Source organism: Hyperolius riggenbachi, chromosome 7, assembly GCF_040937935.1.
Source record: "Hyperolius riggenbachi isolate aHypRig1 chromosome 7, aHypRig1.pri, whole genome shotgun sequence".
Classification (NCBI taxonomy): domain Eukaryota; kingdom Metazoa; phylum Chordata; class Amphibia; order Anura; family Hyperoliidae; genus Hyperolius; species Hyperolius riggenbachi.
Window position 1 is genome coordinate 219,842,877 of NC_090652.1, and position 72,089 is coordinate 219,914,965.

The 72,089-nt window shown below is 43.5% G+C and overlaps 1 long non-coding RNA gene across 2 annotated transcripts; it reads left to right on the top strand.

Annotated features, from left to right (window-relative positions):
* Positions 1–15,094: 15,094 nt before the first annotated feature.
* On the top strand, positions 15,095–34,185 carry LOC137525767 (uncharacterized). 2 transcript variants are annotated; one of them, XR_011023002.1, is made up of 4 exons: positions 15,095–15,131; positions 19,313–19,335; positions 29,047–29,351; positions 34,038–34,185. It is a non-coding gene; the product is annotated as an uncharacterized lncRNA (long non-coding RNA). The 2 variants fall into 2 exon arrangements; XR_011023003.1 differs by having other exon boundaries at positions 29,047–29,346.
* Positions 34,186–72,089: the final 37,904 nt, after the last annotated feature.

Consider the following 72,089-nt stretch of genomic DNA (forward strand, 5'->3'; position numbering starts at 1 on the left):
AGCAACGGCTACCACTACACACCCAAGGAGGGCAGCAGGCAGGCATGCACGCCCGCCCCGAGGTAGTGACCAAAAATAACAATACAGGACTCAGGAGGACTTTTGAGGCCCTAATTGTAATGAATCAACTTTAAAATCCTTTAACGGGAATCCGTTATGGAGGGCAAATCTGCCATTGTCACCACGGGTAATGGGAGGGGAATGAAGGTTGGATTCCGGCCCGTAGTGGGAGCATGCTGAGACCCATGCTGTAGCTGCCCTGACCGTGCTTTGCAGACTAGGCATCTGTGGTCAGATGGACCCTTGACCCAGCGGAAGACAAACCAAGTCGAAAGCATTTGCCAAGAATGTTTTACGAAGGGCAAGTTTTTTGCCATTTTTTAAAATTGTTTGAAAATGTAGATGGTTGTATTTTTCAATTGTTTTAAAATGTAGATGGTTGTATTTTTAAATTGTTTGAAACTGTAGATGGATGTATTTTTAAATTGTTTGGAACTGTAGATGGTTGTATTGCGTTCCGGAGTTGGAGCCTGAGCAACGGCTCCCACCACACATCCAGGCAAGGAGGGCAGCAGGCAGGCATGCACGCCCGCCCCGAGGTAGTGACCAAAAATAACAATACAGGACTCAGGAGGACCTTTTGAAGCCCTAATTGTAATGAATCAACTTTAAATCCTTTAACGGGAATCCATTATGGAGGGCAAGTCTGCCATCCATTCAAGTGCAAGTTATGCACTGTCTGCCAGGTAGAATGTGCAGTCACAGATGCAGTGAAAGGTATGCAGTGACTGCAAACAGCCGTTTGTATAGTGACGGCCGTGCTGGACAGGTGCGCACCATGACGAGAGTGCAGGTGATGGTGGCTTTTCAGCCCATATGGTCGGTCGCCCGGCTGATGTAGCTGAATGACAGAACAGTGACTGTCCAGCTGATCAAATTTGGTCTGACCACAATGAAACAACGACCTTATTGTCTTTAGTGTGCCACCCCCACCCGAGACACTCATATAGCCGGCGGTCATTGCTTCATTGTGATACGCAAGCCCCTTCACCATGGCAAGGTAATGATCATGAAGGGGGATGGGCACATGTACATGCCTTTTGTTTTTTTGTTGCAGCCGCCTGCAGTTCAGCCAGAAAAATTAGTCAGGCATGTGCACGCCCCAGAAAAATTAGTATGGCGGCCGCTGCTAGCAGCGGCCTTAAAATTTCTGGAATCCGCCTAGAGTCCTGGACCCTGGTGGTGGTGGCGGAGAAGGCAGTCAAGCGGCCTGCAGGCAGAGATGCTGTGTCTGGGGACTGACTTAGTCTTCGGTCGTGCAATAGCCCTCAGGGATCCATGCCTCATTCATTTTGATAAAGGTCAGGTACTGAACACTGTCATGATTTAGGCGACTTCCCTTCTCAGTGACAATGCCTCCAGCTGCACTGTCCTTTCTGACAGGACGCTTGCGGCAGGGCAAGAGAGAAGTTGTATGGAAAATTGGGACAGCTCTGGCCACAGGTCAAGCATGCGCAACCAGTAGAGCAGAGGTTCATCCTCGCTGCTCACAGTCGCAGTGTGTACATCCACACTTAAGGCCAGGTAGTCGGCTACCTGCCGGTCCAGGCGTTGGTGGAGGGTGGATCCCGAAGGGCTACTGCGAGGCGTTGGACTAAAGAATGTCCGCATCTCCGACATCACCCCGAGATCGCTGGAGCGTCCTGTCCTTGCCTGCGTGGACTGGGGAGGAGGAGGAGGATTACTGTCAGTGGTACCTTTATTGCGTTGTACTGTCACATCACCCTTAAATGCATTGTAAAGCATCATTGACAGCTTGTTCTGCAAGTGCTGCATCTTTTCCGCCTTGTGTTGAGTTGGTAACAGGTCTGCCACTTTGTGCCTGTACCGAGGGTCTAGTAGCGTGGCCACCCAGTACAGGTCATTCCCCTTGAGTTTGATACGGGGGTCCCTCAACAGGCTGGACAACATAAAAGAGGAAATCTGCACAAAGTCGGATCCAGACGTACTCTCCATCTCCTCTTGCTCTTCCACAGTGACGTCACGCAACTCCTCTTCCTCCCCCCAGCCACGAACAATACCACGGGAACGTGGAGCAGCAGAAGCCCCCTGTGATGGTTGCTGCGGTTGTTCTTCTGCCTCCGCCGCCGCCTCTTCCTCCTCCACAGAAACACCTTCCTCATAATCGTCATCCGAGTCTGACTCCTCTCCTTCCACACACGACTCCTCTTCTTCCTCCTCCTCCTCCCCCCTCTGTGGTGCCGCAGGTGTCGAGGAAACATGTGGTTCGGATGTAAACCGCTCCCACGAATCCTCCTGCCGTAGCTGTTCCTGTTCCCGCTCCTCCACAGCTTCATCCACCACTCTACGCACGGCATGCTCCAGGAAGTAAGCGTAGGGGATCAAGTCGCTGATGGTGCCTTCAGCGTGACTCACCAGGTTGGTCACCTCCTCAAACGGCCGCATGGTCCTGCATGCATTTTGCATCAGTGTCCAGCTGTTGGGCCACAACATCCCCATCTTCCCAGATTGTGTCCTTCTACTGTAGTTGTACAGGTACTGGGTGACGGCTTTCTCCTGGTCTAGCAGGCGAGAGAACATGAGCAGGGTGGAATTCCAGCGAGTCGGGGTATCGCATATCAAGCATCTCACCGGCAAGTTGTTTTTCCGATGAATGTCCGCAAAGCGTGCCATGGCCGTATAAGACCGCCTGAAATGCCCACACAACTTCCTGGTCTGCTTCAGAACGTCCTCTAAGCCTGGGTACTTTGAGACAAATCTTTGCACAACCAGATTCAGCACATTTGCCATGCAGGGTACATGTGTCAGCTTTCCTAAATTCAAAGCGGAAAGGAGATTGCTGCCATTGTCACACACCACGTTGCCGATCTCCAGCTGGTGCGGGGTCAGCCATTGCTCCACCTGTTTGTTAATAGCAGCCAGGAGAGCTGCTCCAGTGTGACTCTCCGCTTTGAGGCAAGACATGTCTATAATTGCGTGACACCGTCATACCTGGCATTCAGCGTAGGCTCTGGGGAGATGGGGCTGTGTAGCTGGAGAGGAAGAGGAGATGGCAGCACCGCTAGAGTTCAACTGACACTCAGCCAAGGAGGAGGAGGAGGTTGACAGCGAAGAGGATGTAGCTGGAGGAGAAGGAGAGGAGGTGGCAGGAAGCCTGCCTGCAAGCCGTGAAGGTGTGACAAGTCGGTCCGCTGCGCAGCCACGTACTCCCTGCTTGCTGCCATCGGTCACCAGGTTGACCCAATGGGCTGTGTACGTAATGTAGCGGCCCTGCCCGTGCTTGGCAGACCAGGCATCCGTGGTCAGGTGGACCCTTGACCCAACGCTCTTCGCAATAGATGACACCACTTGCCTCTGAACTGCACGGTACAGTTTGGGTATGGCCTTTCGTGAAAAATAAGTGCGGCCTGGTATCTTCCACTGCGGTGTCCCAATGGCCACAAATTTACGGAAAGCCTCTGACTCCACCAGCTTGTATGGTAATAGCTGGCGAGCTAATAGTTCCGCCACACCAGCTGTCAGACGCCGGGCAAGAGGGTGACTGGCCGAAATTGACTTCTTCCGCTCAAAGACTTCCTTCACGGACACCTGGCTACTGCTGTGGGCAGAGGAGCAGGAACCGCTCAAGGGCAGAGGTGGTGTGAAGGAGGGTGGCTGTGAAGGTTCAAGGGAGAAAGCGGATGAAGACGATGCACCTGAAGGAGGAAGAGGAGAAGGAGGGTGGCTTGTCTTTTGAGGGGTGCTGCTTTTCCGCAGGTGTTCTTCCCATAGCTGTTTGTGCCTTTTCTCCAGGTGCCTTCGTAAGGCACTTGTCCCTACGTGAGTGTTGGCCTTTCGACGGCTCAATTTTTGGAGGCAGAGAGAACAGATGGCTTTGCTCCTATCTGAGGCACACACCGTAAAATATTTCCAAACCACTGAGCCCCGCTGCGGTGATGACACTACAGTGGCATCAACAGCTGACCTTGAAGGGCATGTTGGCTGGCTGGCCATAGCTGGCGATACATGGCGCCGGACACTGCCCCCAGCTTTTTCTGACGACGAGCTCCCTCTGCTTCTATCATGGAGTTGTCTCCTCCTACTCCTCTCTTGCTCCCCCTCTGAACTGTCCCCCTGGTCATCTCCTCTATTGGGAACATACGTGACATCCGTATAATCGTCATCATAATCCTCCTGCCCAGCTTCGCTTTCCTCAGACAACTCCACAACTGCACCAACTTCAGGTGGTTTATCATGCCCCTCCTCACACATTACGTCCATACTATCGCCACCTAATTCAGACGCATGAGGTGGTGTACCTGCGCCTTCTTCTTGTTGTTGCAGTAGTGGCTGTGAATCAGTGATTTCACCACCACCACCACCAAATAACTCCTGCGAAGTGTCAAATACCGCGGATGTGGTGCTTGTCGTATTGCTGGTGGCTGCGGGAGATGAGGTTTTCTATGTTAAATACTCAAGCACGTCCTCACAATTTTGGGAAGTGATGGCACATGGCTTCTTCTGAGCACTGTACTTTAGTCCAGGTCCGCACGAAATCACAGCAACACCACCTTGCACAGACCTGCAAGTGCCAGGTGGCCTTCCTCTGGGTCTGCCTCTACCTCTTCCTCTACCTGGTTTGTCCATTTTGTCCATCTCGGGGGGAAGCAAGGTATATGCAGTGAGGTGAGTTCACTCAACAGAAAAGGTAGATATGCAGTGAAGTGAGTTCACTGAATGCAAAAGGTAGCTATATGCAGTGAGGTGAGTTCACTGAACACAAAAGGTAGCTATGTGCAGTGAGGTGAGTTCACTCAACCCAAAGGTAGTTATATATGCAGTGTGGTGAGTTCACTGAACACAACAGGTAGTTAGATGCAGTCAGCTGAGTTCACTCAACAAAAATGTAGTTATATGCAGTGAGGTGAGTCCACTTAACAGAAAAGGTAGATATGCAGTGAGGTGAGTTCACTCAACCCAAAGGTAGTTATATATGCAGTGAGGTGAGTTCACTGAACACAACAGGTAGCTATGTGCAGTGAGGTGAGTTCACTCAACCCAAAGGTAGTTATATATGCAGTGAGGTGAGTTCACTGAACACAAAAGGTAGCTATGTGCAGTGAGGTGAGTTCGCTCAACCCAAAGGTAGTTATATATGTAGTGAGGTGAGATCACTGAACAAAACAGGTAGTTAGATGCAGTCAGCTGAGTTTACTCAACACAAACGTAGTTATATGCAGTGAGGTGAGTTCACTCAACAGAAAAGGTAGATATGCAGTGAGGTGAGTTCACTCAACCCAAAGGTAGTTATATATGCAGTGAGGTGAGTTTACTGAACACAACAGGTAGTTAGATGCAGTCAGCTGAGTTCACTCAACACAAAGGTAGTTATATATGCAGTGAGGTGAGTTCACTGAACACAACAGGTAGTTAGATGCAGTCAGCTGAGTTCACTCAACACAAACGTAGTTATATGCAGTGAGGTGAGTTCACTCAACAGAAAAGGTAGATATGCAGTGAGGTGAGTTCACTCAACTTAAAAGGTCGTTATATGCAGTGAGGCAAGTTCACTCAACACAAAAGGTAGTTATGTGCAGCGAGGTGGGTTCACTCAACACAAACGTAGGTGTATGCAGTGATGAGGTGGGTTAACTAAACACAACAGGTACTAGTAGTAGGTAAATGCAGTATTGGGTGGGTAGTACAATGTGCAGCTCCCTGTCACACACACAGGTAGTCACTGAATGTGCTGCTGAATGCTGGTGGGCTGCTGGCAGTGGGACACACACAGTATGAATTAGCAATGCTGTCTAAGCAACACAAGTGTCTCACACACACAGGTAGCCACTGAATGTGCTGCTGCTGGCAGTGGGACACACAGTATGAATTAGCAATGCTGTCTAAGCAACACAAGTGTCACACACACACAGGTAGTAGTCACTGAATGTGCTGCTGCTGCTGGCAGTGGGGCACACAGTATGAATTAGCAATGCTGTGTAAGCAACACAAGTGTCACACACACACAGGTAGTCACTGAATGTGCTGCTACTGCTGCTGGCAGTGGGACACACAGTATGAATTAGCAATGCTGTCTAAAAAACACAAGTGTCTCACACACACAGGTAGTAGTCACTGAATGTGCTGCTGCTGGCAGTGGGACACACAGTATGAATTAGCAATGCTGTCTAAGCAACACAAGTGTCTAACACACACAGGTAGTAGTCACTGAATGTGCTGCTGCTGCTGGCAGTGGGACACAAAGTATGAATTAGCAATGCTGTCTAAAAAACACAAGTGTCTCACACACACAGGTAGTCACTGAATGTGCTGCTGCTGCTTCTGGCAGTGGGACACACAGTATGAATTAGCAATGCTGTCTAAAAAACACAAGTGTCTCACACACACAGGTAGTAGTCACTGAATGTGCTGCTGCTGCTGGCAGTGGGGCACACAGTATGAATTAGCAATGCTGTCTAAAAAACACAAGTGTCTCACACACACAGGTAGTAGTCACTGAATGTGCTGCTGCTGCTGCTGGCAGTGGGACACACAGTATGAATTAGCAATGCTGTCTAAAAAACACAAGTGTCTCACACACACAGATAGTAGTCACTGAATGTGCTGCTGCTGCTGGCAGTGGGACACAAAGTATGAATTAGCAATGCTGTCTAAAAAACACAAGTGTCTCACACACACAGGTAGTCACTGAATGTGCTGCTGCTGGCAGTGGGACACACAGTATGAATTAGCAATGCTGTCTAAAAAACACAAGTGTCAGTTTCAAACACAGAAAAAAAAATTGATCACACGAGCAGGATGAGCTCTGAAAAGAGCTTTTCTGGGGCGCAATTATAGCAATAAGATTCAGCTAAGCAAGCTAAGAAGGCAAGAGCCTGACTAATCTGTCCCTAGGAGAACAAGTCTGCAGCAGCTGTCCCTATTCTGTCTCTAGCAGGCACACGAGTGATGCTAATGGCCGCCGGAGCCTGCCTTATATATGGGGGGGTGGGGCTCCAGGGCTTATTATAGCCGGATTGGCTACAATGCGGCTGCTGACTGTGATGCAGAGGATCAAAGTTGACCCTCATAGAACATTATGGGGCGAATCGAACGTCCGGGAAAGTTCGCCTTCGCCGGCAAATGTGAACCACCCAAAGTTCGTCTGGAACCGTTAGCCGGCAAATAGAGTTGAGCTGAAATTTTCGTAATTTCGCATTACTAAAATTACGCATGCAAAATTTGCGATTACGATGCGAAATTACAGTAGCGTAATTGCCATTAAAATCGTAATTGAAAATACCGTAAGCATAATTTTCAACGCGTAATTTCGCGTTTCGTTCATGCCGTAATTTCGCATTAAACGCTACCGTAATTTCGCGTTAAACCGTAACGCTCCGTATAATATAAAAAAGCCGCCGACTTTAAGGGTTAATAGCAAAGCCCCCTTAAATGCTAAGAGCCTCAAATTTGGAGAATATATTAAGGAGATCAGGAGGAATAAGAGGAAAATTTTTTTTTTTCAAAAAGACCTTATAGTTTTTGAGAAAATCGATGTTAAAGTTTCAAAGGAAAAATGTAAACATTTAAAAACCCGCCGACTTTAACGGTTAATAGCAAAGCCTGCTTAAAGTTTAGGAACACCAAATTCCCAGGGTATATTAAGGGGATCAGTGGGAATAAGAGGAAAAACATTTTTTTCAAAAAGACCTTATAGTTTTTGAGAAAATCGATTTTTAAGTTTCAAGGGCGAAAATGTCTTTTAAATGCAGAAAATGTCAGTTTTTTTTGCACAGGTAACAATAGTGTATTATTTTCATAGATTCCCCCAAGTGGGAAGAGTTTTACTTACTTCGTTCTGAGTGTGGGAAATATTAAAAAAAAACGACGTGGGGTCCCCCCTCCCAGACCTCTTTAACCCCTTGTCCCCCATGCAGGCTGGGATAGCCAGAATGCGGAGCACCGGCCGCGTGGGGCTCCGCACCCTGACTATACCAGCCCGCATGGTCCATGGATTGGGGGGTCTCGGAAGGGGAGGGGCAGCCAAGCTTTCCCCTCCCCCTCCGAGCCCTTGTCCAATCCAAGGACAAGGGGCTCTTCTCCACCTCCGATGGGCGGTGGAGGTGGAGGCCGCGATTTCCTGGGGGGGAGGTTCATGGTGGAATCTGGGAGTCCCCTTTAAAAAGGGGTCCCCCAGATGCCCCCCCCCCCCCTCCCAGGAGAAATGAGTATAGAGGTACTTGTACCCCTTACCCATTTCCTTTAAGAGTTAAAAGTAAATAAACACACAAACACTTAGAAAAAGTATTTTAATTGAACAAAAAACATAACCACGAAAAAAGTCCTTTAATATTCTTAATTAACCATTAATACTTACCTGTCCCTTTAAATAAATAATCCCTCGAAATAGCCTCGGAAATGTTCTATCAGTTACAATGTAACAAAGTTATTACAATGTAACAACTTTGTTACATTGTAACTACGCCGCACCCGACGTCACTCGCCGCCGCCGCATACGCGTCTGCGCTGCACACATTCCCGACAGAGCTCTGAGCTATATAGCTCAGAGCTCTGAGAAGCATCTTTGTATTTTGGCTCCAAGGAGCCCCATTGGTCCTTAGCAGACCAATGGGGTTCCTTCAAATCAAAAGGAACCCCATTGGTCTGCTAAGGACCAATGGGGCTCCTTGGAGCCAAAATACAAAGATGCTTCTCAGAGCTCTGAGCTATATAGCTCAGAGCTCTGTCGGGTCCGTGCAGGACGCTAAGTCCCCGCAGCTCCCGCTGTCCACCCCGCCCACATCTGTCACCCACATGTCACCCACATGTGGGTGACATGTGGGTGACATGTGGGAGAGGCGGGGAGGGCAGCGGGAGCTGCGGGGACTTAGCGTCCTGCACGGACCCGACAGAGCTCTGAGCTATATAGCTCAGAGCTCTGAGAAGCATCTTTGTATTTTGGCTCCAAGGAGCCCCATTGGTCCTTAGCAGACCAATGGGGTTCCTTTTGATTTGAAGGAACCCCATTGGTCTGCTAAGGACCAATGGGGCTCCTTGGAGCCCAAATACAAAGATGCTTAGAGAGCTCTGAGCTATATAGCTCAGAGCTCTGTCGGGTCCGTGCAGCACGGACGCGTATGCGGCGGCTGAGCGGCGAGTGGCGTCGGGTGCGGCGTAGTTACAATGTAACAAAGTTGTTACATTGTAATAACTTTGTTACATTGTAACTGATAGAACATTTCCGAGGATATTGCGAGGGATCATTTATTTAAAGGGACAGGTAAGTATTAATGGTTAATTAAGAATATTAAAGGACTTTTTTCGTGGTTATGTTTTTTGTTCAATTAAAATACTTTTTCTAAGTGTTTGTGTGTTTATTTACTTTTAACTCTTAAAGGAAATGGGTAAGGGGTACAAGTACCTCTATACTCATTTCTCCTGGGAGGGGGGGGGGCATCTGGGGGACCCCTTTTTAAAGGGGACTCCCAGATTCCACCATGAACCTCCCCCCCAGGAAATCGCGGCCTCCACCTCCACCGCCCATCGGAGGTGGAGAAGAGCCCCTTGTCCTTGGATTGGACAAGGGCTCGGAGGGGGAGGGGAAAGCTTGGCTGCCCCTCCCCTTCCGAGACCCCCCAATCCATGGACCATGCGGGCTGGTATAGTCAGGGTGCGGAGCCCCACGCGGCCGGTGCTCCGCATTCTGGCTATCCCAGCCTGCATGGGGGACAAGGGGTTAAAGAGGTCTGGGAGGGGGGACCCCACGTCGTTTTTTTTTTATATTTCCCACACTCAGAACGAAGTAAGTAAAACTCTTCCCACTTGGGGGAATCTATGAAAATAATACACTATTGTTACCTGTGCAAAAAAACCTGACATTTTCTGCATTTAAAAGACATTTTCGCCCTTGAAACTTAAAAATCGATTTTCTCAAAAACTATAAGGTCTTTTTGAAAAAAATGTTTTTCCTCTTATTCCCACTGATCCCCTTAATATACCCTGGGAATTTGGTGTTCCTAAACTTTAAGCAGGCTTTGCTATTAACCGTTAAAGTCGGCGGGTTTTTAAATGTTTACATTTTTCCTTTGAAACTTTAACATCGATTTTCTCAAAAACTATAAGGTCTTTTTGAAAAAAAAATTTTTCCTCTTATTCCTCCTGATCTCCTTAATATATTCTCCAAATTTGAGGCTCTTAGTATTTAAGGGGGCTTTGCTATTAACCCTTAAAGTTGGCGGCTACCTAACATTGATACATGCGTCAACTTTTCCGCTTCGGGAGCATGACCATACGCATTAATTTCGTAATACTGGTTGCAATGCGAAAATTACGCTTACGCGAAATTTCGCGAAATCCTTCTTCATTACGATTATGTACTTACGGCCATAAACGTAATTACACTAATTACGCGAAATTTCGCGAAATCGTAATTACTCCATTACGCTCATCTCTACCGGCAAACCGTTCGTCCCATCTCTACATATGAGTATATCTACTGAATAGGAGGCGGAGGGGAACAGCAGGGCACACCATGACAAGGCGGAACCAAAAAAAAAATTCCACCCTGTCATTGAACTTCATAGTCCCCCCATCTCCAAACATATGATCCATTTACTCTCAATTGGTAGCAACTGCCTGTCTAAATTCTCTCCGCCCCTCACTGAGGGTTTCAGGCTATCAATCCCCATAACTTTTAAACAGTCCGGAGAGCCACCATGCACAGTTCTTATATGATCAATCTGTCTTTTGGATCCCCTACCATTGCCAATCAATTTATAGTGTTCATGGAAACTTTCCCGCAGCGGTCTGGTGGTTTTGCCGAGGTCTAGAAAATGACAGCTTACTCCTTATACTAAATTGTCCGTTCTACAATAAAATAAATATTTTTTTTTAAAAAAACATTCAATTTTTATTGCCAATATTTTGAGAGCAGTACAATTGTTAAGAATCTGAGGTTTACAATTGGCTTATACATGAACAGTAAATAAACCAGTCCTGCACATATGTAATAGTGTTAAAGCAAATGGGATAAGCAAGGACCAACATTGTAAACAAGATCAAATAGAGAAGTTAGTGAGGCCTAGCAGAACTAGATATGTGGGTGTTACAATAGAGTCAGGATGGGAGAAGTCAAGGAACATGAGAAGCAACTTCTAATGCGATGAATTGGGTTAGTTATGGTCACCTTGAATATGTCGGAGTTTGTTTTCCATGTTAATATTAGCATTTGCTAAAGCGAGAGTCGAGGATAGTAAGGGAGGATTACTGGAATTCCAGTTGGAAACAATTTGGTGGTGAGTGGCACATATAATCTGTGATACTTCCAGGCGATAAGGGGAGAGTATGTAGTCTAGGCCTATGTGGAGAATCGCCAATTGTGGAGTTAGTTTAAAAGGGCGCACAAATATGAGTTGAAATGTATTGGTTAATTTCTTTCCAGAGCATATTGATGGGCTTGCAAAACCAAAATATGTGAAGAAGTGATCCTAGGGAGCCACAATTCCTCCAGCAATCAGGGGTAGTGTCTTTTTTGAATTTTGACAGACGTGAGGGGGTAGAGTACCAGTGCAACAGTATTTTTTGAAATGTCTTCCAATGAGTTGTGCAGCGGGAATTAAATAAATAATTAATTCTGTATTTTGTAGCCATTTGAACAAAACTTTTTCCCATTTTCAAAAACTCACATTGTGGGCATGTACCATATATGAAGTTTCCAGTTATTCTTGACCGATTTAGCCAAGTCAAAGTACTCTAAGATTTAAACTTGTTCCTAACCAGAATTTCTTGTAGATTCTTATATCTTCAAAAAGAAATACATGGAAGTCCCTCGCATTTCATTTTCAGCAAGGAGTCAGTTTGTAGCGGCCCCCAATTACATTAAATTCAATCCGCAATAACTTCACCCATTGGAGAGTGGGTAAAGTGCATGAAGAATCCTCCCCTATGTTTCCTCGTCCTAGGTACCAGCAATTCCCTTTTATATATCTAGGTTGCTCTCTCCATTGCTAAATTAAGAGTTTTTTCTTTGTAACCATGTCTACTGAATCTCCCCTTGACCTCCAACATTTGTTGTTTACTTTTATCAACATCAGTACTGTTCCTTTTTATTCTTATCATTTCATTTGACTATAAGGTAAGCTGTCTTTTAATTTTTCAGGATGATAGCTCTCAGCATGAAGAACCATGTCCAATGCTGTAGCTTTTCTGTATGTTTGTCAGTCAAAATTATACCAGACATGGCTAATTTGTAAATAGAATAAATAAACAGTGGCGGACGACGCTAATTGACTGCTGCCACGCATACTCGCCATTGCCGATGCTCCCTTCGATCGTGTCACATTCTCCCCACCGCAGCTCACTTGCTCTGAAGTTTCTATGACTGCAGACCCCTGTGAGCAGATCAGGAGCTGATTTTATTAGCTCCTGACCCTGCCTATCCATTTAAGCAACTTCCACTGGCCTACATTGATAGACATGGTCAGAAGCCAATGAAAGCAGCTCCTGACCGGCTCACAGAACTCTGCCGTCATAGAGAAGGCAGAGTGGGTGTTCTGAGAATCCCGGCGTGCAGCATGGACGGCGGTTGCAGCATGTATGTGCAGTGATTCGTTGGTATTCTGACGTTTATTTACCAGCAGCCTCTGGTCCTTAATGGGGCAGAGACCGGTGGTACTTAAGTGGTTAAAGTGAGGCCTATATCACTACCCATAACAATAATGACAAATACATTGGAACTCATCATTGCAGGTCTAGCAGGATGAAGAAAAGCTAGGGGCCAGACAGTAAGGCAAGTCAATGGTCAGAAGATGGGGGTGGTCTGCAGAGTAAAGTCTTAGCATAAGTCTCGTGGCAAAAGTCCAATTCCTGGCAAAAAGGTTGTGGCTTGAAGGTTGTAGGTGTTCTGGTTTTCCTCCAAGCATCTGGTTTCCTCCCACACCCTGAAAGCGTAGGTTAACTGTGAGCCCCTTTGAAGGACAGTGGGAAAAAAAAAAAAAATATATATATATATATATATATATACACACACACCGTATATTCTGGTGTATAAGACGACTGGGTTTATAAGCTGACCCCCAACTTTTCCAGTTAAAGTATACATTTTAGGATATACTCGTCCTATAAGACTACCACAGGTTCCAAGGGGTGTGTGGTCCCACCTTCACTCCTCCTTACTGTGTCAGGAGTATAACCAGGGCAGAGGACCCAAAATCCAGGTCCTCCACTTTGAAACATCTGGATTACATAATTGCCAGCTTGAGGACATGCTGGCAACCGTCTTGTTTGGACATTGATGCTGAGTCCCCTGACTCTGAAATCAAAGACTTAGCCATTTATTTTCAAAAGTGGACATATTTCACCTGAAACTTAAGTATTCATATTTTCTTCCCTCTTATTTTATACTGGCTTACCTGTCTCTTTAATTGTTGATTTTAATGATGTTCTGTATATATGAATTATTTATATTGCATTTATAAATAAAAGACTTCTAAAAGTCATTTACTTTTTCGGCTACATATACTATTCAGCCACACAGAACAAATCCTAGCTTCCTGAAGAGTCGCTACCGAGAAGTGTTGTTGTTAGCCAGAATAGAGTGTGGTTTAACCGTTTTATCCGCAGGTCGTAGAGTCAGTCAGAATCTGCTTCTCTTGACCATTAAAAGAGATGGTGGCAGCCTAGTATTTTGGTTTTATAATTTGCACGCCTCCTTCTAGTCTGTCTGTTGCCAAAATTCCAACGGTTTCAGCTCATCGATTGCATCCACGAAATCTGAAACCGATTGTAATGTATTGTGCGGTCCGGCCACCAGGGGGCGTGTGACAAGTATAGGTAGCCATGTACAGGTGGTGCCCTCAGTATAGGCTAGCCACATACAAGTGCCACATTACAGGTAGCGAGCTATAGGTGAGCCAGTATAGGTAGCCAGGTACAGGTGGAGCCCTCAGTATAGGTTAGCCAGGTACAGGAGGTGCCACTTTATAGTGTGGGTTAGGCAGGTAATGGCTTACATAACCACAATCCAGGACGCAAGGCAGCGAGATGAAGAGAAAACAGAGATGCTGAGGAAGAGAGTGGCTGCGGCGAGAGGAGTCTGTGCTGGAACGGGGTATCATAAGTTCCTGTGGGCTACTGGGGCAGCACAGGGAAGGCCAGCCACCGCCTGCGAGAAAGCGAGGCCCCCTCTCAAGTGAGGCCCTAAGCAGAGGCGTGACTCATTTGTAGCTAGCGGCTGCCCTGAGAAGGGCTACCCCATCTCGTATATCACAATGGCAACACTCTCCATTGCAGCATTATCCCTATTCAAATATACTGAATGAGGAAGCACTGCACTATACACAAGAATGATGTACAGTAATGCAGCGCATAGCAGAGCATTGCTTTGCTATGAATTTTAAATAAGGCATTTATTACTCTGATTACTATCATTATTTTTAATTGTATAATGGCAACATATTTTATGGTGAAAACAGACAAGAGTGTGGATGACACATACATAAATAGTTCATGCACAGTCTGTGGCCTTTTAACATTTAATTTTTGTATTCAGGATATACAGTAGCAATGGACACTGGCATATTGGCATCATCAGTTGTTTACTTGTCTTCTTCACTGCACACTTCAGAGAACAAACACACTGAAACAACATTACTATTCTGTTTTACTGGACAACTTTGAATAAGTTATTTACATATGGCTTCATTATGAAAGTTAAGAAATGATTTATCACTCATCACTCAAATCTATCATCCTGTCAGGTCATGTGGCTGAGAACATCCTAATTGCGTCCTGTTTTTTTTTAATGTCTGGCATAACTATCACTTTGGATAGTTAAGTAGTGTACATTAATGTAATGGCCAATGGAATTCTAGTTTTATATCCTTTTGTCATAGGTTTATTAATATATTTCTATTGGTGCTTCAGAGGCAAGGAATGTCTAATTATTACCTTATAATTCATAAACAGAAATTAAATACAGTATGGAATGCAAATTGGGTACTCCATTCCCTACCAAATTGCTTCATCTTAGACTGGGTTTCCTCCCTACCCTTCTGTCTACTTATATAAAAGCATGTGAAGTCGTGAACTACCAGGAGTGCCACTCACACAGTGTACTCTCTGAGGACACAGATTCGGTAAGTGAACATTAAGACACATATGGCTAAGAACTAAAGTATACCTGTAACAGGAGTTCTTGTTATGATGCACAATATGGGATTAAATGCTTGGACACTCCAAAGCTGGTACTGCACTTTTGCTTTTTTGTGATTCTAAGGTTAAAAAGGAACTTCAGGCTGCAGCTAAATGCACCTGCCATTGCCCTTCCAAGTGGGCTCCATGCCACTTTTCAGATTATTACTTTTTTACTTTTATATGCCCTGATGGACTACAGCTGTAGTCCATCAGGGCATAGAAAAGTAAAAACAACAGGCAGCGTGGAGCTGCTGCTTACCTCACCATCATCAAGATGTCCAGGTTGTCAGGTGCATGGAACAGGCTAAGCTCTCTCTTAGAAAAAAGCTTGACACTGTGGAAGTCAGTGCTTCAAGAATATGTTGGTATAGTGGACTCCTGGCCAGATGATTTTAAATGGATTTATTACCTAATAAATAATTACCTAATAATCACAGGGGTTCTACATTGGTAAATTCAATCTCTGCCACTGTGTGACTGTGCATGACTAGGCAAACGTCTATGCCTGGAACCAGGGCCGGCGCTGCCATAGAGGCAAAAGGGGCAATTGCCCCAGGGCCCCATAGCCTGTGGTGGCCCCCTAAGGTGCCCCTCTTCCCTTCCAGCTATGGTGACCAATAATGGGAACCCCAAAAATGCTTTTTAGGGGACATATGATGGATATCTAATGATATTGTGTGACGGGTGGGGGTGGGTGGGGGGATTGGATCAGGCCTGGCAGCCAGCTCAGGAACCCTGGAGGTGATTTAATTGGAAGGAGGGCATCAAGAGGGCCCCCAAGTTACTTTTGCCCCAGGGCCCCCAGAACCGTCCTTGCCTGGAACTGCCCAGGAAAAGTAACTACACCTGTTTTTTCTGTTTGCCATGTCATTTCATTCACAGCAGAAGACTTCAGGAAACCACCAAGGATATGGAGTACAGTGCTTTCATAAGGTTTATTTACTAAGGTTTGGTAGTTGGAGGACACTAATGTTGAAATCTCACCCGAGTGAATTGTATAATAGGGAAGGTTGCTGATGGGTTGTTGAATTAGCAGTCAGAAGATCTTGGTCATTTGCAGCACTCAACAAAAGAGTTTTTTTGTATAACAGAAGACAGTGTTTTAATACATCCAGTTCAAGGTTTTCTAGATCATTTAAAGTCCATCTCTGCTTTCTATACATTTTCCCTGAAGTAACAGAAGGACTGATGCCCCCTCCCAACAAACCCCTCATTTTACACTAATAGGAGCTTGAAAGATCCAGTGATGATGAGGGTGGACGTGGCACTTTCACTACTCACCTTTGTTGCTGGTTTGAACAAAGGCATAGCTGTTACAGCCACAGCCCTCCCCTCTAGTGTATTGAGCAGTAGGATGTGGTTTTGGTGAGTGACATAAACCACAGGGGTGTCACAGTGATGTTAAGTGCAATGTTGTGGTTTCTAGAATGGTTGGACAGTGGGAAAAGGAGATAGTGTAGCAATGATCTGAACCAAAGTAGGATGAGAATGCTTCTAGGACTAGACTGTGTGGTCACATGACCTTAAAGTTGACCCTCAGAAGTGAAAGGTTCACCCGCGCCCTTTTTTCCCGATGCCCTTTTTGCATGTACGCTGCTATAAGGAGGGAAGGAGGAGGTAGATTGAAAAAAAGAACCCGGTTTTAGGTTCTCTTCCTTGCCTTGGTAGTGTTATAATTTAAGTAGGCCTCAGTTATTTGGACTGAGTTTTAGGTAAAAGGCTTGTTCGCAGAGTATACCTTTAAGAAGAGGTTTTCTTAGAAGAGATGATGGCAGGCAGCTACCAGGAATATGGTTCTGGTTGTTCCTGATAGAAGGCCATCGGTATACGATGCCCCGACCGGGAGGAGGCAGAAAAAAAAACATAGCCCATGTTTATCAAAATAGTAGATCCCTTTGGATGTAGGTTAAAAGAGCTCATAGAATATTAATCAAGTAGGTGGGTATTATGACACCACGAGGGGTCTGAGCCAATTGTAGGTTTTGGGGGGATGGCTCAGATGAGGTCACATTTAACTCTTTCTGGTCCGTATAAAACCAACAGTCGGTTTACAGAGAGACACTTTCTGTCCCTGTCACCGCTGGTCTTAATCTTTACTTATATATTTATTTATGTCTCGTTAGTTTATCTTGTATGCTGTATATACTTAGTTTAGATGTAACTTAGTATAGAAAGAAGATAACCTGATTACCATGCATTAGGAAGGTAATCAAGAAGCTGTAACGCAACGGACTTACTACAGAAGAATCTGCTTTGCTAAGATGTAACTGACTGTATCTGTATATTTGTTAACTGAATAAACTCCTAACTCTGAAGACGCCTGATGCTGTCGCTGTGATGAGAGTCGTGTTTGCAGCTCTTACTAATAAGTTGCTGGTGCCGGAATAAAGGTGTGAAACGTATCATTTTTTACAGGTAGAATGTTACTATCAGGCACACTGTAATTAATTTATTTTTTTACAGAAAGGAAAGATACACTAGATTTTTTTTTTCTCTTTGTGCTGTTTTTTTCACAGTCCAAATAGCAGAATGTGTCCCTGTCTAGTGCTGATGTTATGGTAAATGCCAAATTCTCTCAGGATATTGCATGTTCAGTTTGGAAATGCTCAAACCGAACAACTGTGATGTTAGTGGGAAAATCCTATGGGCAGTCCCGTAATGCCCTGGGACTCCATAACAGACAATCAGCAGGAATGAGTGAGCAGGGTCAATCAAGGTCCAATTAAGGGTGGAACACGTCTACCCAAATGGATTCCAATCAGTGTTCGTGCTGACAGGCTTCCTACTAGACACCTCTTATCACCTGGTATACAGCTCCACTCAGGAGCTCTGTCCATATGTTTATGGAACAAGAGTCTCCCCTCACTAAGGGACTGAGCACACTGATGCAGTTGTGTCCACTTCTGTCCGCTTTTCAGCATCTATAACATTGATGTGTAACTGAAAAGTGGACACAGCGGCATCAGTGGGCTCAGGCTTTAAGGGACTGAGTACACTAATGTGCTTCTGTCTGCTTTTTTCTATCTTTGAGGCACCTTGCACACTACATGCGATTCCGATTTACGATTTTTAATCGAGACTGCATGCTGGGTTTTATTTTCTACATTTTCCTTTTTGTTTAGATAGCATCCAGAGAAAATTGGAATCGCAAATCGGAATCACAAATCGGATTTGCAGTGTCCTGGGGGTCTAAGATTGGCATGTTTCTGAAAAGCGGGTAGAAGCGCGTTAGTGTGATTAGGCCTTAAAGCGGATCCGAGATGAAAAACTAACTATAACGAGTAACTTGTCTATATATCTTATCTAAAGTTTAGATAGTTTACACAGCAAATCTAGCTGCAAACAGCTTTAATAAATTATGATTGATTATTCCTGTGATACAATGACAGCAGCCATGTTGTTTGTAAACATTACACAACATTACACAGAGGCAGGCTTATCTGCATCTTGAGCAAAAAAAACCTAATCCCCCTTCCTCCTCCCCTCTGCCTCTGAAATCTCTGGCTAGTAATACCCCCCCCCCCTCCTCCTGCCAAGACTGAGCTCCCATGAGCCCTTGCTACTGTCTGAAAGTGCCTTGGCTCTCTGAAAACCTGTGGGCGTGGCTTCTTTAGTTTATAGGGAATTAAAGTATTGAAACAAAAACAAAACAGTATTTGGCTTGAGGAATGCCCTATAAACAATAGGAAAGGAACACAATTATGCAATGAGTAAAAGTTCATCTCGGATCCACTTTAAGGTGCTCCCATTGGGCAGTTGTCAGTAGATCAGCGTCTAATTCTGTTATCTGTATCGCACAATTAGAGAAAGTGAAAAATGGCCACTGGGAGGCTGGGAGCAGCTTAGTGAAGCGAATTGCAATTTTTTTTCTAAATGGCCGTCAACCTACAGTTTGGCCAGTGTTGAGCATTGCCTGGGACAATTACACTGTGTAGAGAATGCCGAGAGGCATAAAAACGGAGCTCCATGTAACTATTTCCTTGTAAAAAAGGTAAATAAACAAATAAATTCTTACGTGCTGCTTTGCTCTGTATGCCAATGGGTAAATACATAATTAATACAACTAGTTGCTTTCATTTTGAGTACGTTTCATTTAACTTTATTGCATTTTGTTGTTTTTCAGGATTTTCATCATGTCATCTTACGGTGAGCATAATTCACGATTAATATTACTTTACATTTATTTTTTGTGCCAAACACTCTTCATTGACAATTTTCAGAATGAACACTAAGTCATATATTGAATTTCTAGAGGAAATCTGAGATATCTACCGTATATTTGAGTTCCTCATCATATCTACATATCATACCTCTCTGCTCTTTTTGGCATTAAGTCACACTGATGCAATAGGTTTGGTGGTAGCCTTCCTTGCAGAAATAACCCATGCCAAAGCAGCATCACTGAGAGATCCTCTTCTGTCATGTTTCAGGTCTTTTAGAGAGATCTTAGAGCAGGCGTCAGGAACCTTTTTGGCTGAGAGAGCCACAAGCACCTCATATTTTAAAATGTAATTCGGTGAGAGCCATACAATATGTTTCAAACAAAATACAAGTAAATGTGTGCATTGTATGTAAGACCAATACCGTCAAGTGACAGGCAGCCTAATTGGGCCAATGAAAGCAGTCGTGGGCCGAAATTTCGCATATGTGAAATTTCGCATTGAAATTCTTATTTACGCATCATAATCGTAATGCGAAATTTCAGGAAAAGTCTTAATTAATTTCGTATGTAATAGTAATATTTCATAATATTGTGTAATTCTTTGCATAATTTACGTGCAATTTCGCTAAATTTTGTGCTGACTTTAGCAGTTAATAGCAAAGCCCCCATACATGCTATTATTGCTACCAAAATTGCTACATACAGTACAGACCAAAAGTTTGGACACACCTTCTCATTCAAAGAGTTTTCTTTATTTTCATGACTATGAACATTGTAGATCCACACTGAAGGCATCCAAACTATGAATTAACACATGTGGAATTATAGTACATAACCAAAATGTGTGAAACAACTGAAAATATGTCATATTCTAGGTTCTTCAAAGTAGCCACCTTTTGCTTTGATTACTGCTTTGCACACTCTTGGCATTCTCTTGATGAGCTTCAAAAGGTACTCACCTGAAATGGTTTTCCAACAGTCTTGAAGGAGTTCCCAGAGATGCTTAGCACTTGTTGGCCCTTTTGCCTTCACTCTGCTCACCCCAAACCATCTTGATTGGGTTCAGGTCTGGTGACTGTGGAGGCCAGGTCATCTGGCGCAGCACCCTGGTCAAATAGCCCTTACACAGCCTGGAGGTGTGTTTGGGGTCATTGTCCTGTTGAAAAATAAATGATGGTCCCCCTAAACGCAAACCGGATGGAATAGCATGCCGTTGCAAGATGCTGTGGTGACCATGCTGGTTCAGTATGCTTTCAATTTTGAATAAATTCCCTACCGTGTCACCAGCAAAGCACCCCCACACCATCACACCTCCTCCTCCATGCTCCACGCTGGGAACCAGGCATGTAGAGACCATCCGTTCACCTTTTCTAAGCCACACACAACATTTTTGGTTGGAACCAAAAATCTCAAATTTGGACTCATCAGACCAAAGCACAGATTTCCACTCGTCTAATGTCCATTCCTTGTGTTCTTTAGCCCAAACAAGTCTCTTCTGCTTGTTGCCTGTCCTTAGCAGTGGTTTCCTAGCAGATATTCTACCATGAAGGCTTGATTCACACAGTCTCCTCTTAACAGTTGTTCTAGAGATGTGTCTGCTGCTAGAACTCTGTGTGACATTGACCTGGTCTCTAATCTGAGCTACTGTTAACCTGCGATTTCTGAGGCTGGAGACTCGGATGAACTTATCCTCCGCAGCAGAGGTGACTCTTGGTCTTCCTTTCCGTATGTGAGCCAGTTTCTTTGTAGCGTTTGATGGTTTTTTAGACTGCACTTGGGGACACTTTCAAAGTTTTCCCAATTTTTCGGACTGACTGACCTTCATTTCTTAAAGTAATGATGGCCACTCGTTTTTCTTTACTTAGCTGCTTTTTTTCTTGCCATAATACAAATTCTAACAGTCTATTCAGTAGGACTATCAGCTGTGTATCCACCTGACTTCTCCACAACGCAACTGATGGTCCCATCCTCATTTATAAGGCAAGAAATCCCACTTATTAAACCTGACAGGGCACACCTGTGAAGTGAAAACCATTTCAGGTGACTACCTCTTGAAGCTCATCAAGAGAATGCCAAGAGTGTGCAAAGCAGTAATCAAAGCAAAAGGTGGCTACTTTGAAGAACCTAGAATATGACATATTTTCAGTTGTTTCACACTTTTTGGTTATGTACTATAATTCCACATGTGTTAATTCATAGTTTGGATGCCTTTAGTGTGAATCTACAATGTTCATAGTCATGAAAATAAAGAAAACTCTTTGAATGAGAAGGTGTGCCCAAACTTTTGGTCTGTACTGTATGTTAAGAAGAATGTTTGGTACAAGGCAAAAAAATAATTTTTCAATAAGACATTGCAGTTTTGAGAAAATTTATTTTAAATATGCAAAGAAAAATGGTTTTTAAACTGTCATTTTTTGTTTAAAAAACATTTTTTCTTTGCATTTTATAATCGATTTTCTCAAAAACTACAAGTTCTTTTTGAAAAAAAAAATGTTTTTGACTTGTACTCACTATTCTCCTTAACATATGTAGCAATTTAGGTTTCACTACCATGTATGGGGACTTTGCTATTCACTGAAAAGTCAGCAAGAAATAACGAAAAAATGATGCGAAATTTTAGGGGACATTATGAATCACTACGAAATCAATTGGATTTACAAATCGTAATTACGTATAAGTGTAAATGCAAAAATGTATGTGAAATTTTGCGTAATCGTAATTTGCTGATTACGATCATCACTGAATGGAAGTGCGGGGATCTCACCCTACAAAATCACTGGACCCGATAGAGTCCAGGGAGGGATAGTTGGAGCGGCGCAGGTAAGTTAGTAGTGCATGCTACAGCAGTAGCGTGGCTACATTGAAAATTTTACTTGTGCTGCCATTCTACGCTTTGTACAGGGCCACAGAATATATTGGCACTTTATAAATCAATAATAATAATTATAAATCAATAATAATAATAGGCTACACTGCTTGAGTAGTGCAGCTTAGTGAGTCAATCCCTACTGATGTGCCTGCGAGCCAGATGCAGCCATCAAAAGAGCCCCACCTGGCTCCCGAGCCATAGGTTCCCTACCCTTGTCTTAGAGGAAACAATAAGTGTGTGCATGCAGTTCTAGGTGTCTCCACTGCATCCAATGAAAGGGATCAGACCTTAAGTGACAGGTATATGGAGGCTGCCATATTTATTTATGTTTAAACAATACCAGTTGCCTGGCAGCCCTGCTGATCCTCTGCCTCTAATTTTTTTAGCCATAGAACCTGGCCAAGCATACAGATCAGATGTTTCTGACATTTTGGTCAAGTCTGACAAGATTAGCTGCATGCTTGCTTCTGGTGTGATTCAGATGCTACTGCAGCCAAATTGATCCGTAGAACTGCAGGACTTAAAAGGAAATAAATATGGCAGCCATTTCCTGTCACGTCCGGTGTCCTTTAAAGACAGGTTTACTTAAAGTGGACCTGAACTCAGAACTCCTCTCTGCTCTAAAAGACACACAACAGCATAATAACTTAAAAAAAAAATTCTTTGTTACAGCTGATACATATACTAAAATATATTTGCACAGTTTCTACTTCCTGATTCATGGAAGCAGACATATTGTTTACAGCCTGTTCTTTCAAATGGGCTTATCCGCCATAGGCAGGCATGTGACACAGGGGAGAGATCAAATTACAACTAGTGATTAGACACAAATGAGGGTGAATTACACAGGCTAAACTCTTTAAATACATAGAGGGTGCATTTCTGTTATATTATTCTTGTGTCCTGTGCAAGAGTTCAGGTCCACTTTAAAGGTGTCTCAAATTGAACTTGCGTAATATAGACTGGCCATATGAGTATAAGATATGTAATCATACTATTGTTAAAAAAAACAAACAGTGCAAGTCAACACACAGGAGACATACTACTGTTGTTAAAGGTGCCAGGAGGAAGTGCCCCAGCATCTGGAGAAACTCCCTCTACTTTGAGCATTGAAGAGATCCTTTTAGATAGACATACAGTAGTAGATCTCCTAAATGATCACTATATACCTTACATCGATCATTTACCACCTCGGCCATCTGAATCCGAATGTTAGAGCAGAGTTTTGATTTCTACAGGTCCTTCTCAAAAAATTAGCATATTGTGATAAAGTTCATTATTTTCTGTAATGTACTGATAAACATTCGACTTTCATATATTTTAGATTCATTACACATAACTGAAGTAGTTCAAGCCTTTTATTGTTTTAATATTGATGATTTTGGCATACAGCTCATGAAAACCCAAGATTCCTATCTCAAAAAATTTGCATATTTCATCCAACCAATAAAAGAAAGGTGTATTTAAAACAAAAAAAGTCAACGCTCAAATAATTATGTTCAGTTGTGCACTCAATACTTGGTTGGGAATCCTTTTGCAGAAATGACTGCTTCAATGCGGCGTGGCATGGAGGCAATCAGCCTGTGGCACTGCTCAGGTGTTATGGAGGCCCAGGATGCTTCCATAGCGGCCTTAAGCTCATCCAGAGTGTTGGGTCTTGCGTCTCTCAACTGTCTCTTCACAATATCCCACAGATTCTCTATGGGGTTCAGGTCAGGAGAGTTGGCAGGCCAATTGAGCACAGTAATACCATGGTCAGTAAACCATTTACCAGTGGTTTTGGCACTGTGTGCAGGTGCAAGGTCGTGCTGAAAAATAAAATCTTCATCTCCATAAAGCTTTTCAGCAGATGGAAGCATAAAGTGCTCCAAAATCTCCTGATAGCTAGCTGCATTGACCCTGCCCTTGATAAAACACGGTGGACCAACACCAGCAGCTGACATGGCACCCCAGACCATCACTGACTGTGGGTACTTGACACTGGACTTCAGGCATTTTGGCATTTCCCTCTCCCCAGTCTTCCTCAAGACTCTGGCACCTTGATTTCCGAATGACATGCAAAAGTTGCTTTCATCCGAAAAAAGTACTTTGGACCACTGAGCAACAGTCCAGTGCTGCTTCTCAGTGTTCAAAAGTGGCTTGACCTGGGGAATGCGGCCCCTGTAGCCCATTTCCTGCACACGCCTGTACACAGTGGCTCTGGATGTTTCTACTCCAGACTCAGTCCACTGCTTCCGCAGGTCCCCCAAGGTCTGGAATTGGTCCTTCTCCAGCGTTGTGCAGCATTTTCTGCCACACTTTTTCCTTCCCACAGACTTCCCACTGAGGTGCCTTGATACAGCACTCTGGGAACAGCCTATTCGTTCAGAAATTTCTTTCTGTGTCTTACCCTCTTGCTTGAGGGTGTCAATGATGGCCTTCTGGACAGCAGTCAGGTCGGCAGTCTTACCCATGATTGCGGTTTTGAGTAATCAACCAGGCTGGGAGTTTTTGAAAGCCTCAGGAATCTTTTGCAGGGTTTTAGAGTTAATTAGTTGATTCAGATGATTAGGTTAATAGCTCGTTTTGAGAACCTTTTCATGATATGCTAATTTTTTGAGATAGGAATTTGGGGTTTTCATGAGCTGTATGCCAAAATCATCAATATTAAAACAATAAAAGGCTTGAACTACTTCAGTTGTGTGTAGTGAATCTAAAATATATGAAAGGGAATCTAAAATATATGAAAGTCAAATGTTTATCAGTACATTACAGAAAATAATAAACTTTATCACAATATGCTAATTTTTTGAGAAGGACCTGTATTTTGTCTTCTGGTGTTTTTAGCTTTTGTACTACTCATAAAAGTACAAAGTTATACAATCTTTACTTGAGTGTCGCATTTACCCACAGCTCCCTCTTCTGCTCCCCGCCAATCTAGATTTCATTGAAGAATGTTTTTTTTTCTCATTCAAAGTTCAATAGACAGAGGAATCAAATATCAATTGAGAGTAGGGATGCTCACCACATTCCACAGAATTCCATTTCCGCAAATTCCGGGAGGAATTTGGTTGTTCCGTTCCGTCGCATCGGAAAGGAATGGCTATAACGCTATAGCGGAAATTTTGTGGAGCGATGCGTAATTCCGGCGGAATGCGGATTTTTGTAAGCCAACCGCAAGGAAGCCCCTAGAAGAAGCTTAAAGTGAAAACAACAGGATTTCTTCATGAAAATAGGAATTTCTGCACCAATCAGAGGCTTACAAAAACCACCCAAATGGATTTCTGCATGAAAATTGGAATCATTTCAGCACCAATTACAGTCTTAACAAAAACCAATCAATCCTATGTTAGCAACCAGCTCCCTAGCTATCTCACCTATCCCAACCATTTTGTATAGGTCCCATAGAATATGCGATACCTCCTGTGGCGCCAAAACTACCGCCATGGAACCACCGCCAGGTCCCATAGCTTACGCGACACCTCCTGCGGCGCCAAAACCACCGCCATGGGACCACCGTCAGGTCCCATGGCGTAACAACACCTCCTGCGGCGCCAAAACCACTGCCATGGGACCGCCACCAGGTCCCATAGCTTACGCGACACCTCCTGCGGCGCCAAAACTACTGCCATGGGACCACCGCCAGGTCCCAAAGCTTACGCGACACCTCCTGCGGCGCCAAAACCACTGCCATGGGACCGCTGCCAGGTCCCAAAGCTTGCACGACACCTCCTGCGGCGCCAAACCACTGCCATGGGACCACCACCAGGTCCCAAAGCTTACGCGACACCTTCTGCGGCACCAAAACCACTGCCATGGGACCACCGCCAGCTCCCAAAGCTTACGCGACACCTCCTGTGGCACCAAAACCACTGCCATGGGACCACCGCCAGGTCCCAAAGCTTACGCGGCACCAAAACGACCGCCATAGGACCACCGCTAGGTCCCATAGCTTAAGCGACACCTCCTGCGGTGCCAAAACGACCACCATGGGACCACCTCTAGGTCCAATGGCTTAAGCGACACCTTCTGCAGTGCCAAAATGACCGCCATGGGACCACCGCTAGACACCTCCTGCTGCAAAAAAAATGACCGTTGGAACAGCCACTAGGTCCCATGGGCTACCATTTAGCAAAAACAAGGTTTAATTTGCGATTACTTTAATTTTTCCGCCGGAATGCGGAATTCCACAGAATTTTGTGGATTTCCGCAAATGTAATGGTAACGGAATTTAGCGCTGGCAGAATTCCGGAATTCAAGTGGAACGGAATTTGCTCTTTTTATCGATCATCCCTAATTGAGAGGGACTTCATTTTTGAGTCTTTGAATTTGTTTATTTATTTTTAATGTACAGAACTATCACTGATGATTCCCCTGACAAGCTACAGCAATTGTCAGGAAAAAGGGATCAAAACACTAATTCTGCCCTGAAAATGCTTATCACATCTTCATAGCATTTGAATTGAATGCCCATCTATATATATTGACCCGCATTGACCCTACCACCCTGAGGGAACATAGAGACAAGACAAGACAAGATACATAACATTTAGGCCCATATGCAATTAACATTTTCATCTGAGTTTTCTCCTAAGAGATCATTTTCATCTTCTCTTTAAAGTAACTTTTCAGCATTTTACAACTTAAAAAATACCCAAAAGTTTGTGAAAAAGGACCATTAAATTTATTTTGAGCATTTTCTTGCTTGCTGGTGGCTTAATAGGCATTTTATGACAAGTTGTGAAAATATCACCTAGGAGGAAACCCAGGAAAAAAAGTGAATTGCATATGGCCCTTAGTGTCTTAGTGGGCACTTCTCGGGTGACCAGGATCATTAGAAAGCCTTATCCAAAGACTCCTTACTGTTAAACGTACTGGCTTGAGCCGGGGATGGAACCCTGGTCAGAGGCTAAAGCACTACATCTTAACCAATACACCATCCAACTGTCCAGCTAGATCAATCCAATGGGAGAAATCAGCACCCAACAATGCTAAATTCTAATTATTTTTCAAGATTTTTTTGCAGATTTTTCACCTGTTTTTGTTGGTCAAAAGCCGTATGCACTTTAGAATATAGCTGCTATTATACTACTTAGGGTTAGTGTGGTGTTGGTATGCCCTAAACTGTCAGCATCTCCTTAACATCATGACATAACCATATTGCGTCATCTGGTTAGGGCCACGTTACTCATGCGAAATAGAATGTTGTCGAGGAAAAACAGCTGATGGACATATGATTTCAGAGACGTGCTCAGATGTCCTATAATAGTGCACCACTGTCCAGCCCGGAAGCAACACAGGAAGCTCCCATTATTACTGCACCATTCTACATAGGGACTCCACCATTACCTTAGTACCGCAGCAAGCAATAGCAGAGACAGGAAGAGGTGGGACATCACTAATCAGAGCTTCCTGCACTGCTTCCCTGCTGGGCAGCGACACACTATTATAGGGTAACTGGGCATGTCTCTGAAATCATCTGTCCATAAGCTGAAGGTTCTATTGTGCATGTGCAAGAGTAACGCAGCCCTAACATGATGACTCAATGTGGTTACATCATGACATTGAGGAAACTTAAACAATTTAGGGCTTACTGACACCACCCCGGTTCAGACAAGCCTTGAACCAGCATTCTACGCTCAAGCACTGAACATTCAAAGGACACATCCAAGGAGCTATAAAAAAACATCTACTTACCCGGGGCTTCCTCCAGCGACTTGCAGCCATCCTGTGCCCACACTGCAGCTCTGCTCCCCACCGGTGGCCCAGGGTCCCCTCTGGTGCAAGATGCCCACTGCGCCTGCTCGAGCGGTTCTCAGAGTTGCACTGACATTATTCGGACTGTACAGCGCAGGTGCAGTAGTTCTGCGTCTGCGCAGTACGGCTCAGATGCCAACAGTGCGACTCCATGTGCCACATGCTGGAGACTAGAGCAGGAAGATGCCGACCTGGTGAGGTCGGTATCTGCACCAGAGGGGACCGGGAGCTGCGGCGAGGGCACAGGACAGCTGCAAGGGGCTGGAGGAAGCCCGAAGTAAGTAGATTTTTAATTTTTTATTTACCTGGACCTTCCCTTTAAATGTCGTTACTGACCTTTCCCATCGTTTGCGCAAACACTTGGCTCTATCCTGTCGTCATCTGTGGTCTTGTTTTGTCCTGTTTGCTACATGTAGCATCTAGGATCAGCTAACCCAAGCTCTTCTCTGCTCGTTTGCAGAGGAGCGTATTGGCCCCGAAAGCCCCTGTGCACTGGGCCTTAAGCAACAAAATAAAAAGGCTACAACAAAAGGGTTTTTAAACAACAACAACAACAACAACAAAAATGGGCTAGTATGAATAAACTTACACATTACTTCATTGAATGTCTTAATGCCTGAATGGTGAAGCGAGCCATGCAACTTTAGTGTCTCTTATCTGCTATTGTTGTTATTTGGTTTTACTAAGTGTATGAGTAGAACTTTACTTCCATCATAAAGAATTGCCCACTCGAAAATCTTTGCATACATTGTACAGATGTTTCACAAAACATTCTAGCAAATTCTTATTGCACTGAGCAACTGGTAAGAATTGCAATGTGGGAGTGTCTGCCTGCAATAATTGCATGATCAGTCCGAGGATTGTGAAACAAGAAATACCACAACTCAGACATTCCTGTAAGATAAAATATATGGCTTTGATAGAATATAGAGTATTTTTTTTTAATAATATATGGCTTCAGTAGCAGTTATTTGTTAAGTTTTATAGTGAAATAGATTTGATTTCTTTAAATTTGTACAGCAAAATACATACTGTTACTGCAATCATTTCTGCACTTTTAGGAATACTCATGATTTAAATTTTGTTTTAGGATATGGCAATGGCCATGGCTATGGCTACAACAATCAACCAAGACCTCAGCCTCATCCTCAGCCGCATCGTCCTCCTTTTCATTTACCTCCTAATCCTCATGCCCCTCCTCCCCCTCCTCCCCCTCCTCCTCCTCCTCCTCATCGTCATCCCCTTCCTTCCCCTCCTCCTCCTCATCGTCATCCCCTTCCTCCCCCTCCTCCCCCTTCTCATTTCAGACTACCATGGAATCCTAATCCTGGCTGGCCATCTAGCAGATACTTTTGATAATGTCCATGAGCAGCATTTCCAGTGAAAGAAAGTAAGGTGCTGAAACATGTTCTTATTCAGCATAATGTCTTTGACAAAACATGTGCAATGCTGCAGAGATATGCATACCTATAGCCAAAGAAAACATTGCGGCTGTGATGAGACCCAGTAGGCAGAGGGTGCAGAGTACCTGACTAAATTGTTTAGACAGATTGAACACATGTATAATACATCTGCCTTTACCAAACTGAAATGATAATTTTTTGTTTATGGAGAGTAAAGTAACCTTGTACAAGTTGACAAGTGAACACTTAGGTGGATCTTTGTGAATACAGATATTTATGATGACTGCCTACCATACAATGGTGAGATTCCATGTGTTTAGAAGAACAGGGGAGTCAAACTCAATCAGGTGGGGGGCCAAAATCTAAAACCTAGTCTAATGGTGGCTCTGTAGCAAACTAAAGAATCTGTGCATAGGACACACAATATAGCAGTTGCTGGAGTGCTCTAAGCTGATACAAAGTCCCAAGAATCCACCACGTAGAAAAAAGTAGCTTGGCACATCCAGACTAAAACATCAATGTATTGCAAAAATCAATAAAAAATCCATACGTACAATCCAAAGGCACAACGAGATACAGAGAGAGGGAGAGCACAATTAAGAGTCGACAGCTGTTTCGCACCCTCGTATGGGGCACTTCATCAGCGTACAAACTTGTGGAAACTGGAAGTCGTCATATGCTACATAAGCCTATCAATGCAGCCAGAGCAGGAGGCGGATGCCATTGCATCTATGCTAAATCAACTCGCCCCCAGTGACATAAAGCCACCCCCAGTACTGACGCTGATTGGGCGAGAGGAAAGATGGGAGGGGAAAGCAGACAGAGCTGCGTATAATAGTTACCACAGCAACCCCCCATATATAAATAAACAATATAGAACACACGTGGAGCACAAGTTAGTGCTCACACACATGACATAAACTATTAAACATCCTTCTAAAATAGTGTAAAAAGTTTTTTTTTTAAATGAATGGTTTCATCAATACAACATGTAATTTAAATAGTGACGGATGACGGCTGGGAGGCTAATCCATTTGTTAGGGGTGTTTTTTTTTTTTTACTTTCTGTTCACAAACATAACTCCTGCCTAAGTAGTTTTCAGTGGTATAACCCACTTCTAGCAGGAATCGCCGTTATAGCCCTATGGCTGAACTGTGCTGAGCTGCTGAATATGTGTTTGCATTGTTGCTAGGCAACCAGAGGCCGTGCAGCGACTCGTTTGTGAAAAGAATCATAAGGTGCTGGGAGAATGAATCAGTCCCATCTACACCATATGATTCTTTGTCAGATTCGATTCAATTTGATTTGATTCATTGATTTGATTTGATTCAATCTGACATATCCGATTCATGATATAATTCAATTTGAATCGAATTGCATCAAATCATGAATTGGACATGTCAGATTGACTCAAATCAATGAATCAAATCAAATTGAATCGCAGCTGACAAAGAATCATATGGTGTAGATGGGACTGATTCATTCTCCCAGCACCTTATGACTCTTTTCACAAATGAGTCTCTGCACGGCCTCTGGTTGCCTAGCAACAATGTAAGCACATATTCAGCAGCTCAGCGGAGCTCAGCCGTTAGGGCTATAATGGCGATTCCTGCTAGAAGTGGGTTATACCACTGAAAACTACGTAGGCAGGAGTTATGTTTGTGAAAAGAAAGTAAAAAAAAAAACACCCCTAACGAATGGATTAGCCTCCCAGTCCTTCATAAATCACTGTGTTACATTACATGTTGTATTGATGAAACCATTCATTTTTTAAAAAAAAAAACTTTTTACACTTTTTTAGAAGGATGTTTAATAGTTTATGCATAAACCACTTTTTATTTTTTTCCTCATTCGCAGAAGAACCCCTTTAAGCAGATCCCTTATGTTACATAGAAATTGTAAAATTGGATAGAAAAGATTGGATCATTAGTGGCCATCATAAGTTGTGCGCCAAATTGTTTATTAAGATTTAACATTTATCGAACAGTCTCACACTAAGTAGCACAAATATGGAAAACATGCAGGGCAACCCCCCCCCCCCCCCACACACACACACACACACACTTTTGCAGAGCAGAAAAGCGCTGTGGATCAGTTTAATATTTACCTTCTCCAGTGCTGCTACGGGAGAAAAGGATCAAGATAAAATGTGGCCCAAGGCAAGATGCCAGCCATACCAGGGAGGTTGGATGCCAAGAGGGGGCCCCATGGTAATTTTGCTGGGTGGTCCCATGGGTTTTTGCTGAACTCCACCTCAAACTGACAATGTTTCAACCAAAAACTGTCACTGGTGTGCTCTTCTGGGTGGAAAGGCAGTGTGCCTTTGTTTTACTGCTTACAATGAGGCGCATTTGAAGCTGTGGTGGGCCACATAAAATAATGAAGAGGGACGCATTTGGCCCGAGGCCCTTGTGTTTGACACCTGTGGTTTAGAAGCACCACCCCAGACTATAGATTAAAGGGCTATCCTCTGGTATTAACTTCAGTAGAGTATTGTACCATGCTATCAGTTAAAGCAGGAAGTTTTGAACCTGGAGGATACTAGTTATTGGCTAACTATAAGGCCCCTTTCACACATAGCACTGATGTATGCTCCCCTGCCCTCACCCTGTCGCAGTGGCCTATAGTCTCTATGAGAGTGGCCACACTACCAGTGGTGTGACATGATGCGGTGGAAGTGGTTACGATGGTTTAGAGGCAACACAGACTTTGCAGTACGGTGGCGAGCCTTATGATCAGTGCCGCATGGCAGGCATTTGCAATGGAATCTATTTGGACAGAAAACAGTGACATACTTTTTTTCCTGATGCAGAATTTTGTACAGTAATTTAATGTGTATTTAGGATTTGGTGTACACATTCATTTTAAAGGAAATAGATGGAGCAGAGTGGTCTGTACATGCAGATATGGACTCAGTATAACAAGTTAGAACCCTTTACTGAAGAAAAAGATGTAGAGATAAAACATACACCACCATCAGGAAAAGCATCTTACTTAGAACAGAGAGGGACACTAAATGAATACAGTAAATAACAATACCATAGAGATCTTCACATCATCCTACAGACAGCGACATCTTGTGGTTGTTTTACTATACTGCAGTTTAAAGTAATTCTGTTGATACTGCCAACAGAAATAAGACTGGGATTATTAACCACTTGAGGACCTAGCCTTTACCCCCCCTTAAGGACCAGCGCTGTATTTTCAGATCTGTGCTGGGTGGGCTCTACAGCCCCCAGCACAGATCAGCTGGCATGCAAAGCGATCATCGCCCCCCCCTTTTTCCCCCCTAGGGGGATGATGTGCTGGGGGGGTCTGATCGCTTCTGCATGCTGTGGGTGGCGGGGGGGGCACCTCAAAGCCCCCCTCCGCGGCGACATTCTCCCCCTCCCTCTTCTCCCTCCCTGCCCGAGAGATCGGAGGCTGCACAGGAACGGATCTGTCCTGTGCAGCCTCTAATAGAATCAGAATCGTTTATTTCGCCAAGCATGATTGGTCATGCCCGGAATTATTTTTGGCACATACATATAGCTCGGGAGAAGACATATAAAAGGGACATATAATAGAGAGATAGATCGATGTCAGCAACAGCAGAAGCAATCAATTGCATTACATTACAATATCTAACATTCCAGTCCATTAATTGACCCCGAGATGACCTTCGGTTAATCTAGTGGGCTGGATGGTTCGGTCAACTGTTTGGCCGTGGACCGGCTTGTTTCACCGTTCGTTAGGGCTTGCACCGATGGAAGTATGTGGAGGGAGTTTAAGTAGCTGACTGCCGATGGGAAAAAAGAGTTCCTGTGTCTAACAGTCTTTGTGGGGATGGCTCGAAGTCTCTGGCCTAGTGGAAGCAAGCTGAAGTATCGGTGGCCTGGGTGTGAGGGGTCATTTGCGATCCTCAGTGCCCTGGATTTCAGCCTTTTGTTGTACAGTAGTGCAAGTGAGGGGAGGGGGCACCCAATGATCCTCTCCGCCGACCTAATGACCCTCTGTAGTTTGAACTTGTCACTGGCGGTGGCTCCAGCGTACCAGACCAGGATGGAAGAGCAGAGGATCGACTCAGTGGTGGCGGAGTAGAAGCTGGTCAGAATTTCTCTGGTCATGCCGACCTTCCTTATCTGTCAGAGGAAGTAGAGTCTTTGCTGGCCTTTTCGTTGGATGGCAGTGATATTGGGCTTCCAACTTAGATCACTGGAGATAGTAGTGCCCAGAAGACGGGCACAGGGCTCCCCGCTGTCATGTGACAGCGACCCCCGGCCGCTGATTGGCCGGGGATCGCTGATCTACTACAACGCTGCTACTGTAGCAGCGTTGTAAAAATGTAAACAAAGCGGATTATTTCCGCTTGTGTTTACATTTAGCCTGCGAGCCGCGATCGGCAGCCCGCAGGCTATTCACGGAGCCCCCCGCCGTGAATTGACAGACTGATTAATTAGCCTGCAGCCGGCGACGCAGTACTGCGTCGCTGGTCCTGCATCTGCCACTTTGCCGGCGCGCGTTATGAGTGCGCGGTCGGCAAGTGGTTAAATAAATCAATGCAAAATGGAAACAGGGAGTATGAAGTACAGTATCCCATAATAACCGCTCATAAATAGTCTGATATGCCACATTAAACATAGAAGTAAGTGGCTGCTGTAATATGATGGCAAACTGATCTACATTTTCTCTTTCACAGTCTATTTTACTGCTCTTCAATTTGAAAGGAAGATGGAGAAACAATATAAAGACTTGTTATAATTTATAACTTGGATGACCACGTTCTTCTCAATCGGCTTCTTTCTTATAAATATGTGAATTGCTGCCATGGATCCCCAAATATGCTTTGCTGTGTAATTTCATGCAAATAAAACTGCTTAGCAGAAACTATTTTGTTTTTGTTTTGTTTTGTTTTTATTTTGCAATGCAAACTTTGAAGAGTATAAATAAAGCACTTGCACCGAATAATTGGTTGAGCTATTATACTTTAAAGGTAAATTCTACTTTTGTTGTAAAATTGTCATAACCAGGAATTGGTGATATTTTTTTTTTTTTGTAATTTTATTTTTACTGTAGAACCATTTGAAATTGCAGTTAGCTATGCGTTTTCATAATTGACTAGAAGCTCAATTTGCAAATATTTGAAAAAGTGGACTTTGCAGTACAGACTGCTCAGAAAACCCACCTCTCTGCTGCCTATGAATGAAGAATAGGCCAAGTCATGGGGGCCTCCCACTCTTGTAGCTCTTGCCTCCTGCTTTACCCTTTACACATTTTTCCTCTGATTTTTCCTTTCACCTGACTGACCTATTAGCTGATCTTGCTTACACAATAAGTTTGAACTCTAGTAGTGATTAAAATAACTTGGTTGCAAAAATTGAGGATCTTAGTATCCAAAATGGACTGTAGTGATTTTGTACAGGACCAACTCATCCACCTTGAGGTTCCCTCCTTAGAATTGGTCCCTACTCTACCTATACTTCATGCTATGAACCTGGAAGTGAAGTTGAGTCAAGCTCTGGTTTTACTTTCAAGCAAAGGGAAAACATGCAAGCACATGAATCAGACTCATGTTTCCAAAACTGACCCACTAACACCATTAAAGTGTACCTGAACTCAGAACTTCTCTCTGCTCTAAAAGATACACAACACCTTAATAACCTTTAAGCAAAGAACATGTATTTGTTACAGCTGATACAAATCCTAAAATAAGTTTGCACAGTTTCTACTTCCTGGTTCATGGAAGCAGACATATTGTTTACAGCAGGGGTCTCAAACTCGCGGCCCTCGATACAATGTTTTGTGGCCCTCGCCGGCAATAGCTTCCTTATAGTTCGCTTCAGTGCTCCCAAGTAATCTGACGCATCCCTGCCGCTAAACGAGGGCTGCAGAGCCCCCAAATCGCCCGGGGGGCAATCCGCCGACATTTCCTGGAAGGGGCAGAGCTTTCAGCTTCAGCTCTGTCCCTCCTGACGTCAATCGCCACACGGATCGCCGCCTCTCCCCGCCCCTCTCTGTGAAGGAAGAGTGAGAGGGGCGGGCAAAGGCGGCGATGTGCCGCGATTGTGAAATTCCTTATGCGGTCCAGCCTCATCCTGACTTTGCCTCCTGTGGCCCCCCAGGTAAATTGAGTTTGAGACCCCTGGTTTACAGCCTGTGCTTTCAAATGGGCTTATCTGCTTATCTGCCATAGGCAGTCATGTGACACAGGGGAGGATCAAATTACAACTTCTGATTAGACACAAATGAGGGGGAATTACACTAAACGCTAAACTCTCTAAATACATACAGGGTGCTTTTCTCTAAGTTTTACTTTTATTTTGAGCAAGAGTTCAAGTCCACTTTAAAATAAATGGTCTGTGCTGGAAAAGGGTCAATAAAGCTAAAACCTGCAGCCTAACCACAATGGCTGCGATGACAAGAATAGTGAGGCTCATCCTGCTGGCACTCAAATAAGGGAATAAGGGAAAAAGCAGGTGCTAAGGAGAGTGGTCAGTTTCCATATACTCGATCATTAACCCTCTGCACTCAGTACACACACTCGCAACAAGCTCGAACTCTAGAACTGAGTATGCTATCTGCTAACTGCTGTGATGCGCGCATTGTGAATGCTGTCTACATGAACTTTGCTAGCCTGAACAACCCAATTCTACAAATCTTATCCATATGCAGTTAGAGTTCAATAAAAATTCATGTTTCTTACTTTACGTATATATATATATATATGTTACGGCCAAAACCAGAAATCGGCCAATTCTAGAATTGGCCGGCCGTTTCTAGAACTGGCCGTTTTGACGTCGGCCAAAGTCCAAAATGCTGTGAATTTCTGACATTGGCCGGCCAGTTCTAAAAACGGCCAAAGTCAGTCGGCCAAAGTCCAAAACGCACAAATCTTTTTTTTTAAGAAAAGCATTTCTTAGTTACAGCTGATACAAATCCTGCAATAAATCTGCAGTGTGTCTACGTCCTGCTTTCTTGGGAGCAGACATATTGTTAACATCCTGTGCTTTTAAATTAGCTGCTCTGCTGTGGCAGTCAGGTGACACAGGGGAGAGATCAAATTACACTGGTGATTAGTCAAAGATGAGGGGGGATGCATGGCTGGGGGGCTGTTCTGGGTGCTGTGCATGGCTGGGGGGGGGGGGGGTGTTTGCTGGTTGCTTTGCATGGTTGTGGGTGCTTTGCTGGGGGCTGTGCATGGCTGGGGGGGGGGGGGGGGTTTGCTGGGTGCTTTGCATGGCTGTGGGTGCTTTGCTAGGGGCTGTGCATGGCTGGGGGGGGGGGGTTGCTGGGTTGCTGGGTGCATTGCATGGCTGTGGGGGCTTTGCTAGGGGGCTTTGCATGGCTGTGGGTGCTTTGCAGAGGGGGGGGGGGGCTTGTGATTAGTGACAGAGGAAGGGGAATTAGACAGGCTAAACTCTCTAAATTTGACAAACTTGCTAAATTAGACAGGCGGAACTCTCTAAATACATACAGGGTGCTTTTCTATGTTTTTCTTTTACCCTGTCCTGTGCAAGAGTTCAGGTCCACGACGTGAAGAGCTGTGAGGCCGGAGGTGGAATCAGCTGCAGCCGGTGCGTCGAAGCACTGTCAGCATACAGGCCAGCCCCGGGTCCCTGCAGGAGAGGTGTGAGGAGGACTTCGGGGAAGGCGGCAGCAGCCAAGGACACAGCGGGGACAGCGCGTACTTGAAGAGCGCTGAGCAGAGCGGGGAAAGATGGAGCGGCTGAGCGGGGAAAAGTTAGAGAACGAAGGCTGCAGCCAGCAGCATACAGGCCAGCCCCGGGTCCATGCAGGAGAGGGATGAGGAGGATGACTACGGGGAAGGCGGCGGCAGCAGCAGCAGTAACAGGGACACAGCGGGGAACTGCAGAGAGCTGAACGCAGCAGGGATAGAGGGATGCCTGCGGCAGTGGGGTGAGGTGAGCTTCGGGACTTGGCCGGCCACGTTAAGTCACAACACGTTCTGGCCGGCCAAAGTCCGACATTCATAGACATTTCTTACTTTGGCCGCATGAGCCGGCCACTTTGCATTCTGACCGGCCAGAACCCGAAGTGGCCAGACTTCGGGTTCTGGCCGTAACATATATATGAAACATCATTCTTAGGCCCAGGTTATCTGCCTGTCAACTGGCCCTGGGGAGAATGCTTATGAACGGTTAGTACAAAGAGATATCTTGATCTGTGTGATGACTTCCCTTATACTTTTGCAATTGTCAAGTTGCAGATGAAGAGTAGCTGCTAATAATGTTGAGTTGATGCTAATTGTGTGCTTATTTGTGCATCAGGGAATCTCATGCAGTAGCTGATGATTTTAGGTCCACTTCAAAGCTGCAAAATCTGCATAAAATTAACATAAATTATGCATAAACTCAAAACGATTTGCATGTTTTTGACCATCTTCTGTGAGAACGTTGCAGCTTATCTGTCACTGCCTTTCTATGCAGCGTGGCAAACTTGAGTGTAAATCACAGGCCAGGAAAACAATTGATGAGAAAAACAATGTATTATTTATATAGCGATGACATATTATGCAGCGCTGTACAGAGTATATTGTCTTGCCACTTAAATGTCCCTCAGAGGGGCTCACAATCTAATCCCTATCATAGTCATATGTCTAGTATGTATACATTGTGTAGTGTATGTAAGTCTAGGTCCTATTTAGAGGGAAGACAATGAGCTTATCTGTATGTTTTGGGGATGTGGGAGGAAACTGAAGTTCCTGGAGGAAAACCATGCAGACAAGAGAACATACAAACTCTGTGCAGATAGTGCCCAGGCTGGGATTCGAGCTGGAGACCCAGCGGTGCTAAGCGAGAGTACTATCCACTACATCACCATGCTGTCCGCAATTCACACATATGTATCTAAGCTGTGTTTTTAGAGAACCCGAGGTGAGAGGGATATAAAGGCTGTCATATTTATTTCCTTGTGAACAATGCCAGTTGCCTGGCACTCCTATTGATCTTCGGGCATAAGAAGTGTCTGAGCTAAAACACTGGAACAAGCTAATGGCTAATCCAGTAAAACCTGAGTCAGAGTATATGACAGTGATGGCTAACCTTGGCACTCCAGCTGTGGTGGAAGTACAAATCCCATGAGGCATTGCAATACTCTGACAGCTCTAAGCATAACTTGGGGAGGCAGAAGCATGATTGGATTTGTAGTATTGTCATAGCTAGAGTGCCAAGGTTAGCCATCACTGGTATATGATATGCAGCATGCTTGTTCAGAGACTATGGCTAAAAGTATTAGAGACACAGGATCAGGAAGACTGCCAGGCAACTTGTATTGTTTAAACGGAAATAAGTATGGCAGCCCCCGTAGCCCTCTCACCTCGGGATCCCTTTAAAGGACAACTGAAGTGAGAGGTATATGGAGGCTGTCATATTTATTTCCTTTTAAACAACACCAGTTGCCTGGCTATCCTGCTAATCCTCTGCCTCTAATACATTTACCCATAGACCCTGAACAAGCATGTAGCATATCAAGTGTTTGATATTTTTGTCAGATCTGACAAGATTACCTGCATGCTTGTTTCTGGTGTAAGTCAGACACAACTGCAGCCAAATAGATCAGCAGGACAGCCAGGCAACTGGTATTACTTCAATCACTAGAGTCAAAGACAAGCCATAAAGGTCAATAAAGGTTATATCTTTATTTGGTAAGTCTAAAATAGAGTTCCAGAACACAGATGTCAGTATAGTAGACAATCTGTTTTCAAAGTTGTCACCCTAATCAGCTTTTTGGGGTGAGAAATGCCTCTTATACCCTTGTGGGGGTCTTTGCTGATCCCCCTCCACTCCTCTAAGATTAGAGCAAGTGGGGTGTAGCTATCCCACGTAGGCTACAACTTTGTATACTGTATGTGAGTATGAGGTGGGAACCCCGGTCATAAGTATATTAAGCTCAATAGCAGACCATAGGGTAGCCACAGCAGCCTCTACAAAACCCACACACACAGATGATGGATAGGCTATATACAAGGTGTTTTAAAGTGCCTGGTGCTGTACACTTGTATATAGCCTATCCATCATCTACTGTATGTATGTGGGTTTTGTAGAGACTGCTGTGGCTACCCTATGATCTGCTATTGAGCTTCATATACTTATGACCGGGGTTCCCACCTCATACTCACATACAGTATACCGGGGTTTCCACCTCATACTCACATACAGTATACCGGGGTTTACACCTCATACTCACATACAGTATAGAAAGTTGTAGCCTACGTGGGATAGCTACACCCCACTTGCTCTAATCTGAGAGGAGTGGATGGGGATCAGCAAAGACCTCCACAAGGGTATAAGAGGCATTTTCTTTACCCTTTAAAGCTGATTAGGGTGACAACTTTAAAAACAGATTGTGTACTATACTGACATCTGTGTTCTAGAACTATTGTCTTTGTCTCTAGTGATTAATTTTAATTCCCTGGTTTATTTCAATTCGGCTAGTGTGTGTAGGAACTGGTATAGCTTAAAAGGAAATAAATATGGCAGCCTCCATATACGTCTCACTTCAGTTGTCCTTTAGACTATACACAGCTTTTCCACCAGCTGTATATGCAAACAAAATGAAATAAAAAATATGCATAAATTATTCCTTCAGTGGTCTTCATTTAGGCGACACTAGTCCATTTTTTTGTTATATAAATAATGGAAAGTCACGTAAAAAGTGTTATCTTACCAACACCTATTCAAACACACAACTAGAAGAGGCTCTACTTGAACCTTGGACCACTATGGCAATTCTACATACACCTTATAGACATCTCCCGACCAGACTTAAACACTGTAGGACAATAATCAATACCTGGGCAACGTGGAAGGCGGTTAGAAAGCTTTTTAAAAAGCCATATCACTTATCTAAATATATGCCCCTATGGGGACACCCAGCTTTTCCAGCCAGTACAGCACACAGTGGATTTCTAGACTGGGAGAGGAGGGGGATAATTCAATTGGTGAATGTGTGGTCGTTCAAAAATAATTGGTGGTACTCGTTCCAAGAGATAAGAGCGCTATATGGGGTCCCTAAACAACATTTTCTCTATTATGCACAGTTAAAATCCTTTGTCCACTCACAAACCTCTGACATCTCATCCATCATGAATGCAGACTCCTTTGATCGGTTCCTTCAACTGCAAGGGGGGGTCAAGGTCGCTTGCAGAAATCCATCATAGCCTTCAATCTCTCAATCTCGAATCATTAGCAAAAAACAATTTCAAGGCCTGGCACAAAGATATCAAATCAGAGGATTTGGGTACAGCTATCATAGAGGGGAACAGATTGGTTAGATCATTGGTCCTGAGTGAAAACTGGAGAAAGTCACACTATAAATTAATTCACCGAGCGAAATATGCCTTTGATATTAAATATAAGTCCCCACCATCTCACTACAAGCCTGAGTGCCCTAAGTGCTCAACCGGAAATGCTAACTTGTTCCATGTGGTCCTGTGACAAGATAAAGAGTTATTGGAACAAGGTCAAAACTTATATCAAAAAGGTATGTAATGTCGATATTGAACTGTCTCCCCACTTGTGTTTGTTTCATTATGTCCCTGTTGTACAACCAACATCCAGTGAAGTAATAACTAAGCCAATGTCAAGATTGGCCCATCTCATACTAATTGCAGCAAAGAAAGTAATATATAATAAATGGATATATCCTTGTGTACCCACAACCTGGGACCAGTGGCGTTCCTACTGTAGTGCGCAGGGGGGCGGGGCGCACCGGGTGACAGACACCCAGGGGGGTGTCGCCACGACCCCCCACAGCACAGAGCAGGAGGGGGAAGCAGCGCTAAAAGGAGGGGCAGTGGGGCAGCGGTGGGGAGGGGGGAAATATCCCCCCCCTCCCTCACCTGGGACCCCTCCTTCTGCCTCTCTCCGCCTCCATTCAGCGGTGGCAAGTGCGGGCTCGGCGGTGGGGAGACGTGCGGAGAATTACTCACCACTTCCGCGTTCCAAGCGCCGGCAGCGTCATGTCGTCACAGATCTCCGCCTTCATTGAAGGCGGAGATCTGTGACGACATGACGCTGCCGGCGCTTGGAACGTTGAAGTGGTGAGTAATTCTGCGCATGTCTCCCCGTCCCCGCCGCCGAGCCCGCACTTGCCACCGCTGCCCCACTGCCCCTCCTTCTAGCGCTGCTTCCCCCCTCCAGGGACATCTATACTGGGGCAACTATACCAGCTATACTGGGGGCAGCTATACTGGGGGCAACTATACTAGCTATACTGGGGGCAGCTATACTGGGGGCAACTATACTAGCTATACTGGGGGCAGCTATACTGGGGGCAACTAAACTAGCTATACTGGGGGCAGCTCTACTAGCTATACTGGGGCAGCTCTACTAGCTATACTGGGGGCAGCTCTACTAGCTATATTGGGGGCAGCTATACTAGCTATACTGGGGGCAACTAAACTAGCTATACTGGGGGCAGCTATACTGGGGGCAACTAAACTAGCTATACTGGGGGCAGCTCTACTGGCTATACTGGGGGAAGCTCTACTAGCTATACTTGGGGCAGCTCTACTAGCTATACTGAGGGCAGCTCTACTAGCTACACTGGGGGCAACTATACCAGCTATACTGGGGGCAACTATACCAGCTATACTGGGGGCAACTATACCAGCTATACTGGGGGCAGCTATACTGGGGGCAACTATACCAGATATACTGGGGGCAACTATACCAGCTATACTGGGGGAAACTATACCAGCTATACTGGGGGCAGCTATACCAGCTATACTGGGGGCAGCTATACCAGCTATACTGGGGGCAGCTATACCAGCTATACTGGGGGCAGCTATACCAGCTATACTGGGGGCAGCTATACTAGCTATACTGGGGCAGCTATACTAGCTATACTGGGGGCAGCTATACTAGCTATACTGGGGGCAGCTATACTGGGGGCAGCTATACTGGGGGCAGCTATACCAGCTATACTAGTTATACTGGGGGCAGCTATACCAGCTATACTGGGGGCAGCTATACCAGCTATACTGGGGGCAGCTATACTAGCTATACTGGGGGCAGCTATACTAGCTATACTGGGGGCAACTATACCAGCTATACTGGGGGCAACTATACCAGCTATACTGGGGCCACCGGCGTACCTACCGGGGATGCGACCCCCTCAGCCGCAGGGGGGCCCGGGGCTGCTTTGGGGCCCGCTCACTGTGCGTGGGGGGAGCGCTGCTCTGGACCCCCCAGCAAGGTGCTCAACTGGCCGCTACGCCAGTTCATTCCCCGCACTGCAGCCCCGCTCCAGCAGCCTGCATAGTCTCCGGCAGGCAGAGCAGGGCTACGGCAAGATGGCCGCCGAAGAAGCCCTGCTCTGGAGACTATTTGTGTCTCTAGTACAGGGCTTCGGCAGCCATCTTGCCGTAGCCCTGCACTCTGCCTGTCAGCGCGGGAGATGTGCTGCAGGAGGACTCGGGGAGCTGCGAGCCAGATTCCGGGAGAGGAGAAGACTTCTGTCAGGTAAGTGAATTGTTTTTTTTTTCACAGGTGCATTTTTTTTTCTAGTGTCTGCTGCCTACATTGTGATTTTCAGGTGTCTGCTGCACACATTAGGATTTTCTGGTGTCTGCTGCCCACATTAGGATTTTCTGGTGTCTGCTGCCTACATTGTGATTTTCAGGTGTCTGCTGCCCACATTACGATTTTCTGGTGTCTGCTGCACACATTACGATTTTCAGGTGACTGCTGCCCACATTACGATTTTCTGGTCACTGCTGCCCACATTACGATTTTCTGGTCACTGCTGCCCACATTAGGATTTTCAGGTCTGCTGCCCACATTACGATTTTCTGGTGTCTGCTGCCCACATTGCGATTTTCTGGTGACTGCTGCCCACATTAGGATTTTCTGGTGTCTGCTGCCCACATTACGATTTTCTGGTCACTGCTGCCCACATTGCGATTTTCTGGTCACTGCTGCCCACATTGCGATTTTCTGGTGTCTGCTGCCCACATTACTATTTTCAGGTGTCTGCTGCCCACATTGCGATTTTCTGGTGTCTGCTGCCCACATTAGGATTTTCTGGTGACTGCTGCCCACATTGCGATTTTCTGGTGACTGCTGCCCACATTGCGATTTTCTGGTGTATGCTGCCCACATTAGGATTTTCTGGTGACTGCTGCCCACATTGCGATTTTCTGGTGACTGCTGCCCACATGGCGATTTTCTGGTGACTGCTGCCCACATTGCGATTTTCTGGTGAACTCTGCCCACATTACGATTTTCTGGCCCACATTACGATTTTCTGGTGAACACTGCCCACGTTACGATTGTCTGGTGAATGCTGTCCACGTTACGATTTTCTGGTGAACGCTGCCCACATTACGATTTTCTGGCCCACATTACGATTTTCTGGTGAACACTGCCCACGTTACGATTGTCTGGTGAATGCTGTCCATGTTACAATTTTCTGGTGAACGCTGCCCACATTACGATTTTCTGGTGAACCCTGCCCACATTACGATTTTCTGTCCCACATTACGATATTCTGGTGAACGCTGCCCACATTACGATTGTCTGGTGAATGCTGTCCACGTTACAATTTTCTGGTGACTGCTGCTCACGTTACGATTTTCTGGTGACTGGTGCCCACATTACGATTTTCTGGTGAACTCTGCCCACATTACGATTTTCTAAAGGCCCACATTACGATTTTCTGGTGAACTCTGCCCACATTACGATTTTCTGGCCCACATTACGATTGTCTGGTAAAATGCTGCCCACTTTACAATTAATTTACAGTGAAACGCTGCCCCATTACGATTATTTGGCACCTATGGGGGGGGGCCCCATCCAAATATTCGCAGGGGGGCCCAGTGATTTCTAGTTACGCCCCTGACTGGGGCAATTATACTAGCTATACTGGGGGCAACTAAACTAGCTATACTGGGGGTAACTATACTAACTTCATTGGGGGCAACTATACTAGCTTCACTGGGGGCAGCTATTCTGGGGGAAACTACTAGCTATACTGGGGCAACTATACTAGCTAATACTTTAAATTACAGTTAGCTCCGCCCTCATCCCGTCATGACCACGCCAATTTTTGCCACGAAGCACGCCGCAGGTTGTGGTCACGCCCATTCTTTTTAGGGGGGGGGGGTGTCTTTTAATACCCAGCACCGGGTGCCAAATGCCCTAGGTACGCCACTGCCTGGGACCTCAAAGAAGAGCTGCTACATCTATTTAACCTAGATAATTTGGAAACAAAACAACATAAAGAAAGAGCTACCAAAAAACTCTTTGCAATATGGGAGAAATTAATCACTGCTACTTTTACGCAATAGGAAATCAGAGACATTATGGAGCCCTACAAATACACAGCTTGGTATGCAGTGAGAGATCTACAGGGATGTCTGAGGAAACTCAAAGTATGACTCATACATTTGCATAAATTATCTTAAGCGTTTTCCAGTACCTACAACAGCAAGATCAAAATCAGTAGCTCAAATGATGAATGTTCTTGTCATGTAGTAAGTATTGTGCATACAGAGAAACAGTGACAAAGGGTCGGGGGAGGAAGGGTGGGCCAGGTTTCCAGAGTTCTTTGGGGGGGCTTACAGAGGTTTTTGTTTATCGGTTTCGGAAAACGGAAGGGAGGATTCCTCTGGGATGGCAACAGACTGAATTTTTGGTTATATACACTGTACATGAGGTTTAAATATATGTAATATCCTGAAAAGAAAACATGTATATGACATATACCGTGGCAAATGTTGTAATCTCTTGGAAACTTCATAAACCAAATAAAACATTGTTTAAAAAAAAAGTGTTATCTTGGCCAAAAGAAATGTAAAATGATTAAATAGTCTGATATTATTGTGTATGAAGGTAGCAAAGATATTTTCTACAGCGCCGAGTACAAATAGTCATGTGTCACTAATAGGGATGGTCAATGAGATTCAAATAGTTTTGAGCTCATGTAAATGATTTTGCTCATTTTATGCTTTTCTGAGGATGAGGGAAGCTCTGTCTCCTCCATATTGTGCAGCCACTAAAGGGGAAAGCAAGGTTGGGGAGGTTGTGTGTAACAGAAAGAACACATGGGAAACATGGGAAAAGTGTGACCCCATTAACATATGTAGATGGCCTCCAAACAGCCCCTTTTAAGGCTCATACCCACCAGAAGATTTTTGCGTTGAATCGTTAATGACGAAAGACCATTTGAACGATAGCGTGTAACATCGATTAACAAAAGTTCTGTAAAACGATGTCCAATGTGATATTCGCTTGCTTTGAACGACCGTCATGATGTATCCCATCGTTCCAATCCCCTTTGACCCCTGCTCTAATTACCGTGATTGTTCAATGTCACGTTCGGGCCTGGTGTTCGTTCCCATGGTAAGCGATTGTGGGAGTTGGACTGGAGAATGATTATTTGTCACATCATTTGTCACTGCATATCCCCTGATCCTGGCATCTGCAATGAAGGGGACCCTGGGACACCAGAGCTGCGTTGAGGGACAGATCGGCTGGCGGCTGCCAGGGGCTAGAGGAAGCTCCAGGTAAGTAGATCTTTGGGGTTGTCCTTTAAGGGTGCGTTCAGTAGGCAGTAGCAGTGTTAGGGAGTCTACCCTAAGAACTCCTTACTGAATAGGTGCTGGCTTATGGAACAGGAAGAGCCAAGATACTAACCCTGGTCTCCTGTGTCAGAGGCAGAGCCCTTAACGATTACACTATCTAGCCAAAGGTTAGGAAGAGCTCCATGTAGTGCAATTCCATGTCTAATTCATGTCTCTTAAATTTTTCTCCCTCAAATATTGTCAGCTGCAAACGTTTTTACATCTTTTACTTTCCCTTAAGGCAGAGCCGGGACAAGGTCCTTCAGCACCCAAGGTTAAGACAGCAAAGTGCGCCCCGCCATCCCTCCCACCCCAGCCTTCACTCTGATTGCTATTAGACTAATAGGGGCACAGGCCCCACAACCTCCCCAACACCTTAATCTCTAGCTATCTGGCTTGCAGTCACTGTCATGTATCCCCTTTTCTTATTTCTTTCTACTTCAAACACAATAGGAAATGATAGCTGAGTGAGTTGTGCGTCCCCTCCTACACTGCACCCTGAGGCTGGAGCCTCTCCAGCCTCTGCCTCGGCCCGGCCCTGACTTAAGGTGCCCATACATGTAATTATATATGGGCAGCAGATTGACCAAGAGAAGGCTCTCTATTTGATCAAATCTGATCAGAGAGGGATCTGTTGGCTGCCCATACACCATAGGTCGATTTCTCTTTAGTTTTAACCTACTTTTTAGTACTTTTTCAGTTGCAGGGAGCAAAAGTTATTTTAAACAGAAGATGAAAAAGTATCTTCTAGGAGATAACTTAAAGTGAGTGTCCAAGGAGTTTTAAAAAAAAAAGATCCACTTACCTGGGCTTCCTCCAGCCCGTGGCAGCCATCCTGTGCCCTCGCCGCAGCTCCAGAGGCTCTCGGTCTTCTCTGCTGCAGAACCCGACCTCACCAGGTCGGGTTCCGGGTCGGCGTCTTCTGCGCTCCACCGCGCGGGTCACGTGGTCCGACCGACGTCATCAGGACTATACTGCGCAGGCGCAGAACTACTGTGCCTGCGCAGTACCGTCCTGATGACGTCGGACGGACCACGTGACCTGTGCCTGTGTGGAAGTCAGAAGAGGCCGACCCGGAACCCGACCTGGCGAGGTCGGGTTCTGCAGCGGAGAAGACCGGGAGCCTCTGGAACTGCAGCGAGGGCACAGGACGGCTGCCACGGGCTGGAGGAAGCCCAGGTAAGTGGATCTTTTTTTCCTTGTCCTTGGATGTTTCCTTAAGAGAACAAGTGAATTGGATCAACCAATAGTGACTCTACTGTTATGGGTGGGGATCCTAGTGACCACACTTGCTATGTGACCCACCTCTGGCAGATGGGCCTCCAGAACACAGCAATCATTACAGTGTGAAGGGTAAGGAGGTGTGAGCTATCAGCAGGGATGTAACTTTGGTGGCCCGGGCCCCCCAGCAGAAGTGTCATGTCATGCCCCCTCCACCCACCATAATGGCTTGACACCCCCCTGCACTTCTGCTCCCCCCAACTTCCTTGTACTGAGTAATAACAGCGCAGTGAGTGCTGTAATATTTACCTAATTCACACTCTCCTCTTCCTCTGAACATCTGCTTGCTGTATGCTGCCCCCCTGGGGCTTTTGAATACATGACCACCAGGAGCCAGAGGATTTCAGCATACAGCTTGCAGATGCCTGCAAGAAGAAGACATGATGCAGTGTGTACAATGTAAATCTGAACAAGCAGGTGATGGAGGAGTGGACCCCTATACCCCCCCATGCATGGTTGTGAGGGCTATTGTTATTCCACTGGCTATCAGAGTTTTGCTGGGAGCTCTTCATGATTTTTTGGTTATGACCCTGGTGGACAATTTAAATCAGCAGTGACAGCCATACTTTCCCAGAAGAAAAAACACATATATAAGTAGATAAATAATTGTTCTATTTACAATACATATGCATTGTACTGTGTCCACATTTTCATTTAAGTGAATTTGAAATAGTAATTAAAGAGAAAACAGTTTCAGTCATTTTCCATTTTTACTAACTCTGACTGAAGCCAATCATGTTGTCATTTCTGCAAATACCTTCACACCTTGTTATTATGTCCTATAAATGTCTCTGTAAAGTGCTGGATTACCCATTATTACCCATTAGTATTAGCAGTTACGCTTAGTTCAAAGCAGACACCTTGTTCTGAGGGTTTTATTTACATATGATACTGTTCAGGTTGCCTGTGATTTAGCTATACAGGAGATCTGCTGCTCTATAGATCTGCAATATAAATTCTCCAGAGCAGGATCATCCACCAGGCAACCTAGGCAGGTGCTTGGGGTCTTGTATGTGTCAAGGGGCCCACCAGCCACCTTCTCTGACCTCTCTTCACTTCAGCTAACCAAAAGGACCACAAGGGGCCCCAAATCTAATACCTTACCTGGAGCCTCATTACATCTTAATCCATCTCTGAAATTCATATATAATGAGTCTCTTTTAAGGTGCCCATACCTCTCTTGACTTGGCGGACGATCAAATTATTATCGAATCAGATGAAAATTGGTGCCGCCAAGAGCATGCCAGGTCGATAATGCAACCAATTTCGTACCAATTGATATATCGATCGAACATGCTGCAAGATGTCACATGCCATACTGGTGCTGTATATACCGCAAACGCTAAAGCAGGGGCTTCTGAACGGGGATGGGCACTGCACGATCAGTGCCACAGGACTAGGGGCAATGGTGAGACAGTGGACACGACGGTCTTGGCTGATTCCCAAAAGGTTTCATGGTGAAAATCGGCCTGCACTACAGTGTATGGGCAGCCTACAGATCTCTCTTTAATCAGAGTCGATAAGAGAGAGATTTGTCTATTGGTCGATCTGCCCATCATCGCCTAATGTATGGCCACCTTTACACTGCTGGACTCATTTACACCCCAAATCTGATATCGACTGTAGGATTCTGTTGTCTGCTGCAGTACAGATTTCATTGGAGAACAAGGTACTATATTCTGTTGCGAGTGTTTAGGTAAGTAATATCCACACTCCAGATATATGTAATTTACAAAAGAGCTTAGTTAAAAATTAATAAGAACTACATCTTACTTACTTAACACCTGACTGTCACTTACCATAAGGCACTGTAAGCACGTGCCTTCAGGCACCTGATGATGTAAAGACAGCTCACTCCCCCTTATAAATGTCTCCTTCCTGCCTTAACTATGCAAAGTCCCTAATGGACTACATTTGCTTTTAGGACGTAGCTCCTCAGTCCAAAAATGCATGCTGGACATAGGCGCTACATCCATGATAAAAATTGAGCCACGGGCAAGGGCGTAGCAATAGGGGGTGCAGAGGTAGCGACCGCATTGGGGCCCTTGGGCCAGAGGGGCCCCGAAGGGCCCTCCCTCATCTACGGTATTAGCTTTCTATTGGTCCTGTGCTCATAATAATCACTTCTATAGATGCTTTGAATAGTGGTAATCATTAACAAACTGGTCCCCATCCCCTTCTTGCACCTCTGACACTGTAGTTGCCATTGTCAGGTTTTGGTGCGCTGTATCAATTGTTATGTATAGAGTGCTTAGGGGGCCCCATTGTAAAACTTGCATCAGGGCCCACAGCTCCTTAGCTACGCCACTGGCCACGGGGGTTCGCAGGGCCGCAACCGACGGGCCATCGCAGGGCCATCCGTTACACTGGAGATCAATGAAAGGGAATGCATGAATGAGATCTAAGTCCTCGTTAGAACGATTGCTGACTTCTATGGAGAAGCCCTGAACGTTCTGTTATACATCCCCTCTTCACTTTCTGTAAGCAGGAAGCCAAAAAAATAAAAAAAAAATTCACTGAGGTCATCTTGTGGCCAAATAGTAAAACTACATCTGCATACATTTTTTAAATGAATAGACATACTTTTTCATTTAAGATTAACTGTTTCCCTCCCACACACCCAAAAATACAAAAAAAAGATTAATAAAAAAAAAAATATTACAATAAAAAAAACTGAAATAGTTACCTGAGGGTCTGAACTTTTTTTTAATATGCATGCATGTCAAGAGGGTATATTACTATTATTTGTTAAATTATAAGCTTGTAAATAGTGATGTATGCAAAACTGAAAAAATGCACCTTTATTTCCAAATAAAATATTGCCACCATACATTGTACTAGGGACTTAAAGGAGTTATCAGGCAAAAAATAAAATAAGTTTCACTTACCTGGGGCTTCTACCAGCCCCATGCAGCCATCCTGTGCCCCCGTAGTCACTCACTGCTGCTCCGGTCCCCCTCCGCCAGCTAGTTATGTTTTTGCCGACATTGGGGTCGGCGGGCCGCATTGCGTACATTTTTACGCATTCCCGCTGGTGCTGGAACATTAACACATACGTTTTTACGCGTTACTGATTCAACACGTAACTTTTTACACGTAACTGTATGCAATGCGGCCTGCCGACCCCAAGTTCGGCAAAAACGAAACTAGCTAGCAGCGGGGGACTGGAGCATCAGTGAGTGACTACGAGGGCACAGGATGGCTGCATGGGGCTGGTAGAAGCCCTGGGTAAGTGAAACTCAATTTTTTTTTTGCCTGACAATTCCTTTAATTTAAATGGTTTAATAACTGGGACAAATAGGCAAATAAAATATGTGGGTTTTAATTATAGTAGCAGTAGTAGTAGTATTTTAAAGCTTATGGCTGAAACTAATAAATAATGAATTTGTTCCATTTTTTTTTTTTTTTAAGATTCCCGTTAAAATGCTTTTAGAATAAAACAGTTCTTAGCAAAATGTACCACCCAAAGAAAACCTTATTGGTGGCAGAAAAAACAAGATATAGATCTTTTCAATGTGATTAGTAGTGATAAAGTTATAGGCAAATGAATGAGGGGTGAAAATTGCTCGGATGCATAAGGTGAAAAAACACTAAAGGCTGAAGTGGTTAAATGAGAGGTTACTTACTCGAGTTTCTGAGTTCCACTGACCAGATCTCCTTTTAGTTGGGGGAACCTCTAGCTCCCTAATACTTGGGGGCACCTCTAGATACTTAATACTGAGGATTGTCCTGGCTACATAATACTGTAATAATGGGCACCTGTAGCTACCTATGACGAACAAGGAAAGTAAGGGAGAAGTGACGCCTGGGACAGTAAGCACACTTGCGGTGTTGTTTGAGGGGTGATTGTAAGTTCATGGAGGGCAATGTCTAGGGTGCCTATAGGCTCCTGTGAAGTAAATCTGGGCCTGATTCTCTGTAAACTAAATGCATTTTATGACAAGTTGTAAAAATATCACCTAGGAGAAAACGTTGGAGAAAAAGTGAATTGCATATGGGCCCTGGTCTCAATCAGTGACTGGCAGCAAACCTTCACAGTCCTTTTTGAGAATGTCTGTTAGAACTTCTAGAAGCACTATATTTTTATGTGCAGAAAAAGCAAGCTGAAGTCCTATTTGCAATCAGCCTTTGCAATGCATGGAACTGAACTGAAGGGAATGCTTTCTTCTCGACAAATTTGATTTTTAATTTTATGGTTAAAATTTTTTATGGTTAAAATGGCAGAGAAAGGTTGAAGATCTCCTTTTTACTTGTACCCACTGACATCCCACCTCTCAGTCCATTTGACAAATGACTCAGATACTAGAACTTCGGTGGAAATTATCACAGCAGCCCATTTATTAACATAAATGAAAACAATAAACACCAAAACAGTATCATCAAAAAGAGACAACATTTAAAACATACAGTACCTGAGAAAGGGAGGAGTCTTTCCATGGACAACATTCATACCACAGTCCCGAACCTTTGAATGATGAGATGATGTCTCAACAAACTCAGTTCAATACATTTTGTGTGCACCACCTGAATGATTGTAACATTTATTCTGCAACTCTACCACAACCTTTCGACCACCTTTTGTAATAGCAAATCCATGACAAACCCCTCTTCCAATGCCTAGCTAGTATGACTATACTATATCGTAATCACAAATCGCAATCGCTATTTTAACTATTTTCTCTACGCGATTGCAATTTCCGATTGAGCGATTTGCTTTTTAAGCGCTTTTGTGAGCGCTTGCGATTGCTGAGCGCTTGCTGAGTGCTTTTTCCCATTCACTTTCATTAAAATCGCAGTAAATAACAAGTAAAAATCACATAAAATACACAAAATACTTTTGTGACGCCAGGCGACGCCCAGTCATCCGAAACGCACAAAAATCACAGATCCAGCAGTCGTTTCTGATCACCACAATCGATCGCACATCTATTGCAGGGCTCAGAATGACAAACTGGTTTTAAGATAGACAGTTCTGGGAAAGGTAGTTAATTGCGTTTAACACATAGCTGTAACAAGCTGGTTCCCCGGCCCCCTGGAGAGCTAATGGTCCCTCTCAGGCGTCCGTCAAATAAGGGCGTTGGGAAAAAAGGGCGCCTGGTGTAAACCTTATCAGGAAATAACGTTTAACTAATCTCAAAACCTATTTAGACGATTATTTATAAAGTTTATTGAAATTAAATCATTATTTTATGTTTATCGGTTCTCATTTGGTGGAAACGCTATTTATCGATTGTTGTATTGTTAAATAGCTATTTTACAATTAAATTTTGTTAAAAAAGGCGACGGGAAAAAAGGGCGCGTGGATAAAACTTTATAATAAAATTTATTCTTGAAAAAATTAAATGTTAAAATCTAATTTACTTACATTTAATTATAACTTTAAAAGTATAAATGTTAGAAAATTTAATTACTATTTACTGTTCTTATGCACCGTTAAATACTTACATTAACGTTTATATGATCTTATAAATAAATCATATTTTAACGATTAGTCAAAACTCAAATAAACGCTGTTTAATGCTTTTTGAGGAAACATACATTAACGTTTAACAGATATAAACTAAAATAAGATTTTATGAATAAATCACTTTACAATAATTCAGGATAACTCAAATAAACGTAGTTTAATATTAAACGTTTAATCTATGATAAAGATTTACAAAATAGATATCTTACAACGTTTATAACTTTTAAACCCAATTTAATATTACAGATCGAACAAGTGTATTAATATGCATTGTAAATGGACTGATAAAAATTTATTTTATTTTATGCACTGCTGTAAACTTTTAAATTAAGGATACTTATCTTAACGTAATCACTTGTGAGTATATTGTCAGTACGCTCTATTTAAGAATTTTAGAATTGTCCTTATTTAAGAATTTAAATCATTAATACCGAATTCCAAAAATTGAAATGTACTCCTTAGGGTGGGCAATAATTATTCATTGTTTTTCATCCAATCTTACCAAATCTATGTAGTGAAAGGTGAAATGCACTGAATTAACTGAATAGATACTTCATGCAGTTACCTTATATTACATTGAAATAGCAAGATTGTATGAAAAAGATTGGATCTTTAGTGGCCAGCTTTAATTGTACTATTTCATACCTTGCACGGCTTATATATTCTCCCATGACTGCCGCTGTGCCTTTTCACTAGTGGATTAATTCTTCGGGTTAATCTTCTTGACGCCTCATTGCAGTTTGCTTGTCCTTAAAAGGGTGTAGGGGGGGTAATGTGATAATGATTGGAACTGACCGTGGGCTTCTCTTGGTAGCACGTCGAGGACTCCGGCCACGCCTCCAGTTCACTTCTGTAATTTCATACTTTCAAGTCTCTAAAGAACTTTGCCTGTGTATCCGGGTCCTCACTCTCGCTGATGTCACCAGGAGCGTACTGCGCATACACAGACCAAGCTGGACTTATGCCGTACGCTCCTGTTGACATTAGCAGGAGGGAGGACACGTCAATGCAAGAGCATTGGTTTTACCACTTTAAAGTCAGAAATTTCATAAGTGGACAAGAGTCGTGGACCGAGCATCCGTGAGTGGCTCCGCAGGCACAGGACGTCTGAGGGGGCACCATGGCAACACCCGGTTAAGTTCAACTCATTTTCCCCTGACCCCCTACAGTGTCCCTTTAATGTACGCATAGTTTGTTACCTTCATGTCTTGGTTTTCAGCCAACGGACGAAGAATTTGCTCATCGTGTATAACACTCCTGAATGTCATGAGGTGCTAATGGTGTGGCCTACTTTTCTGTTTTGTTAATGCTACTTGCTTATTTATTACTTATGAGTTGATATTAACAGTGGTCTGTGTTCTGTAAGGAAAACAGTAATAAAGATTGTAATACATGCCACTGACTACATTAGCTGATGACCCTTTTCATCTGAGTAAGGTATTCATTTTCTATAATGGAGCATCAGTGGGCTCTTGAATGCTGTTACAATTAGTGTTGAATTCTTAGATTACACAAGGTACTCGGTGTACTAGCCAGCGCACTTAAATATAAATGCATGTACATAGTATACTTATTCAATTTTTATGTATTTGTGTTGGTCCTGTACCACCAGCCCCTGCCATAAGTTTGTTGAACTGTACCTGGCTATCCTTCTCCATGCTCTATTTTTTTTGGAAGTAGTTTGAAAGCATTGTCAAGGTGTTTTGTGGCCTACCTGTGCTTATGCAACCACGGCCATGTGTGCACTTATTTGCGTACTCAACTGCATTAGCATACTGCAGTAGCACATTATGCTAATGAACATGTTATAGAGAAGAAGTAAACACGTGTACCTGTCATTTAAAGTGAACCTCTGGACTAAAAATCGACTCAGCAGCACTGAAAAGGCCTGGTGTTTCTTTAACAGTATCACAGCATCAGAACTTTGTTTCTCTTATCCAAGCCTCATTTTTAGCTGCACAGAAGAAAACTGCCCGGGCTTTTTTCCCCTGATGCTGTGCAAAGCATGATGGGATTTCTGATGTTGTAGCTCTCGTTCTGCTGTTTTGGTGCAAATTGTTTTTTTTTACATTTTGAATTTGACATTTGAAGCCTAGCGTGTGCAGCTGGGAGGGGTTATCAGGACACATGACAGTTGGAACTGTGTCTCCTGCTCCTTGTCACCTCCTTTCAACCAAAAAGATGGCTGCCCCCATGACAAAGATGGCAGCCCCCATGAATCACAAACATTTGCCTGTACTTTTAAAACAGTGTGGGTAAAAAATTATATTACCTATCTATTCTAATTAACATAACTAATGTAACTTAATGACAGTATGTTTGTTTCGGCTGAAGTTCCCCTTTAAGTAAAATTGTAAAATATTACTTACTGTAGAGTCCGTGCCGCTACAAAATTATTTGAATGTAGAAAAGTGATGCTTGGGCTGGTAGTAGTTCAAGATTTTTTTTATGTAGGCCCTATGGGTATCTATAATCTTAAAGGGAAACAGAATTAAGAGGTATACTTGGCCTGCCATAATAACTTCCTTTTCATCAATAAAAATTTCTTGGCTGGCCTTCTGATTCTCTCGCTCTAATAATAAGAGCCAGAGCACCTGAACAAGCATTCATCAGATCAGGTGTTTTTGACATTATTGTCAGATCTGACAAGACTAGCTGCATGCTTTTTTCCGGTGTTCTTCATAAAATATTGCAGAGATATAGAGCAGCAGGGCTGGCAGGCGACTGATATTGATTATAATGAAAAAAATATGGCAGCCTCCATATAGTAGTTCTTACTACAGTTACCCTTTAGCATATAGTGTAAAAGTAGTACACACAGTTGACCTTTAACATGTAGTGTTAAAGGTGAACACGTTTCAATTTGAAGATGAATTTTTTTAACAATAGTTATTTCTCAACGCTTACTTATGTTTTCTCTAACTCCTGTAAGAAATTGTCCACACATTTTTCTTTTCAAATAAAACTTTAATTGAACTGTAATATAAAACTTTTTTCTATTGAAATATACATCATACATAAACATTAAAACAGATGTAATAAAACATGTTTTTACTTATTACATACTTACAACAATAGCATTTGCAAGGAGTGATCACAACTTACAAAAAATTTCAAAAATTTTGCTTTCTCCATTCCCTTGTTGCCGAAGATATACATGTATATCTTAGTTTTCTGTCCGCAAGCATGTTGGTCTCCATGCAAGTGGTAGAGCTGCATTACTCATTAAAGTGAACCTTGAAGAATACCACAACATACATTTGACATTATGAGAAAAACATGTGTATGTACAGTGCCTAGCACACATATAAGTTTGCTGTGTTCATGTTATTTCTTTCCCTCCCTGCTTGAAAGAGTTAAATATCAGGTATGTAGGTTGCTGACTTGGTCTTGACTCAGACAGGACGTGACTACAGTGTGATCCTCATTCATAATTAATTTCAACTATAAAACACTTTACTAGAATACAATGGCTCCTGAGAGCAAGACCGATGTGAAAATAGGCAAATTTCTTATCAGTGAGGGTCACACTGTACTCACTTCCTGTCTGAGTCAGGACTGAGTCAGCCACTTACATACCTGATATTCTACTGTTTGAGGCAGGCAGGGAGGGAAAGAAATAAGAGGAACACAGTGTAGTTGTATGGTCGAATAAGCAGTTGTATGTGTGCTAGGTACTGTGCATACAGATGTTTATTTTATTATGTCACATTTCTGTTGAGGTATCCTTGAAGGCCGAAAAGAAATGAGTGAAACTCACCTGGGGTTTGCAAAGAGACACAGAAGCGAGACAAAATCTCGCTTCAGCTCTTATATATCGCAGGGGCACGTGTGCCCCAGCTAAAACCCCGCTATCCCGCCGCTAAACGGTGGTCCCTGACCCCCCAAACCAACCCCCGCCAAATGTACGACCAACTTGGTCGTTGATTTGGTTCTTTCCTGGAGGCAGGGGCTAACGGCTGCAGCCCTGCCTCCATGCGCATATATCAGACGTGCATCGCCGCCTCTCCCCAGGCCCTCTCAGTGAATGAAGAATGAGAGGGGCGTGGGAGAGGCAGAGGTACGCCTCTGACTGATGCGCACGGGGCAGGTCTGTAGTGGTTAGCCCTGCCCCAACCAGGAAGCGCTCACCCGCATAACGGAAGGATTTTTGTGGGGTAAGGGACCAACATTAAGACGGGGGATAGCGGAGTTTTAGCAGGGGCACGCATGCCCCTGCTGTATATGAGGTCTGAAGCGAGATGTAATCTCGCTTCATACTCTCTTTAAGAGCCCCGAGCATCTGAAGGGTGTTCTTGAAGTCACTACATGTCCCCCATTCTCCTGCGGCGGACACTTCTTGATCTTTTATGTGAGATTTTGGCTAAGAGTTGGGGCAGGCAGCGCTTTGTGAATTTAACATTATGTTTTTGATTAATAATTCCTTTACAGCATCATTATCTTTAACAATAACTAAAAGAACACTATGTGCAAACAAACATAGGTAAACAACAACAATGTAAAATTTGGTGTACATTACTTTCCGCCTATGCTGATCTCACTTTCATTCATAAACGAATTTATTGGACAACGTCCATTTTTGGTTACTTGACTATGTGTTAAGTTTAAGCTATTCACCACATACTATTTCAACTAGATGCTAGGTGTGTTTCCTATTCTGGACAGACTCCTTTTCTGTCCAATATTTTGGCGATTAGTATATTAAAAATTTGTTTTGTCGGATATCGACAATTGACTGTAAGTGACAGTAACATAAGATAAAAGAAATTGTATGGCACCGCAGCTCGGCCGGTGCATATTCCTCAATTGTAATCTTTTCTCAGGCCTTGCTCTTAAAGATAACCGGAGGTGGGTTTGAAATATATTATCTGCATACCAAGGCTGGATCTGCCTATACAGCCCAGCCTCTATTGCTATCCCAAACCCCCCTAAGGTCCCCCTGCACTCTGTAATCCCTCATACATCACAGCCAAGCTGCTGACAAACAGCTTGTCAAATCCGGCTGTGTTTATCTCTATAGTGTCAGTCTGCTGCTCTCCCCGCCTCCTGCAGAATTCCAGTCCCTGCCTGCATCCCTTCCCTCCCTGCTGATTGGAGGGAAGTGACGTGGGCAGGGACTGGAGGTATGCAGGAGGCGGAGGAGCAGCTGAGATTGACACTACAGCTGTAAACACAGCCTCACACCACGGCTCAGATTTATGAGGGTTTGCAGAGTGCAGGGTGACCTTAGGGGGGTTTGGGATAGCAACAGAGCCTGGGTCGTATAGGAAGATCCAGCCTCTGTATGTAGATAACATTATTTAAACACACCTCGTGTTCTCTTCAGATAGTTTGTGGTGAAACTGAGTGCGAGTGACATGTTATTGTTCGTTGAAAGCTCATGTCACTCATCGCCACACTGGATGCTTCTTCTCATCAGAGAGACCGCCGTGGCAGTGAGGTGCAAGCGCAATTGAACCATGATTGCACATTACTGTCACGCTGTAGGCAACAATGACACAATGTATTAGTCGAGGTGAAGACTGGAAAAAAATTAACTTCAAAGGAACATGAGACTCATGGTCACTGTCGCCCACAGCCATTTCTGACTTGGCCCGTGGAGAAAAGCAACAATGGGCTCAATTCAATAAGCATTGAAGACTAGTCGTCAGAATTTTTTTTAGTGTACTGGTGGTTTTACCGGTGGTGTTGTCTAATTTTCTACACCTGTTTGTAGATGCGGTGTAACATTTAGTAATTACACAATTCACACAGTCAAACAATGACTATCCACACCCACTTTTTCTGACACAAATTAGAGGAGTGGATTTTTGTCTGTAAATTAATTCAATTTGCTATTGTACATGTGACAATGGAAGTATTTGAATTAATTATGCATGAGTTGATTGTACCCAGAGTGGAGGTCATCAGAGGAGAAGGATGTCACTTATAGTTACTAGCTTGTGAAATCCATCTTTTGACATTTTCCCCTGCTTTACCCCCCTAATTAACAAATGTTTTAGACTAGGTCAAAAAACAGGAGTAATACATTTGGTAATACCAAACTCCCCTTTGATGAAACAGACAAAACAGTCAGTAAATTAAAAACCAATCCGTACACAAGTTTGATATGCTTCATGAATTGAGGCCAATGAATTTGTTGGACCTCCCCACCTACGTTGTGCTTCATAAAGTACTTGCTTTCTTCGTAATTTTTATTCACTTACTGCTATGAGAGCCTTAACAACTAAATTTCAATTGAACACTACCATGCATCAACTCAATAACTGAACACACTAACACAACGTACAAATGTAGTGTTGATTCACTCTCAACCCACTAAAATTTAAATATAACATTATCCCAAAAAAACATTTTTTTTACCTTTGTCAGTACTCTGATTGTACCACAGTGTTTCCTCTCTGTATGTTTTTTGCCAAAAAACCTGGCGTGTATGTCCATTGTATGTGCTTGTTGATATTAAAGAAGGACTGGAGGGGAGGTCGTGGCAAAATGAGTTTCACTTAGCCTGTGCTTGTAATATCCCCCACAAGACATCCTGTTCCTACGGAGCCATTCACCTATGCTCCAGCCACTTATGCACCGGCACCACCTCTTGTCCACGCATGTAATTTCAGACTTTAAAGTAATAAAACCACTGCGCTTGCGTTGCCGAGTCCTATGTACTGCTAATGTCACCAGGAGCGTACGGCGCAGGCACAGACCATACAGGGCCTGCACAGTATGCTCCTGTTGACATCATCAAGACTGAGGTCACGGTGGAATGTATGATTACGCTGCCTAAAATCTGCCCTCCATGGCATACGTGTGCAGACATTACTACCTCAGTAAGTCCAGGGAAGGGCAGCATAATCAGACATAGGAAACCTCAGACTCGTTGCTTCTGCTGAGCTGCCGTCCAATGGTATTTAATACACAGCACTTCCGTGCTGTAAATGTGGGCTATTGCACAGGCCGGCTGCAGGGTGTATTTTTATGCACTGATGGTGGCCGATAGTTGGAGGAGATTACAGGACAGATCGGTAGGTTAATGTGCAGGGCAGACAGCAGTCAGAAGTGCTACATTATCCTAACAGCCATCTTACGTCTACCTGCTGTTCCGTCTCTAAATTTTTACATTAAATGCACTTCTTTACTTCTGACTGCTGGCTGCCCTGCAAAGTCAACGAATGTCCTGTCCTGTCAGTAATCTCATACAATCATCCACCTTCAGTGCAGTACACTTGACCCTGCAGCCAGTGTAATAAACCCTGCAGGAAGATCAATACAGGAAGCACTATGCAGCCTGTGTTTTCTTTATCTGAAAACCTATTTATCTTGCGCATGTGTTATGAATTGTCACATGATCCAGTGTGATTCTACATGATGTTGATATTGAGCATGTGAATCAGCGTAATCGTTAGGGCTGCGTAATCAGTCACTACACCGGCCACACATGCGCAATTGTTCTCCAACTTCAAAGTCTATAATTCGATAAGTTAACCTGTAGCGGTGATGGAGCATCGGTGAGTGGATGCGCGGGAACAGGATGTCTGCGGTGGAAAATTACAAGCCCATGGTAAGTTGAAATCATTTTGCCTAAACCACCCAAGAGGACTCCCTTAACATGCCCACTTTGCTTGGTAACAGTGGTCCATGATTTTCAAGCAAAACAATGGAATGATGTAATGTATTAATTGTGATATCAATGTTCAAATCAAGTACTACAAATATTTTTGTGACGGTGCACCTTGATGTGACATAGAGAGAAAGTAATGTCATGTATTCTAACATACAGATCATTGAGAACATCACAAAAAAAGTAGACCTAACATGCTTTAAGTTTCTCAATGGAATGCACAGCCTTTTTTTTGGGCTGATAGCCGATAAAAGGCCTGAGTGAGCATTTGGTGTACTTTGGTTGTAATGAATCCTGAGCTAAGCTAGCAGGCAGCAGGCTTTAACTTGAAAATATAGAGTGAATGCGAAGTTGCTTAGTTTTTCATGGCTTATTACAATCAATCTTTCCAGTGAATTTCCTAATTCAACACAAAGGCTAAGTTGTATTTTTCACTACTTTTGACACTGATATTTATTTTAAAGAGTTAGTATCAGGCTGAAAAAGACAATGTAAGTCTCTATTCTTCTCTGTTAAACAGTTTTGATGGAAGACAAAAATGCATTTTTCCATACAAAAAGCTGTGTGATTTTGCTTTTATTTTAAAAACAATGCTCTGTTCACACAGTACACAGTATGTCAAGAAGTACGGAAGGCCGACAACTTGAATTTTTTTTTTTTCAGTGCCCTCAGAAGCCTACGAAGGAAGCCAGTGAGGATTAAGAAATAAATAAAAATCTTCCTTTTGTCTGTCGGCCTTTCTTAATGCTTATCATAGTGTTTAAACACACTATTTCTTTTCTGCTATAAGCAACATCATACAGCTTCTTAAAAGCAAAACTACCTTCTTGCCTTCCTTCCACACTGTTCAACAAAGGAAAATAGAGATTTACATTACCTACTACAGCCTGATTGTTTCTCTTTAAAAATCTAAGTGTTGTTTGTGTCTGGTTCCTTAACAATGTTTTCCATTACAAAAGGTCCACTATGCTGTGAAAAAAAGACCAATTTGTGATATTTGAAAACATAAAAAAATAAAAAAAAAATGTGAAAAGCTACCCAAAAAACATTGTTGGTACATTGAACAACACATTACTAATTACCTATGTTGAGGTTGTTTAAAGAGAACCCGAGGTGTGTTTAAAGAATGTTATCTGCATACAGAGGCTGGATCGGCCTATACAGCCCAGCCTCTGTTGCTATCCCAAAACCCACTAAGGTCCCCCTGCACTCTGCAATCCCTCATAAATCACAGCCGTGCTGTGAGGCTGTGTTTACATCTGTAGTGTCAGTCTCAGCTGCTTCCCCGCCTCCTGCATAGCTCTGGTCCCTGCCCCCGTCCCTTCCCTCCAATCAGCAGGGAGGGAAGGGATGCAGGCGGGGACTGGAGTTCTGCAGGAGGCGGGGAGAGCAGCAGACTGACACTATAGAGATAAACACAGCCAGCTCTGACAAGCTGTTTGTCAGCAGCGTGGCTGTGATTTATGAGGGATTGCAGAGTGCAGGGGGACCTTAGGGGGGTTTGGGATAGCAACACAGTCTGGGCTGTATAGGCAGATCTAGCCTCTGTATGCAGATAATATTCTTCAAACCCACCTCGGGTTCTCTTTAAAGAGAACCCGAGGTGGGTTTTAAGAATGTTATCTGCATACAGATGCTGGATCTGCCTATACAGCCCAGACTTTGTTGCTATCCCAAAGCCCTGTAAGTTCCCTCTGCACTCTGCAATCCCTCATAAATCACAGCCACGCTGCTGACAAACAGCTTGTCAGAGCTGGCTGTGTTTATCTCTATAGTGTCAGCCTGCTGCTCTACCCCCCCCCCCCCCCCATCCTGCATCACTCCAGTCCCGGCCTGCATCCCTTCCCTCCCTGCTGATTGGAGGGAATGGACGGGGGCAGGGACCGAGACCGGAGGGAAGGGCGGTGGAGCAGCTGAGACTGACACTAGTGATGTAAACACAGCCTCACACCACGGCTGTGATTTATGAGGGATTGCATAGTGCAAGGGGACTGTAGTGCGGTTTTGAGTAGGAACATAGGCTGGGCTGTATAGGCAGATCCAGCCTCTTTATGCAGATAACATTCTTTAAACCCTCCTTGTTTTCTCCATAAAGTTCCTCCAGAACTTATTGGATGTATATGACTTATTTGAGTAGGCCATGTAAGTATTGGTGTATTGTAGGCAACGAGTGAAGTCATGGAAAATGACAGAGCCGTTCCAAGTATCAAAAGAATGGATACGTTAACCTTTACTTTTACAAATTAAATCTTTGAACAGTTGTGAAGATCAACTTGCATTAAAACAAAATAAGTGACTGTTATTCACACTATGGTAAGATTGAGTAATCAAAAATGATTACTCACTGTCAAATTACTTCAACCAACTGTAAGCGAAATCATCTTCGGAGTGAATAAAAGTTTCCATCAATGTGCATACTTTGATTATGTTACCTTATTTAGCAATCTATTTAGAACATTGTACCACAAAAATATTTTTCAAGTGAACAGTAACGTGAGATGTAAGCATGTGAAACCTTACACTTATGGATACACAGTGATGGGGTGGGGGGAAAAAGATTAGAAGCTTCCCGATGCTTGTAATGGTTCATACACAAAGACACTTGTTTACCGCAGCCACTCACCGATGCTCGGGCTAAGCGTCGGCTTCAAGGGAAACAAAGAGGAAATTGAAATTATTTTATACATACATGGATCTTAACGCAGCTCAAAAAACACTAATCGCTCCCACAACGCGTTCCTACGCTTCCTCCTTTTGACTGGTGCGTGTCACATCCTTAAAGGGTAGGGTACATATTACGCCAGTGAAGTGCGCTCTGTGTGCATGTACAGCAGCCGCTGGAGAGGTAAGCATAGAGCAGACTTCAGACTTGACAATCGCCAGGGAAGGACGTGACCCACAATACAAAACGGAGTAAACTGAGGACCCCGTCGTGGGAGATATTAGTCTTTATGTAGCTGCTGGAAGACCAAGGTATGTATAAAGAACTTTACCGTTTTCCTCTCTAGTTCCATGTAATTTAGGAAAATTAAGACTTTAAAGTATAAAATCCATGGGCCCTTCTTCCATCTCCTGAATCATGCTGATGTCACTAGTAGCCTACTACGGACACACATAACACTGTGTGCCTGCGTAGTACTCTAGAGCTAACATGAGCGCAAGGAATGGCACGGCAATGCATGTATAGATTTTATTAAACTTTAAAGTCTCACATGCCTTTTTACTAAACTGGAGGCCAAGCCAGGAGCATGGTTCATTACCTGTACGGTCATTGGATGCCCGCGAGGGACCATTACAAGCACAGCTAACCTTACCAAAAAAAAAATGGGTGTACATTGTGTTTAGACATAGCGAAAGAGCATGGTTTTTTGGGGGGATTTATGAAAAAGAACTTCTTATTTTGTTATGGGCATATGTTAATTTTTTTGGCAATGGGGAAAAAAATAGTATTACTGTTGAAGTACTATTCTGTAGGTCTAATCCTCGAAATCGGAACTATCTGCCTGTCTGTAATTGTTTTTGTGTTTTCTACGTTTGTTTTTTTGTTTCATTTCCTTCAGCATTCCCTTTTGGTTATCCAACATTTGTTTCTGTCCCTCAGCTATGGTAGCCAGTAACTGTAGAGTTGTTTGTTGTACCTCTAGTAATTTGCATGTCATATCAAACTCCCTGTTGTGAGCAGGCACTATTTGCATACTACCACTGCAAGGTGTAGTAGTTAGTTGTGCATGTTTGTTATATGGTTGAACGGCTTGACAATCAGATTTGGCTTGACTTTTTCTACCCGATGGTACCTGTGACTTTTGTTTGCCTGCTCTGCCAATTACTCTGTCTTCACTAATACTACTATTTTGTGAATCAGAGTGTACATTACCACAACCACTATCACTTCCAGCATCTACTGCATCATTAACTTCAAAATCTACCGATGGTCTGCAACTTGGACGACTGACATTCGTAAGCACGTTATCAGTGGATTTTTCTTTACCTACACTTCGTTGACTTGATTGCTGCCTATTGTTTACACTGTGTGCACAATCATTATCATAAGTAACCAAACTATCACTGATGTTGGTAACATTTGTGGTAGTAGATTTTTTGTTAGAAACTTTAACTGTATTTTGTCCTGCATTTCCGTCTGTTTGCCTTGTTTGTTGCGTATCAGAGACTTTTGTCACGTTAAGTACCTCACAATGTTCATGGTTTTTTCCGTGTCCACGCTTCTCTGACTTTCTGCCATTTTCAGCCATGTTGTTTCCAACAATACTTTTATCTGCAGGTGCATTGCAAGATTTAGCTTTCTGTTGCCTGATAGGGTGATTATTTACCTTCGGTCCAGGTAAGTTCCTTGTGTCTTGATCGCTTTCTGACTGATCTTCAGGTTGGTCAGGCTGATTTGCAGTGTTTGACGAAGCATTGCTTGAGTAGTCTGTTGGATTTGAGGTTTTCCTTTTTCTGTACGGTTTTGTAACTGGTTGAGAAATAGAACATGGAGTTAATGTTGTTTGATATGCATACAACCTTCGCATACAACAATTACAACTACAAAAAAGTGTACTTCAAAGTAATTAAAGATACAAAAAACATTAATATATTAAGATGCATCGAAGTGGCTGTTAATAGTTGAAAAACAAAACCACAATGCTGAAATAGTCCTGCAAACACTGTTCTCTTAATATACATACCCATCTCATCAATTACATCGCTTTTTTCTAAAAAAATTTAAATTTTCATACCTCACAACCTCCAATGGTCTTTATAAAAGCAATATAATAACAGGGCTAATACAACAATGGTAAAATACTGTTCGATTACTCTTACTACTTTTCACAATGTCCATGATATTTGCTTTTTCAGCATATGGGCTTATAAAAAAAGACTATGACATATGCCGGATGAATTTTTAAGGTGAGCTGTTGTGAAGGTGACCTTGATGCCTATTCTGAACCATGTTTGTAAAGCAGAGTGATGAAATTAAAACTTATTTAAGAAGTAATAAAGAGTCTAGCATATATATATATATATACATGTAAGCAATGCTACTTCACTTGCACAGCTTGTGATCATCTACCTTTAAAAACATTACTACTAACCATTGAATGACTAAGCCGGATTTTTTTGTAGATTACAACAATAATGTACACTTAAAACCACCAAATGGATAACACTGTCATACATGAAAAAATTTAGGACCACGTAAGACACATTCGGGGCGGCAAAGTGGCAGCCTTACAGACCACCAAAGGCGCAAACGTGGCGGTTAACGAAGGCGTGCCCGGGGAGCCATTGCGTCACTGATGACGTGCGTTGCCCACTGCAACTGGTTCCGTCCACAATCAGCTACAGCTTGCTGGGCTTTTCCAAGCGCTGGCGAGCGGCTAACTCAAACATCGACGCATACCAAGCATATGATTTGTTTTTCAATATATACTAAGCGTATCATACAGGCTGCCTCCTGCCCTGGTGGTCACAATGTTTAAGGTACCTCCAGGGCAGGCTGCAGCCACCCTAGTCTGCAACAAGCACACTGATCCTCCCCCACCCCTGGCCCCTGATCGACACAGCAACACTCCGTTCTTCCCCCGGCCCACCGCCAAACCACCTACTTCAAAACAAAACATCCACCTAATCACCCATCAATCAATCCATGTCACTTTCTTTCAAAGTCTTTATTTGTTTATGGACCTAACTGCCAACCGGGCCCCCCCAGCACCGTTCATTCTCCCAGACCACACCATCCACCACCACTGTCTACTGTACACTGTCCACCCCTTGTAATAAGCCAACGCACATCACCTTTCAATCACCGATCAATCAGTCATCAATCGTTAGCTGTCACTTCAAACCATCACAGCAGAACATAACATGGCGCTAGTGCGCATCTGATTACCCTTCCACGACATTATTACTCTATAAAAACTGTCATCCTATATCCTCCCTAGTGCATTGTTTACATCTGTTCTCTACTGTAAACACCCACTAATTAACCATCAATCAATTAACCATCAATCACCCATCATCTTCTCGCTATCACCCCCCCTAATACTTTGGAGAAGGGACATCTAGTGAACCTAAGGATGCATATTATGTATATTTATTGAACGTTAAAAGAAAATTAATACAATTTGTCCTTACCGAACCGTCGAGCAACTTTGGGCATAGACCGCACTGTATTTCTAACTAATTCTTGCCAGCGGTTATACTCTGCATCCTGTATGTCTGGGTCTTCCATCATCTTTACAACGAGACGTCTGCACTGTTGAAACCGCTTTCTGCATCTCCCTCCTGTGCGCCTAACCTTTTTAATTTCGGAAACCTTGGTAAACAAAAATTTACAAAGAAAATGAAAATTTTAAATTAAGCAGTGCAACCCTTAATACATATACAGGCCATTGTGACGCAAAGTGCATACATAAAGTTATTGGTAGTTAATACAGGCACATTATGATGTCAATGCAGAACTCTGCCTTCTTCATAGAGTTCTTCTTAATTTATATTTTGACGGGTGCATCCAAAAAATTCTACATATGCTTACATGTAAAATTTGGAAGACAGCAGTATTAATTGTTAAGGCATAGTACCTGTGCATGTCTTCTCTAGAGAATAAAGCGTGTAAGGAGTATGAGGTGTTATTGCGAAGTCAACTTATGTCGGAATCAAAGAGTTGATTGTGCCTAAGCATTCCTATCATTGTGCAGCGAACATTTAAACATATACTGGAATATAAATTGAAGGCATGGCTAGCAGAAAAGTGTTGTGGTTGACTAATTTGTCAAACACACTAAAATGTTGTTAGCAAAAACTTTCAACTCCTGGTGTTCTGTTACAAAAGTAATTCAAATACTAACAGTCATTAGAATGAAAACAGCAGAGAGATGTGGTTAAAATTTGCTTTCTTGAATAAACATTAAAGGATACCGGAGACCGATGAAAATTAAAGTATTATACATACGTTGTGCTTCCTACAGCACCCTTCAGGCTAATCAGTCCTTCGCTGTCCTCCACCACCCGGATCTACTGCTATTAGTACTGGAAATTCAGCCAGTCGTCGCTGTCCATCCACATGCCGCTCCCACAGCCAGGAACATTCTTCACCTGCGCAATAGTGCTGCACAGGTGTACTATGCTCCTGAGGACTGAGTGTGTATTCACAGTAGATCCGACTGGCTCAAGTACCATCAATCATAGCAGAACATCAAGTTGGATGGAGAAGGACAACGATGGACTGATTGGCCTGAAGATGGCTGCAGGAAGCACCAGGTATGTATAAAAACGTATTTTCATCTTTCTCAGGTTTTCTTTGTTAAACAGTAGTACTATACTCTACATATGCATTACTATAAGAGCTGCAGGGAATCCAATTACAATGCTGTCACATTGAACACAGAGGTGTTGTCTTTTTACAATCTCCTCATTTCACAGCACACTACCTGCACATCATTCTTACATGAACCCACATTTTACTTGCCTAGGGCCTTAGATTTGTCCTTTGTACAGGATTGTACCGTTCACAAGTACTCAATCTTAAGTAGGACTATTTTTATTTTACAGTGAAACAATGTAGTACTCTACACTTCCTTCTCACTTCAGCTGTCGTTTAAAATGCATAAGATTTGTAATGTTAGACAAGAATGTTATGTCACTTAATTGTAATAAAAAATATTGTAATGTGCAAATTAGAGGAGTTTGCGTCGAGGAGTCTTAGTCGGAGGCTGAGTTGGTGGAATCATAAACTTATGATTTTCAGTTGGTGTTTTTTTGGAAAAACTACACATGATGAGGGATAACACCGAGTTACTAAGGATGGCGTGCCAAGCCTCATTAGGATCCTGAGGCATCACGCTACCTAGGTGAGTAGCCACGCAGGTGATATTGTCTGAATTGCAAATGTTTTAGAATTAATTATATTAACTTAATTCCTATACTATTATTGCTGTTACAAATATGCAGTATTTATGTATATCAACTTGCGACTGTCTTCCAACTAGGCCTGAAAGATAAATTGAATTTAAATCGAAATTGCGATCAACAAGTTCACAATTTCAGATTCGTCTAAGTGGTCAATATCGTGACATTTCCACAAGGGTGAAGTTTGGAGACACTTCTTTAAAACGTCTAAATCACCGTGTATGTGACCCGCAGTGTCAGTCACATCTTCCGCCGGAGTCCAACGCTGTCCATCATCTATTTCCGTCTGCTGGCTCTTTTGCACGGCTTACTTCCTGGTTCCTGTATGTCATGTGACATACAAGAAGTAGGCCATGCATTACAGCCTGCAGGACACAAAGTTGATAGACTGGCATCGCTAGGCTCATGCTGGAAGGTAGGTATAGCATTGCCGAAGCTTAAGGGAAAAGAGCGTGCACAGGTAGACAACAAGGGCACAAAAAGACACAAAAGAAAGGCCCAGAGGGGGCACAGAGAGACAAAAGGGGCACAAAGAGAGACACAAAGGTAGCAAGACAGAGAGAGGGCCAGAGGGTGCAGAGAGAGACACAGAGGGGACCAAAAAAAAAAGGGGGACACTGAAAAAGACGGGGCACAATAGGGGGAGAGAGAGAGAGAGAGAGAGAGAGAGATAGAGAGAGAGAGAGAGAGAGAGAGAGAGACAAAGGGGGCAAAAAGACACAGAGTGCAGAAAGAGAGACGGGACAGAAAGACACAGAGGGTGAACAAAGCTTAATTTGAAGGAAATCGTGAATCGAATCGAAATCGTGATTTGCAACAGAAATCGCTCAATTCAATTTTTTCCTACAATCGTTCAGGCCTACTTCCAACTATACATAATATTATAATCAGCTGCTTTAAAATGACCTTAACTGCCTATTCAATAAAGTGTCTCAGGGAATAAATGGAATGGAAATTTCTCATTACAAACAGGTAAGAGGAGATTTCAGTGCACATAACTGAGGTCAAGCAAATTTCAACACATGTGAGGGCCATGTAGATAACAACATTATACATTTGAATGACAGGTTTGAAAAAAGAGTAAGTTACAAAGAGGTAGTACACTATTAAAAAGATACAGTACTTTAATTCTCATTGTTGCAAAATAATCAATTAAATGGTATTGATAACTTGATAGAAATTGTTGTTTACCTTTTCTCCTATGTACTTCCACTTCTGATTTTTCATCCGACGAACATCTTCATTCATATTCCTCTTTAACAGAAACTCATAATCTGCACATACGAAGCGACACAACATCAGATTTTCAGCAACTGTAAATTTTGGCATTCTACTAATCCCACCTTTTGATTGCTGTGAATTATTAGTGATTGTTTCATTAAAACTCTCGTCCACGCTATTTGCATTGCCCTCTTCGTTTGTTTGCATATTACCGGGGCTGCCCATGTCAGAATCATTGCTATGCAAATCAGAATTGTCTGGTACATTTTCATTCACAACAACATCAGTATTCTCTAGTGCACTGTCATTTGGATGATCTGGAAGCACTGCAATTCGTTGTCGGTTATGATTATCATAGTCATTAACTTCTGAAATAAGTGTGTCAGTATCAACATCTTCTTGTGAATCATTATTATCTTCAGCACTGTCATGAATTGAGTACTCATCACCAAGAAAACTGCTATCATCATTTCCCCAACCATCTGAGGAGGTTTGGTTTCCTTGAAAAGCATTGACGCTGGTTGTAGGTTCATAATCTTCATCATTTGACGACCCTTGTTCACTATCCTGATCCTCTACACATTCTTGTCCTTCTGCAACATCCTGAACACTCTTATTGTCATCCTCCTCTTCATCATCACAATCTCTGTTTTTTGAATTATTGTTATGCTCCTGTACATTTTCTGCATCCTTAGATTGATTAAAATAATTTTCCTCATGCACATTCGCTTGGTTTGCTTCTTGGTGAGATTCCTTTTCTGTATGTCCAATGTCTAATTCCCTATCAAAACTAACATGCACATCATTTTCAAGGGTCTCCTCCGTGTTTTGACAGGAAGGTCTTGTACTGAGATCCAATGCTTCCTCGACCTCATTGTCAGAATCACTGTTATCATCTATTGCAAGTCTGAAGTTCACAACCTCACTTGCGGTATCACTAAGTAATGCATCACGCATAGAAACTGCTTCAAAATTGTCCATCAACTCCATATCTATGGGTTTTTCACTAATAAGATTGACGTCATTATTAGAATTTGAGGCCTGCTCGTTCATGGAACCTTCGTGCGTTTCCTCAACTAGGCCCTGGTTTTCTAAGTTTCGGTTTTGTGATGATGAATCTTGATTATTTTGTAAATTCACACTATCTACAGGACTAGCCACAGTTGCTTTCTCCATAGGTACTAAAAAAATTGTAACTGTTTGGGATTGCTCATCTACCACTGGCATCAATGGCTGCTGCGTCACACTACTTGTATCGGATAATGTCTGACATGCGTCACCTGCATTGACGTTTTCGTCTTCAGGAATGTGTTCAGATACCTCTTTTTTCTTGTTAACCCGCTTTCCGTGAGCAGCACCGTGCTCGTCGTCGCAGTTCCCACATCGCCGCTGTCTGGAGATCCTAGTGGGACGTCCGCGTTTGGCCGGCATTGTGTTTCGCTGTCTCGTCACGGCACGCCACCTCTTCTCCACCACAGCGCCAGAGGAAAGGGCGTAACTGGCCGCAAACCCTACGTAATCACGTGTGCGCGGGACTTAACTCCCGTCACGTGACTTCATTCCCGCGGTACCCGTACTTCAGATGTGCAGATGAAGTTTCCCTCAGGAAATTTGATTTAGAGTTTTGCGCGCCCATGACCAAAATGCGGGAGAGTATATGATTTGTTGAAAAAATGACACGTCACCAAATAAAGATTTTGATAACCAATCACATGCCTATTTTTTTTTTATTAACATAATTCATTTCTGCCTGTTTGATTGACACAAGTGAAAACCAATGGGGAATTGAGATTTTTTGTATACTGTACATAAAAGCATCCTTGAGTGTGTGTTAGCACACACTTGTCCGTGCACCGGTGAGCAATTTATTATTGACAACTCCGTCGTCATAGTTGAAGAAGGATTCCAGCTTATTAATGTGAGTTCAGCAATACAAATTTATTTAGTATATGTTTTTAAATTTTAATGAGATAATGTATTTTTCAAATTTTTGGCTGGTATAAATATTAATATTATCAGGGCAACAGAAATTTAAATTAAAATTTCACAATAAGTACCAATTACGTTCTAAGATGTTTTAAAAGCAGGTGTTTGATAGTTTTTACAGTGGAATATCCTTAGTTTTCAATCGAAATATGGGTAGTTGAGTCGAGTCTGCTGCAATAACATATTATGTACTTGCTTTTTTTTTAGTAAGGTTAGGTTTAGTAAGGTAAGGTAAGGTTTAGTAAGGTTTTTTTAGTAAGGAAGTTCCGCTGCAAATGTTTATTCGGACCTCTAAAAAAAATATTATTACAGTTATATTGGCTGGAAGAATACCATTGAAATAGAGATGTTGTTAATACTTGTACACAGAATTGAAAACATTTTTTGGATTGGGACGTGCCTTACATTTGGGCAAAAAATATTAATGTAACATCCGCTTTTTAAAGTGATACTGTAGGCCAGTCGTGTGAAAATGAGTTTTAGTTAACCCGGCCTTGTAATGTTCCCCCCCAGACATCACGTGACCGCAAAGCCACTCTCCGATGCTCCTGCCCCGCCTCCATTTGACTTTTGGAATTTAATACTTTAAAGTCTTAAATACACTACAATAGCACTGACGTGTCCTCGCTCCACCTGATGGCACCAGGAGCATAGTGCGCAGACCCAAGACCATAGTGGACTTCTG